The sequence below is a fragment of the Hyalella azteca genome, unplaced genomic scaffold (genome assembly GCF_000764305.2).
Source record: "Hyalella azteca isolate HAZT.00-mixed unplaced genomic scaffold, Hazt_2.0.2 contig14870, whole genome shotgun sequence".
NCBI classification, from domain to species: domain Eukaryota; kingdom Metazoa; phylum Arthropoda; class Malacostraca; order Amphipoda; family Hyalellidae; genus Hyalella; species Hyalella azteca.
This window is the reverse complement of record NW_025944741.1, coordinates 1-57,201: the sequence shown is the minus strand read 5'-3', so window position 1 is coordinate 57,201 and position 57,201 is coordinate 1. Positions and strand designations below refer to the sequence as shown.

At 38.1% G+C, this 57,201-nt stretch overlaps 1 protein-coding gene across 1 annotated transcript; it reads left to right on the top strand.

The window, feature by feature from the left end:
• Positions 1 to 47,122: 47,122 nt before the first annotated feature.
• On the top strand, positions 47,123 to 54,275 carry LOC108669921 (the record flags this gene model as incomplete). Its single annotated transcript, XM_018157362.1, is given in 5 exon segments — positions 47,123 to 47,252; positions 51,079 to 51,282; positions 51,955 to 52,460; positions 53,314 to 53,536; positions 54,221 to 54,275. Coding segments are annotated over 5 exon segments (1,058 nt in total), but the record flags the coding sequence as incomplete, so codon positions are not given.
• Positions 54,276 to 57,201: the final 2,926 nt, after the last annotated feature.

The window sequence follows — 57,201 nt, the reverse complement described above, 5'->3', positions numbered from 1 at the left end:
AAATGATTTTGTATGAGGTTTTACTAAGGGATAATTGGTTAATTTTGTTGGGCAAGATTCGGGGTAAATGATTGTGGTAACCTATGATTTAAGCTGTTTATGAAAAGTGTTACGGTAAGCCTATTATGCTATCTACTCTTACTTATTTGAAAAAATTCCTGTGCGGTTAGTTGATCGGGTAGAGGGGCGAGAGGGGGTGCATCTGAAGGGGAAAGTTCCCAAGTTTGTTTATCTAAGTTTCTCAAATAAATTTGCTGTAGTGCAAGAATTAACTGAACGCGGTTTTGTTGCCCCTCAAAATGCATGTAAAATGCTGGTTGACAACCTTCCTGAAGACGCGGTCGTTTTTTTCAGTGGCGAGGCTCACTTCCACATTTCCGGCTGCGTTAACAAGCTAAACATGCGTTATTGGTGTGGTGTAAATCCACGTGAGTTTCGCCAGAAGCCACTTAACTGTGAGCGAGTTACTGTCTGGTGTGCGACGTCGGTATTGGGAATAATTGGTCCTTATCTTTTTAAGAAAACGAACGCGCAGTTACCGTTAATGGAGTTCGTTACAGGAACATGATCGAGGAACTTTTTCTTCCAAGACTCGAAGAAATGAACTTTAGGAACGTGTGGTTTCAGCAAGATGGAGCCACAGCACACACAGCTCGAGACTCGATGAATTTGTTGCGACAACATTTCCCCGACAGCCTCATCTCTCTCAGAGGCGATCTCCAATGGCCGCCACGCTCTCCAGGTTTGACTCCATGCGATTTCTTTTTATGGGGATATTTGAAATTTCTGGTTTATGTCGATCGACCACGGACCATAGCACATCTCAAGAACAACATTCGCGACGTCATTGCCAAAATACCGATTGATATGCTGCATAGAGTGGAAACCATTATGAAAAAAGCGACTTCATTAGTTTATGCGCAATGGAGGCCGTCATTTATGAGATTTAATTTTCGAAACTGTATGAAAAGAAATGTGGGATACTGTTTTCTCGAATAAAAAAAAATTTAAAACAATAACTGAAATACTTTTGTTTTTATTGACCTTTCAAATAAGTAAGTTTCTGTGGCGCACCCTGTATGCACATGTTCTCAGGCACACGCACACGTGAATGACTTACAGTCTCACCCACATGGGTAACATAGCGGTCGGAGTTGTCGTACACTGAAATGGCTTTGCTTGAGGCCTTTTCATTCTCAATTCGGTCTTTTCATTCTCATAATTTTTAATAATGGATTTGAGTTCACAATTGTGCGTTTGAAGACGGCCTTTGATAGGAAACAATCTATATTAATGCCTGGTAAAATATTCGCAGCGTATTTTAAATATAAGACACCTAAGAAATACTTAACAAAATTATGGGCAGATATCATTTGCACCCGAGGTTGTAGCGTGACACGACAACCCGTGGCGATTAGGGTTAATCAAGTTTTGTTAATGACGTGTTAATGTTCAGTTGTGCTTATAAATCAGTTATTCTACTTTATTATTTATACTATTCTTATATTTTGTAACTGTATTTGTCTGCCCTTGCTTCATAATTCCCTGGATTGATTACATTGTACTTTTCTGAATCCTGTATACTGATGATCTACAAACATCTGCTATCTTCACTTATTATATCTTCATGACCTCAGCGCTAATAATTTGGTTGCCTGAGAGACACAAGAAGGCCTCCGTAGACCTCACCCGCGGGTGCGCCAGCAACACAACGCTTGCCTTACTTTTGGGTCAATAGCTTGCTGCTGATGTCCGCCGACACGCGTACAGCAGAGCATGCGAGAACTGCGTTATCTTCAATCAGAGATATAACGCGAACATTGCTTTTTGTTACTTGTATGTCTGCACGTATGCGTCGCGTTCTGGCAACACGCTTGCATTGTTTTTTCGGCAGCACGCACAAATTACATGCGTACAAATGACCGCAACATCCACGCTGCGGTGGAGAGCTGGAGGTTAGAGACGCTGTGGCGTCAGTTGTTTGGTGCATTTACTCTCGTACGGATGATGATTGAGGCACGTTTCTCATATTAAGCGTGTAATCTTAGTGTGAAAAGTGTAGTAGGCGAATTGAAAATAATTCAGTTTTAAATGCTGAACATGTTAATTTCGGAATTTTTAGAAACACACCTTCCTAAGTTTTTAATGCCCCGTGCTTCCTATATAATGTGAAGTTCTTTGGCGGTTGGAATACCCGGCATTGCGAAGTTCGAGAACACACCGTAATTGAGCTTCATGGTTTTCGCTGTAATAGAAATTTATAACCTGGGGTATATATGACACGGGCGTGTTATTTCAGCTCGCTCGTGTTCATATGCGCTGTTTTATCTCTAATTCGCCAAAAAAGCTAAATCGATTTGTGGAACCGTTAGTATAGAATTGTCTACAGTCGACTGCTTGGTTACGTTATGAATCGACACGCGATAGTCTTCACAACTCGGCGCCGGGCCGCTTGCAAGCTATTCAGCTTTGAACGAGGATGCCGTGCCTAATCGCAAGTAATTGCGTTGTTCGGTTTCATTATGTGCTATATTCCATTGCATCATCAGGTTTGTCAGCGGAGGAAACTCGAAAAATCGTCATGAATCTGGTAATTTTAGAAGTGCTACGAATTTTAAGAGGATAGATTTCTTAAGTTGCCATCGCGCATGGTAATGTTCGAATGGTCACAAATTCCACAAGTAATTCCGGCGGTACTAATGCTTCTATTCTATTCGGCGGTAGCGATGTTTATTAGAACCGCTGAAGACAGTATTCTATTGACCGGTGTAAAGCAGTTAGTAAGAACTCTCTGGTGACGTACCGTGAAATGACAGTTACTAGAAAATTATCATGGATGTTACGCAGTGCGTGTAAAGGGAAATAGGGATGCAAGGCGGTTTCGCCTTGAATTGCATTACCACAATTATCATTCATTATGTTTTTAGTCTTTTATCTATGGAAATAGAGGAATTAGCTACCATATATAAATCGCGAGAATGTAAATAGAATCTCTTTCCGGTAGTTTTTCTAATCGTAAGCGAATAGCAATCTTTTCATTTATTTATAAACAAATCGATAGATATTAAATGATTTGTTTGCTTGCCTTGTAAGCCTTTTTTTTGTGTTGAGCCAGTCGAGACGAGCTTACTTCATGGCGATGCCCCTGCAGTCATCTGATGACCTTTGGATCTGAGGGATGAGCTGTAACAGCCTGGTGAGATTTATGGGCTCGGCTGGGCTTCTCCGGGGATCGCGTATATTCCTGTCTCTTATACACATCTAGATGTGTATAAGAGACAGGNGTGCCTGCTGCTGAACTCTGCTGCTGTGCCTGCTGCTGAACTCTGCTGCTGTGCCTGCTGCTGAACTCTGCTGCTGTGCCTGCTGCTGAACTCTGCTGCTGTGCCTGCTGCTGAACTCTGCTGCTGTGCCTGCTGCTGAACTCTGCTGCTGTGCCTGCTGCTGAACTCTGCTGCTGTGCCTGCTGCTGAACTCTGCTGCTGTGCCTGCTGCTGAACTCTGCTGCTGTGCCTGCTGCTGAACTCTGCTGCTGTGCCTGCTGCTGAACTCTGCTGCTGTGCCTGCTGCTGAACTCTGCTGCTGTGCCTGCTGCTGAACTCTGCTGCTGTGCCTGCTGCTGAACTCTGCTGCTGTGCCTGCTGCTGAACTCTGCTGCTGTGCCTGCTGCTGAACTCTGCTGCTGTGCCTGCTGCTGAACTCTGCTGCTGTGCCTGCTGCTGAACTCTGCTGCTGTGCCTGCTGCTGAACTCTGCTGCTGTGCCTGCTGCTGAACTCTGCTGCTGTGCCTGCTGCTGAACTCTGCTGCTGTGCCTGCTGCTGAACTCTGCTGCTGTGCCTGCTGCTGAACTCTGCTGCTGTGCCTGCTGCTGAACTCTGCTGCTGTGCCTGCTGCTGAACTCTATACTGCTGCTACGCAACTATTCGCCTCGTGCATAAGCACCTTAAAAGCTCCGACCAAGTGGCAGCAATCGAATGAGAAGAACTCACGGGCTCAGCCCGGTAATGTCACGTCAGCGTATAACATGGTTGCCAACCCTACCTACAGCATTATAACCTACGATGCAAAAAATTTGAAATAAATGAGATCCGAAAGAAAGGGTGATTTCGCCTTACAAAGTGCGCACAATTCTCAGAGGTTCCGTGGGAGGCGAATTAATGTCACTTGTATGCTTCAGAAACACCACCATTTATGGTAGGTGAATTTTAGAAGGAGGCGGTGTCTGGTAGTCAATACTAAAGAGATCATTCTCGCTCTTGCGTCGTTATAGTAAAAATTCAGAGGTGTTACGACAATCAAATGCAGACGCGATCAATGACTGCACATACCGTCGTAGAAAAGAATCCATCAAATAAAGTCGAGGTCGAAGCCACACACTTCACTCACAGTTTATACTCCTTTATGCAATTATCGAGTCTAGTTATTCAGAATTCATTCATGTATGTTGTGCAAAATTTTGTGATAATAATAAGCTTTTGTATAAAAAAAAATAAAGCCTACTCAAACCCACAGTTTACATTGAACGTAGTATTAACATTCGACGCCGTTTCAATATATCAATTTTTTGGGCCTTAAAAATTGGAATGCAGTAATTTAAATAGACGTTAATGATAGACCGCCACATGTTCAATCTTACATGATCTTGGATTGTCCGTGCAAGGTCGCTTATGATTGCGTAAGGCCCGTTGCTAACACTATGGAAAAATTAGCGCCAACCGCCGAAATTTGGACGAAATTGCCTGACTTCCGATTGACGTTCATCATCGCCTCCCTCGCTCCATTATTGCAGGCTGCTTGGCGGAGAGTTTGGCGGCTGCTGCACCTGCCATTCTTCATGACCACAGTTAGGAACCAGTAATAATTGAAGTTTCTTTGACGCAATTATTACTCGCTTCTCCCACAGACTGTAAAAACAAGCTCAGTGCAGTTATTTTAAAACTCTCAATTTGAATGTCTGGCAAGCGAACTAGAGAACTATGTGAATATAAATTTATCAAATAAATATGAAGTTAACATATTTGATTGCCGCAAGTAAAACATAGTTAAACAACGAACTGCATGTATTTCAAGCTCAATCAAAAATGAGAACCTCCGCACAGAAAACATGAACGGGATTATTTTCCAATTTGAAATGGTCAAACATGGCGAATTTGTGCTTAAAGCCTCAAATAATTTAGAGATGGTTTTGAACGTGTCCTGTGAAGCTATTATTTTTCTTTTCATAAGTCTGTTTCAATTTCTCTTTCTGCATCTTCCAGTACCTATAGGCAAGATTTTGTTTAATGCTGATCAAAAAAGTGAACATGCGTAAATTGTAAATATTTAATCTGTTGTAAAATGCCAAAAATTGAACAATCTCAAAATATTTTATGGGAGCACTGAGGAATTATAGGAATCTAGCCCAATTCATAGATCAGTCGTCTTCACGTGTGATCTGCTGTTCATGTTGAACGTAACTGAAACATTGCTCATTTCAAACAAGTTACTCGGTGCAGTCATTCAGATGTTCTTTTCATATTCACGATACACCAAGTGCAGATAGAAAAAATACGTTTCACTTCGTCGTAAGGGAAGTCAAATGAGCTGTAAACACCGGTGGGTGGCCAAGTGTTTACAGTTGATTGGAGTTGATTGGATTACCCAAAATTAAGATTGGAGCAGTGAGTTGTGGGTTCGATACCCGCTACCTGCTACAGTTTTGGTCAGATCGGCGATGAGGCAAGGTAGTTACCACAGCAAAATTGGACCAGTTAGTTGCATGTTTGAGATCGCAATAACCTGTGAATATTATGTGATATGAAGAATCGGCGACAGGTCTCCGATCAGGGCCCAATCAACACTGAGAACGCTATACTATACAAAATAAGGCAAGCATTCATTGCCGGTCATCTTTAGGTTCATCAGTTATATTTTCAACGATTTGCCTACGAACTTTCGATTTCGATAGATAAGATATGGGTAAGAAGTTCAACTAAGAAAGTGTTATGTAACTGTACAGCAGAAATCCGCATTCACTTTCATGCAGTAGATACGAGAATTTGACTTAGACGTTTTTGGTGTTGCCTATTGTGAAATTTTCTAAATCCAACTTCGAATTTCCAACTTCGATCATGCACACAATCGGAATATTTCTATATGGATTAAGTTTTTAAGTGAAAAATTGTAACTCTGACTTTTTGAAAGTTTTTTAAATATATAAGAAATTGTGCTCAACATCATTTTGTGCGAGGATGCTCTCTAACCGATGCCATTTATACGCAAAGGCTTAATTTTTTACTTTTCTTACTGTCGATAGAGCATAAAAATTGTACGAGCTCATCATCGTATGACGGTGCAATACTTTTATTTGTAATTAGTTTATTATTTGCAATTACACTATTAAAACTTTAGTATTAATCTCACAAATTGGAAGCATGTGGCATATTTAATATATACCAGTCCCTAGAACCATTTGATCTACCATCTAATTTTTGCAGCAGCGAAGCTGTAATGATTGCTGACGTTAACGCTATTAGCTTTGAATTACGGCTGGCAGGAAATCAACTTGGGAAGGATTGCGAGTGCATTTGTGGCGGTACTTAACTGAGGGGCAAGGCCGCGAGAACCTATTTGCTTATGCAATTCGATCCAAGCAGGGCGGCTGGCTAGCTTGGAGTTCATAAACAGAATTTTTGAAATATAGCCATCCATAGAATTGAAATTTCTATTTCTCCTGTAAGTTTCAAAAATATCCGTGAATATTTGTTGCGAATTATGATGAGGTAGCCAGAATCAAATCTGGATTATTTGGCTCAAAAATCATTTAATAAGAAGTGTTCTTATCTAGAGAAAACAAAATGCCGTATCTTTTCCTCGAAAGCATAAGTTTATTTTTGACTGTTTGCCAGCTTCAAAATGAAACGCTCACTGTCACTGCCGAAATCCTGGCAGATTATTTAATGATTTTATTGTAAATAAATATCAACATATTTATATAAATATAAAAAGTATATAAATTGGCTCTTCCGTCATGCCATCTTGGCTCTAGAATCTAGATAATGGAGATAAATATCACGTCTTACAAAGATTATCATCGTTATGCCTATTGCCGTTTGCTGCCCCAAAATTAGTATGCTAGAAGGTTCGATAAGAATGTCGACCTGAGAAAACGCATGCCACTCTAATGTTTACGTTTGCAAAGCAATGTTATAAATCAGTGTCGGACAGGAGCTATTTTCGTTGTTATGTATTAACGAGATAGCTTGATCGCGCCAGAAGGGCTCTAGTGTGCCCAGCCTGTACAGAATAGAATTATTTTTTGCGACATTCTCTTAGCTATCTAGGTGGTTTATAAATCTATTAATTAAATTAATTGCAGGAATTGTTGTATTTCGATACTTTATGCAAAATGAGCATCCATGAGAGCAAAAAGACATTGTTGATATTTTTTATTGAAATATTTAAATTTGAGAATAATATTCCAATGATAAATATGCAAATGAACTTTAATGTGGAATTCTGAGACGAGTGGCAGAGTGGCAATAGTTGAGAAACTTATAGGACGAAAAGTGAAAGCCTTGAATTGAAACGTGCGTAATTAGCTCAATATGGGACACATTATTAGAGTTTGAACAAATTTGCGGGATCTATTCGTATGTAAATGATAAATATTTTATTGGTGAAACATGCATGAGTGTAATGTATCCCACTTATGCTTGCCTGTGAGATATATGGGCATAGTTGTCAAATTGCTTATTGCAGGATGAAGAAATATAGTCAGCAAACATTACTAAATACAAATTGACAAATAATAAAGATTTAAATATAAAATTTAGGATGCAACGTTTGGATTTCATTTTATTAGTAATATTTATCTATCTGCCCTTTAATCAAGTTGAGTTGGTCCAATACATAGAAATTGCTCCAGTTTTCGCCATTTCAAACATCTATCTCCTCTCTTGATTTTCGAGCTACAACAAAGAGAGACATATCAGTCAATTCGTAAAGCGAATATAGAAAGACCGTAGGAGTTACTTTTTTCTGATTTATCTATTGTTTAGATTATATATTGCAAAACTAAAGGGAAATTTGAGAAGTGGTGAAAAAATGAAAAAAGTCTTATAATAAAATAGAGAAAAGGGCTTCTATTCGCTGAATGTTTGCATTACGAATCGAGTGATATGTCTCTACGTCAGTCATAGCCTGCCATTCAAAGCTATTTAATATCAAGGCAGAATGTCTTGCAGGTTAGGTGAAGAAATTCACGGAGACTGGTAAGGTTAGAGAGCTGCTTAGTTACAGTTCTTGTCGCATGGATTTTTCACGTCCTGCATACATTTGTTTTGTATGCCAATACATCGAGACTGTAATGAGCAGATATACTCTTATTTCATCGCTTATAACACGGTAAAGAGAGTAAGTTAGATCATGCCATAGCTTTCTTCACTCGAAAATTATACTGAATGTTGGTGATATTTTGAGGGTAAATGGGTGAATATTGAATGAATGAAATCTTTGACAAAGATCGTTAAAAATTATAATGTAGATTAATAGGCAAGCTTTAATTTAACTGAAAGTAAGTACGTATTGAAGCTACTCTTAATATGGCAAGAAGAGAAAGAATGCATGCAGAAACTTTCCACGTAAGACTTCTATTTTGCTGAAAAACAATCACCTGTATGGTCGTTTATGTAAATTAGTGTAGCTGACAATCGAGGACTTGAGATTTTCCAATTTTGCATTTGATCATTTCGCTTAATTTGTTAATACATAAATGATTATAGAAACGAATTTATAGTTCTCCATTAGAACACGATTAAAAGTACTTTCATACATTTTCATTTTTTGAATCATTGCATAATAGTCATTGAATAAAATCAACTAACCTCCGCCTGTGGTATCTGTCTCATTAATACATAGCTCGACAGAACTTTCCTTGTTCACAGTATCTGAGTAAAAAAATGGATTTAAGATACTGGACTAATTGAAGAAGATATAACTACAAAATATATGAATACTCTGCACATTGAATATTTAAAACCATTCGCAGAAACTGGTGTGCCAATATTCGAAACTATTAGCTGAAACTGATGAGAAATATTGTGATAAACCCGTAAAAATAAGTAATGTCTGTAGCAACAGAAACTAGGAACGTCTGTGAGATTTGTGAAGAATGAACAGCAACTTGTGTTCTCGTGAGTGTTGAATATGCCAGTATTGCCAGTTAAATTTTAACGTAATACAAACTTTTCTTCAAAAGTTGTCCCGTTAGTTTTCTGAAGAAATCAAACCAAGCTTTTGATTCAATCATTTTATTTTCATGCAGGATGAGAAACTTTGCTCTGAACCACATTCCAGAATTACGCGAATAATTTCATTAAATGAGGAAAATATTTATTGATTTCAGAGAAACTGGAACTGAGGAACATTGTAAATTCTACTTAACTTGAGGGAGTTTATTCAATCATGGTTCCGTCAAATGGAAATTTGTAATAATTAGTGCACATGTTACACTGGCTATTTGTACCTGTCTAGTATATTTCAATCCACAATTTTAAGGCTGATTCATTATTAAATTATAGGGGAAAACATTAAGAAGAATAATTATAATATTTTTTATTAAGTTTGTTTATTTCGGTCTCATTGGGAGAGCTTCTTTGTAACAATGACGAACGGTATTATTTCAATTACTGACTGATAAGTGAAATGATTTATGCATACTAAAATTGCTACGATATTTTTCTTTCTTACTAAGACGTAACATGTTGAATAATGAATTTTTTAAGGATAAACTTTTTCGAATTGTATGTGAGAATTTTTGAAAATTAGTAACCAACTTAACTAGGAATCTTTTATCTGTATCTGTAGGTGCAAATTAAATCGGCAGAGCTGCCTCTTAACTTTCATGTACTTTACAACATAGCACTGATTCTGCAAGTCAAATAATGGCTAAACTGGCATAAAAGATAGAACAATTTTTATTAGAATGAACAACTTTTTTATTTAATAAATATGTACGAATTGCAAGCCAGATTTTTGAGTCTGAAACTCATATCCTGGGCATGAATTTCAGACCCGTTAATTCAAATATAAGGTAATTATGCGTCTTCAATTTTATGCGTCTTCGCATTTTATCCGGATATAGAAAATTTTAATCGTTACTGCACCGGCCAGTAATATACCAGTGTAGAATTTCGATAACATTATTATTTTGAGTGACAATTTATAGCGAAACGAAAATTTCATTGTTTTCATATAAATTCCTCCAAATAAAAAAAGGGTTAAATTTAGGTCCAGCTGAAAAGTCTTACAAGTTCGAATATAAGTTTAGCAGGGTGCTATTTATTTATATTTTTACTACACGTTGCGATAAGCCAATGACTATCTTGCTGGCAAGTTATTTTAGTGATGTGCGTTGATGAATATCGATTGCGGTATCAATGGCCTTTCATGAATCCTGTCAATATCGGGATATATAGACGACAGAATTAGCGGAAGCAATAGAATCATAAAGATTAATGCAAACAAATCAGGGTAAAATCTAATATAAATTAACCAAAAAACAATCGTCGACATTTTTCGTCGTCGACAGGTTAGAGGAATACTTCGTGAGATATTCGTTACATTTGCATACCTATAGTTTTCCCGCACCAATCAGCAAGTACCCATATAGATTTCCTATATGTTAATATTTTTTATTCCCGCCATGTTTCCAATAAATTGCAGCTCTGGGTAAAAAACTTAACGCTCCTGATTGCCATGTGCAATGTTGGTTTACAGCTTGATTGATCAGAAACATGGCGAACTGGTAAAGCACGCTATTGATTTTTCGAAGCTCAAACATAATTCGAAGATGCAAATTAATGAGTCATTTATTGGGTGGCATTTATAGAAAACCATAGAAAAAGTTCATAACCCAAAATTGAATAACTTAAATTTATTGATATATGTTTTATCTTTGAGACAAGAAGAATCAAAGTTCCAGAAATTTGAGAAATTTCGACCTCATGATGCCACGGAGTACGAAAGAAAATGAGGAGTTTCAGCTCAAGAAAAAGCTCCATAGAACAGAGCAGACTTGATATTCCGAAACCATGGCGCCGTTAATAACCTCAATCGTATTGATCATAATGGAATCTTCAAGATCTTCAAGGACACTACATAAAGTTGCTGCAGTCTGACACTTAGTGGCCCGCAGCCCGCGCAAATTTGTGTGTCGACGAACTCATGAGCATGAAAGAAGCAGAAGGCTATACGGACAATTCTGATCGCAAATCTAAGCCTCTATCATTTCAAGATTCAGATAAAACAACAGCTTACCCTTGACACAAGGTTACATGAGAGTACACCCTCGTTTCCCTGCTCGACCGACCCTCTTAGGTAACCGAGTGGTCACGGCATCCACTGAACTTGAACGCCCGATATTCTCATCCGGGAGGGTACCTCAAATAGGGTGTATGCCGACAACCTTTAGACTATCATTGATATGCAAGCAGTTATTTTTATCCGTGGGGGTACCTCAAATAGGGTGTATGACGACAACCTTTAGACTATCATTGATATGCAAGCAGTTGTTTTTATCCGTGGAAGTACCTCAAATAGGGTGTATGACGACAACCTTTTGACTATCATTGATATGCAAGCTTTCGTTTGAGCGTTTTCGAGGAGGAATGTGGGAAGGTAATCGAGAACTTTGACCGGCGCATACAAATGTGCTTGTAGGAGAAGGTAGTTCAGATTGAGCACATATAAAATTTTCGCCTCAGCTCGTGTTAATATCCACCAAGTTTTAGTTTTAATTTTTGAGATGTTAAATACATGAAGTCAACTTAATGTACTTGAAATTTTTTGGTAGTCCATATGAAGTTTATGAAGTTATTCAATTTGTATTGATAATCGTTTTGTGAATAATTTCTTAACAGAAAATTAGTTGTTTAGTTATTATTTAATTGGTAATACATTGAAAATGGTGTGAAACGGCGCTCAGTGAAACGGTTGTTGAACCTCGGTGGGTTTTAAATATTCCAACTGTGTTGTGGGAGCTCAGTGTGGGTGCTTGATTGATAAAAAGGAAACAGGAATTTTTCGAATTGACATACTGTAAAAGTAATCTGTGTGAACCTGACACCAACACATCAAAACATATAGTGATTCTCCAATCTTTTGATTTGATTTCATTTGAATTTTCAACATCACTTAAATGCTAAAATAACATAAAACTATTTCAAAGTTTCGCTAGCAAAGCGAACAATGTAGCGATGTTTAAGAAAGATGAACCGCAACAGATATATACCAGTTATTTTCTTTCTAACAATAAAAATGTATATGCCTAAATAATAATACATTGTTTGATATGAAATACAAGCAGGATATCACAGCATTTATTTGGTTGTAGTTTAATTCGCACAAAAGGAATTGAATATTTTTTGCGATGAGTGTTGCTGCTTGGGCAAACTCTTAGGCTGAACTGAATATTTCTAGAAAAATTCATCAAATATACAGGGTGATTCTTGGAACATTCCTGCTTTGAAAGCTCAATAAAAAGAACTAGTGAAGATATCATTACAATATAAATTTTATTGCCTGAGTTTTTGTATGTCTTACTTTCAAAGATTTTTGAAGTTTCGTTCAACTCGTTGAAGCATATTGACGGGTAGGTTGGCGATGGCTTGGCGTGTGTTTGGCTTGGCGTGTGTTGTTCTTCAAATGAGGTAAAGTCCTTGGACAGTCTTTGTAAACAAATGATACTAACCTCTTAAAAAAACACACAGAGCCAAATCGAGAGATCGGGCCTGCCAAAGAAGGTCACTTCTACAAGGAGGTGAGGCGCTCTGCAAAATGTTGTCTCAGACAAAAGGCCGTGTAGAAAAGTACGCCTCGGCAGCAAACGCTCGCTGCTCATTTGTCCAATGCGTAGTTGCAACCCACTATGCAGTGGCAACCCAGTGCTGGTGACCTTGCCTTTTAAATGAAATACTCAACGGTCTTTTCCTATACAACATCTGGCTGCTTGGTGTGAAATACAAAACAGGAAGTTTCCGTGAATCACCTCTTATTACAAGCCCTATTTCAGGAAAAAAGAAAAAAAGTTTCCTCACTTCCAACAAGAAGCTAGTTTAAACCTGGCTTGTGCCAGGTTTAATATTGCCCGTTTCTGTTAGGAGATAACTTATCAGGAAAGAAGCTCTTGTCTCAACCTGGATATTGCAACGCATCCTATATCAGAGTAGAAGCATCAATATCTACATTCATAATCCCGTATCTTCCAACTCGCTGTCGGATGAATCTACTGATGACCATAAACGGTAGGAAAAAGTACCCAGCGAAAATGAAATGAATCATTATCTCCCATTGAATGATGACCTCTACGGATGACAAATAACATTACTCAATTGCAGCGCGTGTAGCATAAAAATAGCTTACGAGACAAGGCGCTCATTCCTACGGTAATTTCGTGAAAGTCATTGTCATATTGTCATAACGGTACACGATCAGTGCTCAGAGTTTAGCTAATATTGTACATGTCACTCCGCTTATCACTTATGTTCAGACAGACACTGGATCGACCTCATCGTCTCCTGCCATCTCCAGCAGGGCTCGGGGTTTGATTTCTTCTTCAGCTGTAAAGGCGACCTCAACATTTTGCTTCTGGTTGTTCGCTGCCGACGGATGGTTTCTGGACACTACAGTTGTGGAAATTTTGCTGACGCTTGATTCTTGAGGAACGGAGGTTTGAGGAGCAAACTTCCCTACCTTTAGTAAAAACTGAGTTGTGAAACGTTTGCTTGCATCTCGGAGAGAATTTCTTCCTGACGTAATAGTACGAGAAGGAAACGACCGGACATTGGATCCACCGCCCATATTAGAATTTGAGCCGTCATCCGAGGAATAACCTCCCACGAGCAACGAAGGATCAATGAATGTGTGTGTGTATGTTTGATTATTATCAGACTGATGAATAACTTCAATGGAATATATGTAAGTGTTCGCTGTGAATTGCTGAGCATTTTCCTCCTCGTGTCCATTGTTTGTAATGAGAGGCGCAATAACAGTTTCCTCATTGTGCAAGCCAAGATCAAGAATGTTGTCAGTTGCTGCGAGAACAATTTCACCTTCATCACTAACCTTGACGTTCTGAGACGCTATAGTTTTAGGTTTTTTCTTGGTTTTATCCTCATAGATCTGGTGGTGTAACGTTGCCCCAGCTGGTCGGGTCCGAAAACGGTGCAGGTTAGTGCCCACCAACACCACGATGATGGCTGCATAGAAGACAGCAACAGCCTGCAATAAAGCAGATACAACGTATATAAAATTAGCAGAAGGCAGTCTGCGTGCCTGCCGTTATATTATTTGTAATTTGAGCATCAAATTTTGAAGTGATAAGAAAGCATTAACACTAGAAACTTTTAATAGGTTTCCAGTAAAGCTTTATCTAGCTTTGATATTACTGCTCAGATTACATCAGCGATAATTCCAGAAGTTATCGCTGATCACACATCGTTGCACAACAGTACTCTACGACGTTTATGAAATTAAAATTTTAACTTGTTAATTTTCGTATGCTTCATTTCCATCATGAACGAAATTTTTCTTATGCTTCATTTTCATCGTGAACGATATAGGCGCAGATTAGTAAAATATGACGTACAATATTAATGTTTATGACTTAAAATCTGAAGTTCTGATAAAGGTATGAGACTAAATTCATTATCTTGTCTTTTATTTGCGATTGCTTACGTTTCTTAATGATGTATCACTCACCAACACGTAGACGATGGCATCTTGGGCAATCTCGGGCGGCAGTGTGCCTCGGAAGTTGAGTGAAGGCCCTGGGGTGTAGTTCGCTATTGATGTGTGGGGATACCGAGGCACCATTGTCTTCCTTTTATTCGCAGCGAGTCCTATGAATTTATCGATTCATAAAGTGCATACTATGTCTCGAAAACTTTCGATCACACCTATGGCCTGCTATCAATATTTGACTACACCTTAAAGACGATTAAAATTGCACTTGTAGCATCTAAATCATTGAGTGCGGTGTTTTTCCTGACATTCCTTGAACGAGTTTTGTTGTTTCTGAAGATGGTCAATGATATGGAAAATTCCCACCGATCGACCGATATACCAGACTTATCGGTATGCACCCATCGGCATTTTTACTCGATAACAGACTTATCACAAATTTTAATCAATTTCGCAGTTACATTCCATATTTATTTCAAAATCAATTTTTCCCTGCAAAAGCGTATAAGAGAGTCCGAAGTTGTATCGTTTCTATAGTTTAACGCATGGAAAAAAAGGGCATTGACTTCCAGGATGTTGCTGGTATCTGAAAAAGAGAGGAACATTATTAATATTGCAGTTTAGGCTGAATTATGCGGCTTCAATTACTTAACTTTATTTATAGAAATAACTTAGTCTGCGGAACACATGTACAATAAATGCCGATGCATGGATATGCGTCCTATATTGTAGTAAAGTAAGTTAATGAACAACAATCATGCAGTTCATAAAATTTTCTTACATGAAATAGACACTATAGTAAACAGGCACATTTATTTACTTTTCAAGAGGAAAGGAGCTTGAAGCAGCATTCAGCCTAAGCTTCTGTTTGAATATATACAGGGATTCTAAAATTCGTAGATCAGTAACACCGGTTGTGGAAGCTAGAACTTTAAAAGCACTAGCAGCTAAAGAGGTATTGCACTGCTCCGCATGAACACGTACAGCAGAATGTGGTGGATGTGCAAGTAGGTTCCCCGTTCTATAACTCCTGCCTTTATGCTGTGATCCGCACGTATTGAACATAAAGGATTTGAATGATAATGATTTGTACTGACTTTGCAGAAACGGTTGCAATGATTGGGATGCGGTCAGAAGATGTTATTGGTCCTGGTTGGAGATGTATATTGCGGAAAGATTTGTTGTCATGAATTACTGTGCCTATGGATGTCGAGCTTCTGTGGGTGATGTGGAGAAGTACGGACCTATGTGAGTGCATTTGTTCTGGGCGATAAGAGTGTGTAACTGTCTGCCGTGAGGTTGGATATGAAGATTCATAGAGTGGGATGGGTGACGTTGTCCTTAACCGGGTACGGTATGTTGAGGTGGGTGTGAAAGTCTATACAGTTTAGGTAACCGGTTCGAGGAGGTAAGTACGTGGTTGGGTGTCTATTGTTACGGCCAGCACCCAGCATATCGGAATGGAAGTTATCGTGCAACTTGTAGGTTCTTTAGTGATGGCAGCACCGCCGTGTTGGGCGTTGTTTTTATTTGTTGTGTGTGAGTGGTAGTTGAAGATTTTTCGGAAAGTGCTGTTAGCGAGGGAGTGGTCGTTCAGTAGGCTGATAGCAGGGTCGATGTTGTTATAGATTTTGGCGAGCGAGCGCAAATTTTTTGTTGGTCCAAGTTTGCACGTTGTGTTGGGTAATTTTTAGTTAGGTAATTTTTATTGAACGCTGTAGAGTGTAGTTTCATTTTGTAGGATGATGTTTTGTAGACGCCTTGGTTTTCTTGAAGATTGTCGTTGTGGCAGTAGTGTGGAGGCTCATGTCGTCGAAAGCGTCGTGGGGGTTTATGTTTAATGTGCGGTCTTTCTAGGAGAAGTTTGTCACGTTTTAGGAAATCGAAAATTTTAAAGTTAGGGCCCGCGGAGTCTCCGTCACGCACCGAGAACTGTAGACCAAGGGCTTTCTTTTCCAACTCTTCAATGAACCAAACGTTGCGAGGTGCTGCCGGAATTGGGGTGGCGTCTTGGTCGCTTCTGGAAAGTTTGATCTGAGTAAGTTTTGTAAGTCCGGGTGCGGTGATGGTTGTGTAAAAACTGTGATCTCTGAATCTGTGAGCTTGTAATCATATCATTGACGTAATATAATTTATTACTATTTTGCCAATTGATGAACAGAATTAAATTCAGAGTATATACGGTAGTGTAAGAAAAACATGGAATTAATAAAAAATTTCCACCTATAGAAGATCATTTGCGATGATCTTCATCCATCTGTGGGCCTGAATAATTTTACTGAAGATGCTACGATCATTTCTGTTATCTAACCGAGTGTTTTCTTAAGTAAAATGAAGTTTGAAGTATGCATCTCAAATTATCTATTAGTGATTATTTTTATGTTTAGTTACCTACTAAAAATAAAACATTTTAATGAACTAATTGAATGAACACTTGAAGTATAGCGGCTTGCCTTAGATTTTGATAATATTAATGATGTAGAATTTATGCAGTTTGTGATTATATAACCTGTATTTGTCAGTACTGTTATTTTTTTGTAGAACAACTGTAGAATTTTGCAAAGGGTCAATGATAATATGTGGATCAATGATCCAGGAACAAGTATAATATTCTCGCTGCCATTTCAATTCTATATGGGGTGTAAGAATGTTATCCGCACCACTGCGCGGAATAGTACCTGTTGTACGGCCTAGCCAGTCAAGTTAGAGCTCTTTGTCTCTGGTGTCCCTGCGAGGCTGACTGAGCTATTATATGCTGCAGTGCGCTAGTCTCAGGTACGAGTGAATTTGGAATAGTGCTTTTTAATTAGCTTCCATATGGATTATTTTTTTAGATTATTGTATTATCTTCCTGTAGTGTTTATTTATACGTGTACTTATTGTGTCATTTATTTATCTAGGCAGGACAGAGCGAAGTGCCTCTCCTATATGTAGTTAAATAGTTCTCGTTATGATTGCGACTCTAAGCTGTTGGGGTTTCCTGAATAAATATAATAACTTTTGATCTATTAACTGAACCCGACATCGTCACATGGGGCAAGGCCCCATATAAAATAAAGTGGTCAATGACCACATATAGTTGGCCAAATGTAATGCTAATAATCGAATATTTTTCGATAATGGGAAAATATCTATTCGGAGAAAATAAAATGGAAATGATAAAAATGTCTTCTAATATTAAATACTAATCAAAAACAAATACAAACCAGTTACATTAACCGTGTCTCCTTTTTAGCCTCATTTATCATGTGTAAAGCATTGCTCAATTCATCTAAGCTTCGGAGATATTTTCAAAATGCCAAGTAAAAGAAAATATAGGAAAATATGTATATGCGCCACTGAAAAAATTTGGTTCGAAAACACAATGACATACATTTATCAATATACACATATCAATGTTACCAGGATCAATAGTAATATCCAATATCGCTTATCTAAACTACCGTTAGATCGGCAATGGTGATCATCATAAAAAACTTTTCGCGACTACTTTTCTCTGCACTGGAATCACTGGGCTTAAAGAAAAATGAGCATGATCGACTATGCAAGATCACGTCAATGATAAAATAAAACGAATACTAGAAAAAGTCTGCACTTACTTCTATAAAGTTCCTATGTATTTCATTGCTCTAACTTAAAACGTATTTTCGATCTGAATTTATTTGTTGGTTGGTAAAGGGCCGAACAGTACTCAAGAATGGCAATTATTCTCAGACATTATTATTTAATAAATATTTTAGACCGGATTTTTTCTCAGTTCGATCTCTCCCGTGTAAAAAAAAATGATGGTAATAACTAAATAAACAGAAAAATAAGTTTGTTATACCTTGCCACTTGGTTCAGAATGCAATGCTAAATACAACATTGGCGAATGCTTAGTGTTAAATAATTTTAAAAATTTAAAGAATAATCTGATAGCAACGTGAGTTTAATCTGTTCACGGCTCCACCATCATGTATGGCTCGAGATATAACGTTCAACGATCGCAATGTCAGCAACGGTCCATAACGCGTTTGTTACCAAAGTGGTGCGAATCTTCTCACTCAGCGCCCAAATTACTCCTCGCATCAAATTACTCAGCGCATCAAATTACTCGGCGCATCAAATTACTCCACGCATCAAATTACTCCTCGCATCAAATTACTCAGCGCATCAAATTACTCGGCGCATCAAANCCTGTCTCTTATACACATCTAGATGTGTATAAGAGACAGCCCTTCTAGGATGGCATAAAAAATATCTCCGCTAAATGTGACGTGACCTCAAGCACATGAAATGAACTTGATTAGTACGAATTACACGATCCAAATTAAGCAAATTTGCAGCATTAATTAAATATTGCTCATGAATAAATATTAAAAATTATGATACCCCTGACTAAATACAAGCGTATAATGATGCATTTGGTTGCAAACGGCATATATAGTGAAATAATTTAAACGAACAGTCATTGAAAAAGTTAAGCATGATTTTTGGCGATCTATTGACAATAAAGGCAGAATAAAATAATTGAAGACACATTTGACAAGTTTACAATGAATTAGGTTAAGAAAAAAATTTAAGTTTGCCCTCTTAAGTTTACGTTTGTTTGATTTGAGAAGAGTAGCTGTTTTTAACGAAAAATGGCATTTTATTGCCAATATACTTCATTAGGATCAAAACCTGGAGGGTCAAAATTTTTTATGGATCGGCTCATAAATTCTCCTTCACTCATAGTCAAGTGCAAATCAATACTGCACCAAGGTTGACGGAACGAAAGAAAGAAATTATGTCATTTCCATTATGCAAGCAATAGCAGTCACGAGCAACTTCTTCAAACAAATGTTAATATCGTGGGAAAGGCTGATGATCAGAACTCGTAAGCAATCTATTGATCACTGTGAAGACATTGAACAACATATCTATGGACATAAACTCATTAGATATAAGCTTACTTTTCATCGCCAACAAGCTCTTAACCCTGCAGAGGTCGTGTGGATTACATATGTAATTCACGATTACATAATTCCACGCGTGGATTACATATGTAATCCATATGTAATAAACACCCCATTATTTACATGTGCACATATGTAATCCGTGGATTACATATGTAATCCACGCCAACGAAAATCGACCGAAACCGGTCAGTTATTGCACGCGAACGCTGTAGGTCTAAATATTATCTCGCTGATCTAAAACTTTGTAAGTCTTTTTTATTTACAGAAAGTAAGAATTCTACGAAATGTCCCATTATTGTGAGAAAAAGTAAAAGACGGCATGCAGGAAAATGCGGCAGATTAGTGAACACCCGAACTTTATTCTGAATTAATGCAAGAGATATATGCTGGAAAGGCCTGGAATGTTACGCTGATAATAGAATAAATCTAATTTAGATATTTTTATCTTTTCCAATTTTATATCCTCTTCCACCTTTCTTGCGAGTAACTTAGACTTCGAAATCAAGACGCTGGGAGCCTTTGCTTGTGCATGCATGTAATTCTTCACCGCAAACTATATTGCCAATAATTTAACATGAATGTTATTATTGAGAAGTTTTCAATCCTCAAATTTGACATCCAAACTCATAGCCTTCCGTAAAAAAGAGCAACACTGCCAAACTGATGCTTACTTTTCTCGCCAATACTGTTCGTAGCCAGGGACCGCAATTTTGTAAGAAACTCTCACTAGCTGACGCAGGATCAGGACTGCGATCGCCGGGAGCACCTCACATCTTCGCCAAGCGACTCCAACTCAGCAACTGAACTTGCTAAAGGAACTGCGTCCAAACTTGCGGCAAGTTCCGTCAGTTTCTCGTCATCTGCGTGCCAGCTCAGAGGGAAGTGAACTTGCTAAAGGAACTGCGTCCAAACTTGCGGCAAGTTCCGTCAGTTTCTCGTCATCTGCGTGCCAGCTCAGAGGGAACTGAACTTGCTAAAGCGGTGGTTCCCAAACTTTTTCATGCTGGCGCCCCCTTTGGCTCCCTAGGGAATTTCTAGCGCCCCCCAGAGACATACCCCTCTTTCTTGAAATTCATTACGCTGCAATTCTAAAAGATAAAGGTTAAACACAAATGTATATTTTACAAATAAAACCCCATTTAGTGAACCAATGTTTTTCAGCTGCTTTAAATGTTTTAGTACTAGAAACCTAGAACGTCGTGTGCGAATTTACGGCCGGACTCGTGGCCGGGCTCACGACCAATCTCCAAATTCAATTATCAAGTAATATCTCTCAAACTAATGAACGCAGCTCTATGAAACTTGGAACACGTATTCGTCAGAACCTAACGGTGATGCTTAGCTCGTACATTTTTTTTTTTAATTTTCACCTTCATTCGTGAGTTACGCGTATATTGCGAAACAGGCCGAAATTCGCTGTGATCAAAGAATTTCTTCCAAACTATTGAACAGATTTGAACGAAATTTTGAATATATATTCTAACTACCAAACTGTGATTTTTTAGCTTATAAAAATTTTTCGAATTTACCTTCGTTTGAGAGTTTTTTTTTCATTTCACCGTCATTCTTGATTTCACACTTTCTTATATTCGGCCCGTATCGCCGGGTAATTTGTCACTTGAATTCGCAGCGATCAAGAAATTTCTTTAAACTACAAAACGAATCTGTTCAGTAGTTTGGAAGAAATTACTTGATCACAGAAAATTTCGGCCCGTAATGCCATATAACTATCGCAAAAACAAACGATGGCAAAATTCGAAGAATTTTTACGAGCAAAACATTATCGCTTGGTCCTACTGAATACGTGTACCAAGTTTCATCGAGTTGAGTTCATTATAGTTTGAGAGATATTTCTTGATCATTGAATTTGGAAATTCACCGTGAGATCGGCCGCGAGTCCGGCCTTTAATTTGTCCGAGACGTAAATCCAGGAGAGCTAGGTTAAAAAAAACAGAAAAACCATCGCTGGGAGTCATGTGCTGCACTTGTGTACAAATCGTCTAACAAACGTTCAAACTTCTGACATTGACTTCGAACTACCGCCCCCCGATCGCCCCCCTACCGCCCCCTTCTTCCTTACCGCCCCCCAAAATCTTTCCACCGCCCCTAGGGGGGCGATATCGCCCGCTTTGGGAACCACTGAATTAGACAGTTTAATTCACCGTTTGTTTTAGAGACAACTTTGTTGATTGCTTAGCTCGCCGGACAGGAGCGATCGAAAATTGTGTCATTCGTAGCCGCTCAGGAGATGGATGTCTCGCTGTGTATATGCGGAGGAAATTTAAATTGTCTAGTGTAGATATTATTGGTCACGGATTCAAGGAAAAAAGATTTAATTGAGATTCTAAACTTATTCTTTGCTTAACAGTGAGAGTGACATATAGCTTTAATTTATGTTCACCATCTTTATAACAACTACTCTGTGTATTAACAAGCAAGACTTAAGCCTGACCCTAAAATTTGAGGGAGCACAACGGAAAGCTTTGACCTCACCTACAACCTTCACGTATAAAACCCAGCAACTGAACTCGGACCATCACTGGCCGTGCAGTTGTATGAGTTTGGCCATAATTGTTCTGTTTTACGAGTGTGGTAATAAAAGCGCAGTTGTTGTACGAGTATGGCAGTGATGGTTCAATTGTTGTACCTCATACCGTCACTACCAAGTCAACAACATGCTCATACCGTCACTACCAAGTGTTGTTGTACGAGTATAATAGCGATAATGACTTAGTTAATTGCTGTACGAGTATGATGTAGTACTGATGCAGTAATGAGAATATACAAAATATACATTATTTTGAAATGAAATTTTTCTATAATCAATTTCAGTACGAAATGTAACTGCCTATATTCCTAATAACTTTACCAATTTTAGTCGTTTGTGACAATTTTAAAGTATTTGTCCTATTTACACAGCTATGTTGCATATCCTAATCTTTTGAAAGATTAGGATATGCAACATAGTAAGTGCAAACGCGACCCCCAATCGTTTCAGACAACAATTTCAACAGATTTTTCAACTGTGCTTAACATGTTATTCCGAAATTTCATTATATTCCGAGACATTTCTTTATGAATTTCCTTCTTCTCAAGCTCAACCTAAATATCAGGTAGATGTGGTGCTGTCTGCCGGACTCGCGCAAGTCTCCTAATTTAATGACGTATTGGTTCAGCCGGCATAATCGTTGGTTGTCTGTTGCATAAAATATTTCTGTTGCACAAAAATGTCTGGTGTAAGATGCTTTTGCCGACGTGAGGCGTACCGTGAATGTAACTATTTTTAATTTGTAATTTCACTCACAACCAAGTCAATGCATGTTAAGAATACAAGAAAGTTGTGTTATATTAATTCCCCATCTTGGTTGTTCGTACTAATTAATTGCACATGAAAGTCAAGAAGCGCATGTTAGCTCAGATCAGTCGCATGTGAGCGGCCTCCACACAAGCAATTACCGCTCCTCAAAGGGGGATTAAAATGTGCGCTCTAATCCCCGACACATAGAACGCTTCCAGGCACGGAAATCACCCACATTTGAGCCCACATTTGAGGGTAGCAATCAACCACATTGTCAGCCCACATTGTCAGCCCACAATCACCCACATTGTCAGCCCACATTTGAGGGTAGCATTTGCAAGGCACTCCTCTAGTCAAGTCCTGATTGTTGGGCCTGCTTGTCATGCAAACGTCGTCACTGGCCTAGAAAGTTCTTCGAAAGCCAATAAAGTCAGCTTGATTGCCTGCGCGCTGGCGAGCTCTGTGCGGCTGAGCGAATTTCCGGATCAGAGAACAGGCAATGGAACACGTGCTGTTGAGACCCTGACCCGCTTTGAGGAGCATCCTAAATAAATATTATTGGTGGAGCATCGATGATTATCGGTGGCTTTAGTAGAAATTATAGGTGAAGCACCGATGACGCATCGATAGCGTGTCCTGCCTATGTTCCACCTATAACCAGCTGATGACCACCCTCAATACAATCATGTCGCTATATACTTTATATTAACTAAACTATAAACTGATACTCAAGCTCTTAGCCTGTCACTATACAATGACAATCGAGCATATTAACATGTCACTATACACTGATAATCGAGCATACATGTCGCTAGACACTGATAATCAATCACAATGATGTGTCGTTATACACCGCTATTTGGACATATTAACCTGACTCATCACATTGCTAATCGGGCATATTAACCTGACCCTTCACACTGCTAATCGAGTCTATCAACTTGACCCTCCACACTGCTAATCGAGCGTATTAACCTGACCCTTCACACTGCTAATCGAGCGTTTTAACCTGACCCTTCACACTGCCAATCGAGCTTATTAAACTGACCCTTCACACTGCTAATCGAGCTTATTAACCTGACCCTTCACACTGCTATAGCTCGCATAATTGGACACCCTTCACACTGCTAATCGAGCTTATTAACCTGACCCTAGACTTGCTGCAGCAGGCGTTAAAGTATTATTGAACGGTAAATACTTGATGTCCAGAATGTGATTTGGGTCAGTGTGAGGTTGTGAATCGTATTTTTGAAGACACTGCATGGAAATTGAGATCAGTAGAGACCGAATATAACATGGGTTAGTCGGAACCCGACCAGAAGTCGTTGAGTTTGCGACCCGTGTATGGGCATTGCCAACTGGCTGTAGCTTGCCTTAGCCACTTAGGTTCAGTGGACAAACACTGCCTTTATTAGTGAGTTAATCCTCTACCGCCGTATGTAACTCTCCAGGAACATAACTTCAAACTTAAATTATTCGTAAACTATTGAGTGTAGCAACCTGATGACGTTTGTACGCATAAGAAAACATTTTAAAGTTGTCGAACGTGGTGGCAACCATCAGTGCAAGTCATTTTGCGCTCACTTGAATGTATCCTTTTTGGGAAGTAGGATTGTGACAATAAATTTTGTTAGGGAATGCTCCGGTTACTCACGTCAGACGGTAGAGGGTTAAACGGAATATTGCTAAATCAAATAATTGAATAAGATGGGCATGGATATGGCATAATTAGGGATGAAGTTAGAGTACTGTGATTTCCATTGAGCACTTGCCGAAGTAACAAGTCAGTCTCAGAGCAATATTTGTTCGAAGCGTAGAGCTGCGGAGCTGGAGTTCCATTTGCTTCTCAGGAGCGGGCCTAATTGAAGTCCGTCTTGAAGAACACGCCCGATGAGACCCCGGGAGATGCTCTGATTAAATGTTCAGGGGACGATCACAGGTCGCTCGAGTGGTCTATTAGTGTGAGGTTTAGCATCCATTGTGTCAATTGTACCATGTATTAATATAACCGTTTCCATATGGTGTTCCTGTTCTAATAAATTGTTACTGTTTGGGTTTGAGAATTTAAAAGAAGTACCTCACAATAGTATAACAAAAACGACGAAGCAACGCAGCTTCATTACAGACAGTGTATCCAAGGTGGAACTTAAGGAGCAGTTTGAAGAAGACGACCAGTAAACCTAAAACGTGAGTGCAAACGCCCGCACCTTTATTGGATGTAATTTTTATGACTAAATTTCTTCTGAGAAGAGGGAGCATCGATTTAAGTTTCCTTTGAAAAACTTTGTTCATTTTTATTCTATGGTCGTTTGATTTCTAAATTGAAGAAGCCTGTACTTAGTGTTGCCGTTGTGAACCATGCAGTTAGGAACCAGTCACGCGGTCGTTAATGTTCCTGCTTGAATATAAAAGTGGTTTAAACGCAATATAATAATAAACGCAAATAAACGCAAATTTATTCGCGTTGTCTTCCATATAAGCTCTCTAACATACATCTAAACCGATTCTTCAACATTTTCTGAATTTGTCGTCAACATGCTTTTCACGAGAAAAGAAAGCTGTGAACATGGTCCTTTTGAGCAACGACGAACTTTAATATTTATGATTTCACTAACATGTCAACAATACTTGATCTGTTCTCATACTCAGCGCTAATGAACGTAGTCGGAATTTTTCCATGCTAATATGAAAATTAGGGAACAGGCTCTCGCCTGAACCAACACCGGACTCGTTCGCAAGAAAATGGTTCATTCATTCTCATGCCCAAATAATTGTTATTGCCTCAGTTCCATATTGCTCGCGATCAAATATTGCCCTCCAGTGGCGTAGTTATAACGTCCAGTAATAAATTACGATGGACAGTACGTTGTTCCATGATGCAGATAAATCGTCTCTTCACATGGACAACATGACCATTACACTGCACAAGATTCAGAACCGAAGCCTCGCTGAGACGACGTGTTGTGTAGGTATCACTGCCTTATAAACCGAGCTAAATCGCAGCCTTTCTCGGTTACGTGAAGGAAAAATGAGCATTGATGAGCAGAGAAGACACAGAGGAAAATTTTCGTCTACAGTCTTCGATAATAAACACCTTAATTAAGGAGAAAAGTCTGCGGGAAATACGATCGAAGATGAAAAGCCGAAGAAGATGGCCGTTATTGTGTTTGGATCAAAAATATGACGTGGAAATGGAGCAGTAATTTTCTTGCCATCTGAGTGATATAACAATTAACAAACGAAGGTTCAAATATATATACTCACTCGTATAAACTGCAGCTCAAGAAGAAATAACTTACTTCATGTCGACATCTGCGTGCTTGACATCAATTAATGAATGTAAGTGTCTAGAATTCATTTACGCACCAAAAGCCCATTAAGATTACAATTGTAGAAGTAATTTTCGATTGAGCTCCGCTGCTCAATAACATATAAAAGAAGATTGGCACTGAGCTCCATTGCTCTGCCATTTATAGAAAATTTTGCTTAGAGCTCAATTACAAGACTGTTGAATAGAATTTATTTTCACTTCACCTCACTATGAGTATTGCAGAACTACTGCACGGAGCATTTCTGCTGAACTGAAATTTATGTTTTGCACTGAGCTTTGCTGCTTGGCTGTAAATAGAAAAGATTTGCATGCACCGAGATTTGATTGACCGCTGATATCAGTTGCTATACTACAAATGTAACAGATGCTTTTTCGCTGAGCTATGTTGCGCTTGACTTTATATATAGCAGGAGTTTTACACGGAGCTATGTTGTACTTAAATATAACAGAATTTTTACACGGAGTGCGCTTGAATTTAAATATAACAGGAGTTTTACACGGAGCTATGTTGCGGTTAACTTTAAATATAACAGGACTTCTGCCCCCGAGAATTTCTTGACTGCATATATAACAGAAGTTTGCACTGAGCTCTGCTGCGCTTAATTACAAATATGATGAGGGTTATGAACTGAGCTCTGCTGCGCTTAATTATAAATATGATGAGGGTTATGAACTGAGCTCTGCTGCGCTCAATTATAAATATGATGAGGGTTATGAACTGAGCTCTGCTGCGCTCAATTATAAATATGATGAGGGTTATGAACTGAGCTCAGCTGCTCTCAATTATAAATATGATGAGGGTTATGAACTGAGCTCTGCTGCGCTCAATTATAAATATGATGAGGGTTATGAACTGAGCTATGCTGCGCTCAATTATAAATATGATGAGGGTTATGAACTGAGCTCGGCCGCTCTCAATTATAAATATGATGAGGGTTATGAACCTGTCTCTTATACACATCTAGATGTGTATAAGAGACAGGTATAGTGGGGTAAAGTAAATGGTGCGTATAGTGGGGTAAATGGTGCGTATAGTGGGGTAAATGGTGCGTATAGTGGGGTAAATGGTGCTTATAGTGAGGTTAATGGTGCGTATAGTAGGTAAATGGTGCTGAGGTAAACAGGACATAACGGTCGTCTGCCAACAGTGCAGGCGTGGCTCAGCAGACGGCTGACGGAGGCCGAGGCCACCGCCGCCCTCTGCAGACAGACGCCCCTGGCTGACACCTACCTCCCGACCGGTCTGTTGGGTCTGATAAGGGTTTGTTGTAACTTTTAGCTGCTGTATGGTCGGTATGTATGTAGTGACCATGATTATTCATAACGTATCCAAAACGACCTTCCGGCGCGACAGACGCTCGGACACTGAGCTTGGGGCGTGGTCTCGTAGACTTACTTCCTTATTTACGACTTGGCAACTGCTTGCTCGGTTGCCGATCTTTACCATTTCTGTTTTTATGTCATTACATAATATAGCAATATTTTTCCGTTTATGTTGTGGACTTATCACATGAGTTATTTATCGCATTATTAGCTTTATTTAATACAATAATCAGCGTGCTATGCATCTTAAGGATACTTAATGCAGCTTCGAAGTCGTAAAGTACAAAAACGGGCGTACCGTTTTCGTGCAGGAAAACGTTCCCGCCGTTTAAATTAACGGTAAATAACCGGCCACTGTAACGCCGGTGGGAACGTTTTTTTTACGGTCGATTTTCTAACAGTGTTCACAGAAGATCTAAAATCGCGTCATTTTCCGATCTTTTCATGATTTTTTTCGGAACTATTGTCGGATCTTTTCAGGACTGACAATAGTCTGAAATAGCTACTAGACTTCCACCGGGTTCGATATGGTGCTCGGCATTTCAAAGAATCCCTGTTCTTCAGGTAGAAATATAATATCATAACGAAATATAATAAATCTGGGGGAGCATAAACGTGCCTCCCGGTTAGAAGCCTTTGGTTTCAATTTAATTAAATTTTACAATAAATGCACCCATGGAAGGAAAAATATACATGAAAATAATAATGAAAATAACCTTTACTAATCAAAATATTTCCGTTGTAACATAATAATAACAGCAAAATTAACTTACAATAATATTTACGTTACGAAAAATATAATACGATAAGAAAAACATAATCTGGAAAACTAAATTCGTGGCTTACATCCACGCATAACATATATACATCCATAATGTTTTTTTGAAATGCGGTTTTTGAAAAATTACTGATTTACATATGGATATATATTTTTTATGAATTCCTATATCATGTCAACAAACGTAAATATTTTATAGCATTCATAGAGATCAAAATGGAGAGACTCTATACTCATTTAATATAATATTACAATATAGTAATCTCTAATATTTAATCAGAACGTGACTTTAATTTACAGAAATTTTTCCGAACGTATTGAGACTTTCAACATAGAACATGATGTTGATTAAACGTTGTAGCATTGAATTTAAGTTGATAACACAACGTTGTTTCAACGTGTAGACTCTAGCGATGTTGTAACGTTGAACTTAAGTTGATAATACAACGTTGTTTCAACGTGCAGACTAAAAATGTTGTAACGTTGAATCTAAGTTGATAATACAACGTTGTTTCAACGTGTAGACTCTAGCAATGTTGTAACGTTGAATTTAAGTTGATAATACAACGTTGTTTCAACGTGTAGACCTGTCTCTTATACACATCTAGATGTGTATAAGAGACAGGGTAAATGGTGCGTATAGTGGGGTAAATGGTGCGTATAGTGGCTGTCTCTTATACACATCTAGATGTGTATAAGAGACAGATTTACCCCACTATACGCACCATTTACCCCACTATACGCACCATTTACCCCACTATACGCACCATTTACCCCACTATACTTACCATTTACCCCACTATACGCATCATTTACCCCCATTTGCCCCACTATATGCACCACTTACCCCATTTGCCCCACTATACGCACCACTTACCACATTTACCCCACTATACGCACCATTTACCCCACTATTCTTTACCATTTACCCCACTATATGCACCATTTACCCCCATTTGCCCCACTATACGCACCACTTACCCCATTTGCCCCACTATACGCACCATTTACCCCATTTGCCCCACTATACGCACCATTTACCCCATTTGCCCCTCTATACGCACCATTTACCCCATTTGCCCCTCTATACGCACCATTTACCCCATTTGCCCCTCTATACGCACCATATTTTTTTCTATATGTCATCCATTAATACTACAACAGCATTATGAAACAAATCTTGCCCTGCTATAGGATTAAATGCTAAGTCATTAACTGGGTTCACTTCAGAAGAAGAACCATTGATCTAAGTTCATCAGATCGTAACTAGTCAGTTTGCTACAAGCTCTGAGAATATGTACAGTGCGATTAAGATTAAGCTTTCAGGAGTGCTTGTCCAATGATCAAGAAGCCGACTCGCATGCAGGAAAATTAAAAAAAAGCGATAAGACGCTTCACCGTCCACACGACTTTGCTTTCAACATTTGTGGAGATTTAGAGACCTCTAAACCTGTCCATTGAGCCGTGATGATCGATGGTGCAGCTGTAGAGCGCAGCTGTAGAGTGCAGCTGTAGAGTGCAGCTGTAGAGCGCAGCTGTAGAGTGCAGCTGTAGAGTGCAGCTGTAGAGTGCAGCTGTGGGTCTGTTGGGGTCTCATGAGGGTCTGTTGGGGTCTCATGAGGGTCTGTTGGGGTCTGATGAGGGTCTGTTGGGGTCTCATGAGGGTCTGATGAAACTTTTAGCTGCTGTAGGGTCTGTTTTTGTCTGCTGCAGACCTGTTTGTTGCTGCATGGTCTGTATGTATATAGCGACCATGTATGTTTGGTTTAAAATAATGCCAGTTTTATTGATGACTTCTTTTGAGTTTAATCTCTCAAGCTTTCTGATAAGAGGTACAGTAATAGGTTCAATGTGTCTTAAAATTTGTCCAAATAAAAGGTTCGATAAATCCGACCATGTGTAGTCAATACACGCATCCGACACGTCCTTCCTGCGCGGCAGCCGCGCGGGCACTGAGCTGGGGACGTTGGCTCAAAGACTATAACTTCCTTATTTACGACTTGGCAACTGCTTCCTGAGTTGCCGATCGTTACCATTTCGGTTTCTATTTTATTATATAATATAGGAATATTTATTCCTTCACGCTGTGGACTTATAGCATGAGTCATTTTACGCATTAATAGCTAAATTTAATACAATAATCAGCGCGCTATGCCTCTAAGTATATTTAACTCAGGTTCGAAGACTAAATAAATCTTAAGACTAAATGGCAACCGCTAGCCAGGTTGCCACTTTCTCCATTTACAATTTCTGCCTATTTTATCGTGTTCAATGTTAAATATCTCATACTTTCTTTACCACATAGTTAATATTACCACACTATCAGCTTCATTTACCCCCATTTACCCCTCCCTATCTCTCAGGTGTCCCCGGTAAACACCACGGCGCTGTCACGTCCACGACACGCACAGGACACGTCGCTGTCACGTCCACGCCTCTCGTAGAGTCTCTTGCCCCTCGCCTCGATTGCATTGTCAGTTTATTTATTATATATTTTTAATTACTTTGCAAGGTTTATATATAAAATATTTATTTTTATTTCTCGAGTTTATTTGTAAAATATTAATAATTACCTTTTGACTTTATATATAAAATATGTTTTGTTACTTTGTGAGTTTATTTATAAAATTTTTTTAATTACTTATACGACAATTGATGGTTTTCTTATTTTTTCCAAAAAGTGGAACAAAATTTCTTGCTGGCGCCGGGAGATCAAAAAGCAGGTTACCAAATGACATTTTACAGATATACGAAGTTTCGAATATTCGATATTCATTATCAAGACGTGAAAAGTTTATCATAATTAAAATTATCATTATCAAGACATAAGAGTTTTATCATACTTTAAATTTGTAATGATGATCTCATTCTTTATGATGCAGTAAGCCAGTTTCGTGTATTACAGAGCGCTGTCGTCACTCCCCCCGGTCAGTTCCCTGTTGAACAACAGAAGCAACAGGGCCGACTATATCAACAGCGGTCACTGCATCCAAACAATTATATGTTAATGTGTTGATAATTGTTGCAGGGGGGCGGGTCTCCCCCCGGAGTACCTGAGACCTGCGGGGGGCGCCCTCCTCGTCCGGGGCCTCATCGGGGGCACCAGCGCCCCCCACCCCAACTGCGGCAACAGTGGCAACAGGGACAATGGCAACAGGGACTGCGGCAACAACGGCCATAGGAACAACGGTAACGGTAACAACGGCAACGACGTCAACAATGGCAACAGTAACAGGGACAACAGAGCCAACAGTAATAACAGGAGTAACAGCAACGACAGAGTAAAGTGCACTGAAAATAATAACAGTAACAGCGCTTCTAACAGCAGGAACAACAGCGGCAACAGGGATAATGGCAACAGAGCCAGCAGCGGCAACAGGGACTGCGCCAACCGAGCCAACAGCAACTATGGCAACAGAGTAAACAGTAAAAACGGCAACAGCGACAACAGTAACAACAGCAACAACGGTAACAACGGCAACAGAGGCAACAGTAACAACAGCGGCAACAGCAAAACGGCAACCGATGTCCCAGTAGCGAAAAATTCTCAATTCAACGGCGGTCTGTTGAACGCAAATTTCCGGGAAATTCGGGTGGTTGGCAACACTGCCAACGTCAACAGTCCTGTTGAGATTATTAATTGTGGCGGGAAACCCGCTAGGGGCCGAGGGTTTCCCCTCAGGAAACCCCGCTAGATTTTTTTCCCGTTAAAATTTCTTGTTTTTTTTTTTTTTAATTTCTCTGGATTTTGGTTGTTCGAAATTTAGGGTAATTCGGTAAACGTTTTTTGCTGTAAATAAAAAATGTAAAATATGAACATGAATGTAAAAACAAATATATTTATAATAACATGTATGCATTGATTCATGTATAGTTTCCCACATTACATGTACGTACACAAATCTGTATTTTCACATCTACACAATCTATGTTCCGTATTAGCATTAAACACATAATTGTAAATAATACATTATTAGAGTATGTGGAACTTTTGTATTATTGATTACATATTTATTTCTAATACTAATAAATATAATTATATAAATAATTTAGATGAGCTACGCAGGGGCGACTGCTTCTCAACCAATTAAGTAATTATGATAATTGAGCTATGATGGTTAATTAAGATAATTTAGTAATGGTTTCACTAGACTAATCAAGCATAGTGGTAATCTTGCTAAGGGGTATAGGTAATATATCATATATTTTTATTATATACTCATATATGGATTCTTAATACATAATATATTCATGAATAGATTCTAATATATAATATATTCATGCATGGATTCGTAATATATAATAAATTCATGTATAGCTTCATAATATATAATATATTTATTTATACATACGTAATAATATTTTAAATCATAGCTTAAGGGGTCGTGTTAAGTTAAGGGTTAACCCCTTAACTCCTTAATGAGTTAGGGGGTTCTGGGAGAAGGTTTAATGGGGTTTGGGGAGGCAGTCGCTCGGGGAGTTGGGCGTCCCCGCGTCCCCTGGTCCCTGTACATGTAAAATTTATTCATGAATCGGCAAAATTTGTATTATTCAAAATATAAAAAAAAATTATTCGTAGGTTAGCAAAATTTTTATTCAGAATAATAAAAAAAATTATTCACGTATGAGCAAAATTTTTATTAATCAAAATATTCAAAAAATTAATTCATGAGTTAGCAAATTGTTTAACAATATAGCGTGCAATCATTCCTAAGCACCACCCATTTACTGCCCATTTGTTCCTGTCCAATTTTACTGTCATTTATCATTATATCCCCGCCCAATTTTAATGTTCATTTGTCCCTATGTTCCCGCCCAATTTTACTGCCATTAATCCTTATGTTCCAGCCCATATTTCACCACCTGTTTGTCCGTATTTCACCACCCATTTGTCCGTATTTCACCACCCATTTGTCCGTATTTCACCACCATTTTTCCGTATTTCACCACCCATTTTTCTGTATTTCGCCACCCATTTGCCGTATTTCACCACCTATTTGTCTGTATTTCACAAACCATTTGTCTGTATTTCACCACCCATTTGTCTGCATTTCACCACCCATTTTCAAAAGTTGTGCTCAGAACAACGTAGTTTGTCCTCGCTGCTGCGCGAGTGCCGCTCCGTTTTCTATGATACCGCGACCACAGAAAACGACGCCGAGGCAACAGAAAACGGGGACCAAAATATTGAAATTTACGCGAGTCAAGTGGAGGATAGAAGTGAAGGACGGAAGGATAGTGGAATAGTAGGAAAGAAGATAAATGATGGAAATGAAGGTCGGACAAGGAAAGGAATTTCCGTGGATGAAAATAAACTCTATGATGCCTCAAAGCCAGTAAAAAGTTTAAAAAACTACAATGACTTTTCTTCTTTTTCGGTGCAGAGACGCAAGCCTCTACAACTTTATTTGAAGAAAACCTCGGATATCCTGAAACCTGCTAATAAAACTCCCAAAAATACTCGAGAAAACAAAAAGTTCTCTACTGAAAACCCATCGATTTCTTCTCAAAACCCGAAAAGCGTGAACCTAAACCGGCAATTTCCTAATAAAAATCGGGTATTGTCTGTTAAAAATCAAGAAAATTCAGTAAAAAGCCGGACCCGAGACGCGGCATCCGGTTCCACGTCCGCAATTTGCCTGGATTCGGACTTACGCGCTGGAGTCGCGAATCTTGCATTGAAACTCAAACAGATTCGCGAATCTAAAAACAGGAAGAGGCGATCCCTGACTCCTGTTGTAACGGACGTTCCTTTAAATATCAACACAACTAATCAACAGACGCGGAAAGAGGTTCGGGTTCGCAACAAATCTGTTGGAATAGATCCAGACTGCGTTGATTCTGTTGACGTTCCGTTGGTTTCTTCCAACAGGAAACTGAAGGAAGTTTCTCCTGTTGACGCTTCGTTGGTTTCTTCCAACAGGAAACGTAAGGACGTTTCTCCTGTTGACGTTCCGTTGGTTTCTTCCAACAGGAAACGGAAGGACGTTTCCCCTGTTGACGCTTTGTTGGTTTCTTCCAACAGGAAACTGAAGGACGTTTCTCCTGTTGACGTTCCGTTGGTTTCTTCCAACAGGAAACGGAAGGACGTTTCTCCTGTTAACGTCCCGTTGGTTTCTTCCAACAGGAAAAGGAAGGACGTTTCTCCTGTTAACGTCCCGTTGGTTTCTTCCAACAGGAAAAGGAAGGACGTTTCTCCTGTTGACGTCCCGTTGGTTTCTTCCAACAGGAAACGGAAGGACGCTTCTCCTGTTGACGTTCCGTTGGTTTCTTCCAACAGGAAACGTAAGGACGCTTCTGTTAACGTCCCGCTGGTTTCTTTCAACAGGAAGCGTAAGGAGGTTTCTCCTGTTGACGCTTCGTTGGTTTCTTCCAACAGGAAACGAAAGGACGTTTCTCCTGTTGACGTTCCGTTGGTTTCTTCCAACAGGAAACGGGAGGAAGTTTCTCCTGTTGACGTCCCGTTGGTTTCTTCCAACAGGAAACGGAAGGAAGTTTCTCCTGTTGACGCTTCGTTGGTTTCTTCCAACAGGAAACGAAAGGACGTTTCTCCTGTTGACGTCCCGCTGGTTTCTTCCAACAGGAAACGGGAGGAAGTTTCTTCCGATTTTTCTCCTGTTTTCCACACCAAGAAGGTCCGACGCCTGCGTCTGTTTACAGTAAATTCGAACCATCAACAGGAATCTACGGTAGAGCAGCACGCATCTGTTTCTACTTTTTTGTCTTCTGTTGACCGTCACAAATCACCTGTTATCTGCCACAATTCGCCTGCTCTGGCTAATCAGTCGTCTGTTGTCAGTCACAAACCTGTTATCAGTCAGAATTCGCCTGTTGTGACTAACCAGTCGTCTGTCATCAGTCACAAACCTCCTGTTATCACTAACCATTCGCCTGTTGTGACTAACCAGTCGTCTGTTATCAGTCACAAACCTCCTGTTATCAGTCACATCTCGCCTGTTGTGACTAACCAGTCGTCTGTCATCAGTCACAAACCTCCTGTTATCACTAACCATAACCATTCGCCTGTTATCAGTAACAATTCGCCTGTTATCTCGTCTGCAATCAGTTTCTCCTGTTCTCCTGTTATCGGTCGTCAGAAATCATCAAAATTGCCTGAAGTTCATACTTGCCTGAGGAAAACAGCGCGCCAAGTTCGCAGAAAACTAATTTTTAATAATAAATGCGATGATAACAATGATAACAATATCTTATCGTGCAAACCCGACGATAACACCGACAGATCCGACGATACGTGCCGCGATAACAATAAACTGCTCGGTAACGATAAGCTCTGCGAGAACGATAAGCTGTGCGATAACGATAAGCTCTGCGATAACGATAAGCTGCCCGATAGCGATAAGCTCTGCGATAACGATAAGCTGCCCGATAACGACAAGCTCTGCGATAACGACAAGCTCTGCGATAACGATAAGCTCTGCGATAACAAGAAGCTCTGCGATAACGATAAGCTCTGCGATAACGATAAGCTCTGCAATAACGACAAGCTCTGCGATAACGATAAGCTCTACGATAACGATAAGCTCTACGATAACGATAAGCTTTGCGATAACGACAAGCTCTGCGATAACGACATGCTCTGCGATAACGATAAGCTCTGCGATAACGACAAGCTCTGCGATAACGACATGCTCTGCGATAACAATACGCTCTGCGATAACGATAAGCTCTGCGATAACGACAAGCTCTGCGATAACGACATGCTCTGCGATAACAATACGCTCTGCGATAACGATAAGCACTGCGATAAAGACAAGCACTGCGTCGACAAGCTCTGCGATAACGACATGCTCTGCGATAACGACATGCTTTGCGATAACAATAAGCTCGGCGATAACGATAAGCTCTGCGATAACGACAAGCTGCCCGATAACGACAAGCTCTGCGATAACGATAAGCTCTGCGATAACGTGAAGCTGCCTGATAACAATAAGCTCGGCGATAACGATAAGGTGACTGATAACGATAAGCTCTGCGATAACGATAAGCTCAGCGATAACGATAAGGTGACTGATAACGATAAGTTCTGCGATAACGATCCTAAGTTGGTTAAAACTGCGTTTAAGATCGCGGAAATCGACGAAGAATTAGTACAAGATTTTATCGTAAACGATGTAGAAGAAATCGTCCAGGTATCGTCAGACGATGATAACGATAACAATGATAACGATAACATCGATATCGATGATCCTGGACTCAGCCCACGTCGCGATAACAGTTCTACTGTCATTATCAACGATAATGACCATGGGGCTGGCGATAACAACGATTATCTTGGAAAAGATAACAATATTTACAAGAAGAATTGTTATCACTCCGCCGAGGTCAATTGTTATGGATTCACTGAGAACAAAAGCGTCGAGAACAACAGTTTTGACTTGAATGAAAACAATTGTGAGTTGTTGGTCGATGAGAACTCTAGTGGCTGCACTGATAACAACTACGAAGCCACCAAGGATAACAAAATTGAAGAGGAATTGTCGTCTGATGTTGACCTGTCGGTGGGAGAGCGAACGGTGAGTTGTTATCACTGTTATCCTTGTTCTCATTGTTATCTTCGTTATCACTGTTACATTTGTTATCACTGCTGTATATGTTCTCATTATTACCTTTGTTCTCGTTGCTTTCTTTCTTCTCGTTGTTATCTATGTTTTCATTGCTATCTTTGTTCTCGCTGTTATCTTTGTTCTCACTGTTATCTCTGTTCTCGCTGTTATCTTTGTTTTCACTGTTATCTTTGTTCTCATTTTATACTTGTTCTCACTGTTAGGTATCTCTTTTTTTCACTGTTATCTCTTTTTTCAGTTATCTCTTTTTTCACTGTCTTTTTTTTTTCTCACTGTTATCTCTGTTTTCTCTGTCGTCTTTGTTCTCACCTAAAAGTTGGTCTTTTACTGGCGTTATTTTTCCCCGTGGTATTTTCTACAATAGAGATTTCACCTCAAAAAGAAACCTTAATTATTTTACATAACGGGAAGCTAAAACTAAAATTGATCATAAATTAACGCGAGAATAAATTTTTAGTTCTTTTATCATCATTAGAGATAAAGACTAACCTAACCTAACATTATTAATATTAATTATATAATCATTTGATTAATTAATTTTTTTTAAGTTTTTAATTGTTACCATTATTTAACATTTTATCTTTATTGGACATTTTTATCATCATTTAACTCGTAGAACTTCAGTCATTCGATTACCATGCTAGAAAAGTTTCTTAATCAAACGTAGCTTTTGTCCCACTTACTCTCATTTAATCAAAAATCTCTGAATTTTAGATCTTTTTCAACTTCCCAATTACTATTATTAATTACTTAATTAATAATTAAAATAATTAATTTAATTATTCAATGAGAATTAATTAGTTATTTATTTATTTAAATAAATAATAACAATTGTAAATTATTGTTAACAACCTTCCCAATTATTCTCAGCCTCTTAAGTTTTTTTTCAACTTTTTTAACAAGCTTTTCAAAAATTTTAGATGTTTTTTTTTATAATTTTCAAAAATGTGTACATTTTTATTTTTTTAACAAACTTTTTCAATTATTCTCAGCCTCTTAACTTTTTTTCAACTTTTTTCAACAACCTTTTTCAAATAATTTAGATCTTTTTTATAATTTTCAAAAATGTGTAAATTTTTATTTTTTTTAACAAACTTTTTTTTCAATTATTCTCAGCTGGAAGATCCCTCAGACGATGTGTCAACCAACTCCCCTCATACGCCCCTGCCCTCCTTGTCCCCAGCCATCGTCACAACCTACAGACCACGTCCCCATCCATCCCCACTTACCCAACCTCTTCCCCATCCTTGTTCAGTCCTGCAACCCCAACTGGGTACTCTTCAATCCCTAGGGGAAGGATCTATCCCTGGTTTGGAAGTCCTGCCTTCTAAACAGAGGGATTTTTCAACGCAATCTCAAGTGGACAAAATCCAGCACAAGGTGGACACATTCCAGCCCAAGGTGGACACAATCCAGCCGAAGGTGGACACAATCCAGCCCATGGTGGACACAATTCTGCACAAGGATTTAGGAGAAAACGATCCTACAACAACAGAATCCATATTTCGTACCTCGCAACATAGGATTATCAATCCTACTTTTATCTCTGAAAAACCTGCAGTGAGTTATACAATAAATTTTCCTTCGGAAACTTGTATGAAGCTGCACGACGAAACCGAATTTACCGCATCTCGGACAACCGAACCCGATGGGAACTTAACCCTACATCCTCCGGAACCAACCCCATCCCGGGCCACCGGACCCGACGGGAACCTAACCCTAAATCCTCCAGAACCAACCCCACATGGGGCCACTGGACAATCCGGACCCGACGGGCTCAAACCCTTAGAGCCTCCGGAACCAGCTGTCCCTCAAATGTCATGCCACCAACTGGCCTTACCCCAACACCCCTGGTCATCACCCGGCTATTCTACCACTTATTCGGTCAGCAGAATTCAACAAGAATTTCCTCCGGAATCCCGAGCGACCGATGCAGCTGATGCCAGAATTCTACCGACGGTGGATTCTGTAGGACCTCAGCTTGGTAGAAAATTCTGTTCTTTGCAGGATTGTGCAGAAAACGCAGGAATCAAGCCCGGTCCCGTGAAACCTGCGCAACCTGAACCTTCGGTACCTGCGCAACCCAAACCTTCGAAACTTGCGCAATCCTGCCAACTTGAACCTGCCCAACCCTGTCAACTTGAACCTGCCCAACCCTGCCAACTTGGACCTGTGCAACCAGAACCCACGGAACCTTTGCAACCCCACCATCTACAACCTCTACCAAGCGACCCAGCTTATACCAACCCCCAGCAAGACGACCCGACTTACAAGTCCTGGGTTCTCGGGGTGCACCGGACCCCTTCTCGCCGAACCCGCGTCGCTGTTAACCAAGAGCAACGGACCCCGGAGTCTGCTTCTAAAAGGATCAGAAGGTTGGGGGTAGAATTAAGTTTTTTCATTTAATATCAATTATTTTTAAAGTTGTCTGAGTTTTTCCTTTTAATTTTAGATATTTTTAAGGTCTGAAAACCTTGTGTGTATATATAATATATAATCTGTACAGGTATATACTAAATATCGTTGATATTTCTGAAAAAATATAATAGTCATGTTCCAAATATTGTAGATGTTTTAGTAGAACCTGACACTTCATGTTATGATATAAGTACTGTTATGGTCTTTTTTAATAATATACTTTACTTCAATTAATAATTTTTGAATTATTAATTTTGTAATTATTGTCAACTTTAATTATACTCGTTAAGAAATCTTAAATCTTACGAAATCTACATTTATTAATTATCGGAATAACTCACGATAAATGCTTATAATACTATGAATATACTATGTTATATAATATACTATGAATATAGTGTTATGAATAATAATAAACTGTTTATATTTATTTGAATTCGGCCGTTACAACAGAGGAGGTTTGGCCGCTAAGCTGCAGCGCGCGTTGTCCGTTTGGTCTTCACGTGACGTCATACGGCGACATCAGTCCCGGAGTTACCCTGAAATGGTTAATAATTACCCTAGCGGAGCAACTATTCTCCATGGAAAGGAAACGAAATTTCCGTGGTTGAAGAATAATTACCCTAAACTTGAGAGTAATTACCCTAAACTTGATAATAATTACCCTAAACGTGATAATAATTACCCTGGAATATATATTCTTCGCTCTAAATCAGGGGATAAACGTCATGAAGCACGTGGAAGTTACCCTGAAACAGGCCTAAACCTACCGATAGTGAGTAAAACTTACCCTGAAAGTCAAGCGAAAAGTTTTTCCGATTTTCTCGCAAAGTACAATAAAAATATTGGATTTTCAAAGACGCCTTCGACTTTCGAAGAAATTTACCTAAATAAATACCCCATACCTTCAAGACAAGGAAATAATTTCGAGAATTTCCCCAATAAAATCGAGAATACCCCACACTTATATTCCAAAAGTTACCCTGAAAAGTCAGCACTTGGGGAAACTGCTTCAAATAACCAAGAATTCTCGAGCGATTTCTACCCTGGAAAATTAATTGAAGGAAATGATGTTATTAAATTAGAACCTGATGAAGAAATGAAAATACTTAACCCCCATTTCACCCCCACCCAAAACCCCCCTCCAACCCTTCAAGCCCCCCTAGCCCCTCAAGTCCCCTTGACTACCCAAGTCCCCTTGGCTACCCAAGCCCCCTTGACTACCCAAGTCCCCTTGACTACCCAAGTCCCCCTAGCCCCTCCAGCCCCAGCCAGACCCCACCTAGTTGTGGTTGTGAGTAGTTTGAGTTCCAGACTAGACCCCCTACCTAGAAACGCAGCTATCACCACACTAGTTAGTGATGCTAGTGATGGTGGTGATGATGAAGGTAGAACTTCACATACAACAGTTTCTACGTCTACCAGCGAACACTCATCTACCGACACTAGCAGATGTACGGTACTAGTGTTCTTCCTGCAAGATGTCCAGCCGACAACTGGTGAAGAGTTCACCATCTTCCCGCCCTGGTGTGTGTAGTAGCTGCTTAACTAGTGTGCTAATTAATTAATATAATTAATTAAATAAATAACCGTCTAGTTAAGTAGTAGACTAGCACCCCAATTAACTAGGGTTCTGATTCGCTATTAATTAAGTTTACTTATTAGTGTACTAATTAATGTAATGGAATAGAATGGTTTTCCGTCTGGTTAAGTAGCAAACTAGCAGCCTGGTGCCGTGCTAGCAGCCCAATTAACTAGTGCACTAGTGGATTAACTAGTGTTAATCCACTTAACTAGTGGATTAACTAGTGTTAATCCACTTAACTAGTGGATTAACTAGTGTTAATCCACTAATGTTAATCCACACTTAAAATAATAGTTTCCGGTCTAGTTATAAGTAGCAAACTGGCACTCCAATTAACTTGTCTGCTAATTAATAAAATAGTTAACGATCTTGTTAAGTATTGAACCAGCAGCCCAATTAACTAGTGCACTAGCAGCCCTATTAACTAGTGCACTAGCAGCCCAATTTCTGTTGCAATATTCGTTGTTTTAATATTTAATTTTGCCGTAAGTTAATCGATCTTAACGAACTTTAAAAATGTCGTGTGCATTGAATTGTGATTTTAACGTTTATATATGGTATTATCTAGTCATATTTAAGGTTCATATATATTGTCGAGTTATATTCAACTTTTATATATATTATCTAGTTATATTTGATATTGATTTATTTTATCTATTTTTATTATGTCATATTATCTAATTATATTTCATTATGTTATTAACTTATGTATAATGTTGATACACATTATCTAGTTATTTATTCTTCATATACATTAAATTGTTATAATTAATGTTACATATATTATCTAATTATATTTAACGTTGAAACATTATTTTTAGTCTAATTTATTATGTTATCTTGTTATATTAATGTTACGATATATTATCTAGTTATACTTTATTATACTATATTGTTATATATATGGTTACTATATATTATCTAATTATATATTCATGAATATTTTCCATCACAGGCAGCAGCTGTACACGGGACAGCGTCGCGTTGTGTTTGCGTCCAACGTCGTCAGGACCGCGACGTTAGAATAGACGTTGAAACAACGTTGTGTTATCAACTTAAATTCAACGTTGTTTGTCTAGATGTTGAAACAACGTTGTGTTATCAACTTAAATTCAACGCTACAAGGTTGTTTGGGTCTAGACGTTGAAACAACGTTGTGTCATCAACTTAAATTCAACGTTGTTGGGGTCTACACGTTGAAACAACGCTGTGTTATCAACTTAAATTCAACGCTACAACGTTGTTAGAGTCTGCATGTTGAAACAAAGTTGTTTTATCAACTTAAATTCAACGCTACAACGTTGTTAGTCCAGACGTTGAAACAACGTTTTATTGTCAACTTAAATTCAACGTTGTTAGAGTCCAGACGTTGAAACAACGTTGTGTTATCAACCTAAATTCAACGTTACAACGTTGTTAGAGTCCAGACGTTGAAACAACGTTGTGTTATCAACTTAAATTCAACGTTACAACGTTTAAGCAACATTATGTTCTATGTTGAAACTCAACGCGTTCGGAAAAAGTTCTGTAAATTAAAGCCATACTTTCCAATTAAATATTATTATTATATGATAATATTATATTAAATGATTATAGAGTCTCTCCATTTTGATCTCTATGAATGCTATAAAATATTTACGTTTGTTGAAATGATATAGGAAAACATAAAAAATATATATCCATATGTAAATCATTAATTTTTCAAAAATCGCATTTCAAAATAACATTATGGATGTATATATATGTTATGCGTGGATGTAAGCCATGAATTTAGTTTTCCGGATCATGGTTTTCTTAACGTATATATATTTTTCTTCTCGTTTTTATATTTTTCTTGTCGTAAATATATCTTCCTTATCGCATATATATTTTTTGCAACTTAAATATTATTGTAAGTTAACCTTGCTGTTATTATTATGTTACAACGGAAATATTTTATTCAGTAAAGTTTATTTTCATTATTATTTTATGTATATTTTTCCATCCATGAGTGCATTTATTGTAAAATTTAAGTAAATTGAAACCAAAGGCTTCTAACCGGGAGGCACGTTTATGCGCCCCCAGATTTATCATACTTCTTTCTGATATTATATTTCTACCTGAAGAACTGGGATACATTGAAATGCCTAGCACCATACCTAACCCGGTGGAAGTCTAGTCGCTATTTCAAACTATCGTCAGTCATTAAAATATCCGACAATAGTTCGGAAAAAAGTCATGGAAGGATCCGAAAAAAGTCATGAAAAGATCAGACAATAGTTCCGAAAAAAGTCATGAAAAGATCCGAAAAAAGTCATGAAAAGATCAGAAAAATAGTTCCGAAAAAAGTCATGAAAAGATCAGAAAAATAGTTCCGAAAAAAGTCATGAAAAGATCCGAAAAAAGGCATGAAAAGTTCCGGTCAAATGACACGATTTTAGATCTTCTGTGAACAAGGCACGAAAAGTTCAAGAATCGGCGACAGGCCACATCAGGCCTACGCTTCAGCGCCGACATCACTATGTTATGTTATGTTGACTAAGTTTGTGAGGGATAAGTAAGATCAAATCAACTGTTGTATTCGATAAGTCAGACGCAATCGAAAATAATCAGGAAACCTTATAAACGCAATCAATTGTTCGCAATCAATTACAAACGCAATCAATTGTTCGCGTATTTAATCACCGCCCCCATGCAAACCATGTTTGCTCGTTGAGATGCTACTGGCAACAATAAGTCTACCAGCTATCTCAATCAATAGTCAGTTATGGAAAGATCGGATTCAGAAGGCCGGATCCCTTGTGATTATATAGGATATAGGCAGAGCTGGGCAGCGCTACTTTTAAATGTAGCGGCCGCTACCGCTACAACCACTAGATAGTAGCGCCGCTACCGTTACTGAAAATGTAGCGGCCGCTACATGTAGCGGCCGCTACATGTAGCGCGCTACTGCCCACATCTATCATATAACTCTTTCCATTACAACTCTTGTGAATATATAGGATATAACTCTTTCCATTACAACCCTTGTGAATATATAGGATATAACTCTTTCCGTTACAAAGTACAAGAATCGGCAACAAGCAATGGGCCTATTTCTTCAGTGCCGACATTTCTATATTATTATATGACATCTGCGACCTAGGCATCAGAAAATGCGTGTTCATAAGAACGTGTTAGCCAGTTGCCTTTTTACTTTTGATTGCCCTTCAAATTTTCTTTTCTCCTGCTCAAAATACCTATCGTTTAATCACCGATAAAACTAGTTACATCTTCAAGCGCGATCATCAAATTGTAGCACAGATCGCTAAATTCTTAGGAATTAAAGGAGCCGGGGCCGTACTTTCAAAACACGCTAAGTGAACGTAAGTACTTACGCTCTATTTCCTTGTCTATGATTGGTGGATTTTGCTTGAAAGGTCGTCAATGATTGGCTGATGAACTTACGATCTCTTAACTTTTTTGAAATTATGGGCCCAGAACTACAAAGATTTGATGATACTTTGCAGTGTTGCCAGCCAGTCTTCTTTCCGGACAAGTTCCGCGTTTTAGTTTTTTTTAATTACGTTGGCCGGCTAAAATTTGTAATAGAGTTACTTTTTAATTATATTATAAAAAATAACTGGATTTTTTTACATCGGAACCTACAAATATACTAGCATAGATTGAGTTATAGGCCTTTTTGGTCTATTTTGTTTACGGACTAGGCCGCTTTTAAGGCATCTGGCAACCCTGTTACTCTGAATACCTTTAATTAACGCACAATTACTCACTCTGTTACCTAAAACTAGAGTTTGATCCTCAAAGCAAGAAGATATATGTTTTATAGAATACTTGGTAATAAAATTTGGTTAATTCATTACAATTTTCTATAGAGCGTGACACTGGGGTTATGTGTTGCATTTATCTGGAAGTTATAACATTAAACTAAGTTGATTTTGTTACATTTGGCATACCGAAAATATCACATCTTTAGGGCCTAAATCTTTCCTGAAATAATATGCTTCCGAATCTTTATCATGGTTACTTCTTAAAAATTTATTGAGTCTAACTCAAGCCAGAATTTTCATATTACTGTTGTGTCTACTAATCGGTAATCATTTGCTACCCTTCCGTTCGATATGGCGTCGGAATATGATGACTTGAGCTCACACATCAGCAGTTGTTGTTGTTGTAATTGCCCATCCTGGTAGTGGCGACTAGGGAGGCGGGGTGATAGGTCAGTTTTTCCGGGCACTCGGTACCACTGGTAGTTCCACGACCATCACTGGCTCGATGACCCGCCAGAACCATTTTATTGCATTACACAACACCCTGGACAAGCCAGGTACTCATTTATCAACCAGAGTCGTGCTATCAACATATCAACAGTCGGCTAATTGGCTAACGATCATCATGCAGCAGTACCAGCCAGACCACCAACAGGGAATCTCATATCACATCATATAATATCATATCACACCAGCGTAGTGATGTCGGCGCCGAAGAACAAGTCAGGTGGCCTAGCTGTCGCCGATTCTTGTATTTTCGTGACTTGTTCACAGAAGATCGAAAAACAGCCCCTTCGACCGGATCTTTTAAAGACTGACGATAGTTTGAAATAGCTACTAGACTTCCACCGGGTTCGATATGGTGCTAGGCCTTTCAAGTCTCAACATATATTTTTCCATAGCTTCATCTAGTCTGTTCTTTCTTGAACGCGTTCATACTTGGAGCGCCAACGATGTCATCGGGGAGGCTGTTCCACATGTCGGTGACTCGAAGCGAGAAGAAATGTTGTCGCATGGATAAGTTGCAGCGCAGTTTTTTTTGCAGCGTTACTTTGAAATGTAGCGGCCTCTACCGCTAGCGCTACATGCTCTAAATGTATCGGGTGCTACCTCTACCGCTACAATTGCTTAAATGTGCGCCGCTACCGCTACTGAAAATGTAGCGGCCGCTAGTAGCGGCCGCTACATGTAGCGCGCTACTGCCCACATCTGTATATATCAACGAGGTCCCTATACGAAGACGTCGATAACTGAGGTTTGGAAGCTTCATAATCTTTAATCTTTCTTATTAAGACTTGCCCTTCACGCCTAGAATTATCCTTGTTGTACGTCTTCGAACATTCTCGACTAAATTTTTGTCATTTTCAAGTTTCGAAGACCGCACGGCGTTTCCAAACTCTGGGTTCGGGCCCACGACAGCAACGAAAAAACTGCTTCATCGCTTCTGCATCTAGGAACTCGTAGGAGCGTCGGATCAATCCAAGAAGATTATTGGATTTATTAGCCTGCGTTTCAATGTATCAAAAATTTCAGATGCTTATCGACATAAACTCACAAATCATTTTCCACGCTAGACTTTTCAATCATTGCTCTCTCGTCGCAACAATGTCTTCTCATACTGTAATCTTGATGTTCATTGTTCATGCCGATGTACAAAGTTGCATCAATACGCGTTCAGTAGTTCGGAATATACTTATTTATCCCTGAAATACATCAAAATGACGGCCAAGGAAATGTGCAATGGGTGTTTTGTTTCAATAATTAAATTCTTAGTGATTGTCTAACAAATTTTATACAATTTTTTCAATCGTTAGGTCGTAGAAGTAACTAACGCTGTCTTTGCCTACTTTTTATAAGAAAACATTTGCTTCAGAAAACATTTGTTTAATCATTTCTGATTTAGCAAATGTTTATGAAGTTCTTCCATTTCGAGCCCTGCGAATATTTTGCATTTATTTAGAATAGAATAGAAGTGTCGGCACTGAAGAAATAGGCCCATGGCCTGTTGCCGATAAAACGTTTTTACACGTTTTTAGTTCGCGCAGGGCTGAAGTTGGGTTTACTTTTGGGGAATAGGATAAATAGAAATGCGTTATATGATGCAAGCAGATATATATAGCAAACTCATTAGAAAAGACAATAAATGTCATATACGTTCAATAAATGATATGCCTAAATCCGATCAATACCTGCATATGTAAAAAATATATAACTATGGAGTTTATTTAAGTCATTAATGAATACTTTTAATACGTAATTTGTATGTTTATTTTCATAACTTTATCAAAAATATATCAACGGATAATAAATTATTTGATGTTCTCGTCCGATTTTCAGTGCGTCACATCCGCGTTTTGGTATCCGTGCTTTTCATTGTTGATTGTATCGGAGAAAGGATCGCAAGGATTCCTCTGTGCGGCGTTGATTTTCAATTACTTTTTTTAAGAGCAGTTATGGGAGGGGGCCAAAAGCGCCCGAGCGACGAAAGTGTCGATGAAAATTCATCAAAGAAATTCAATTCCGGTGAGGAACTAGAAACACGATTTACTTTCTGTCCAACATTTGGCGTACACGGTACACTGACTGTTCTTCATTTCAAACACATGTCAGAAGTCTGATGGCATCATTGCCATGGCAGGCACTGCAGCAGCCATGCAATGAAATGATGGACATATTGAATTAACTACTCACTTTCAGACTCAGTTCTAATATTTTGATTTCTCTTTAAAATGTTCTTAAACAGTTTTGTTTGACTTTGAGTTAACAACTCTTTCAGTCTTTGTTTATACCAGTGGCAGTATGGGATAATTCAGGCCTGGAAAAGTCCTATTTTTTCTAAAATATCGCGGCTCTAATATCATATAATTTCAGTAGGTAGGAAATCTTCAGGCTCAAAATAAAATAATAAATAAATAAAACTCAAATGTCATAAATTTTTGTTTGATTGCGACGCATCTTTAAAATGGCCGGCGACGCTTTGGGCTTAAAAATCCATATATTGGCGACGCTGCATCCACCCTCTGCATAGTGGGTTGCGGTCAAGTCAAAGCGGTCAGACTGCATTAATATGTGTTCAGCAGCTTCAGCTTACAGTAAAGACAAAGGTTATTGTTGCCGTTTGACTTTTCGGGTAAAATTAGAGATTTGGGTAACCCATGCTTGGACTTTGTAAATAATTTTGCACCTCGTAAATGGCTTTTCATGGCCAATTCAGGCCGAGATATGGAATTCACAGCTTGAAAAAATGGAATTATGGCTTGAAGAAATGGAATCACTGATGACAAATCCATAAAACCATGGCTCGAAAAATTCAGTCGCAGCTATCCAAGTCCTAGATATATTCCATGCCTGAATTGGGATTCTAGTATTTCTATCCAATATCCATTTCATTTGCTATTTCCACCATTCCCAATCAGTTCCACTCAACTCTCGAGAGTCAAAGCTCAAGCATAGTGTCAAAGCTCAATTTATAAAGACAGCACATACAGAATTAAAAATAACATGTGATTATGTGATAAGTGATTTAATTTTGATGCTCAATTTCATTGAGATTATATTAAGTTATCAACCAATCAATGGGAGGCCTAGATGAATCCAACACGTTTGTGGCCCATCACTATTCAAGTGCTTGGTTCAGTTCAAGCATGAAAAACTTCTACGGTCTACCATTAGGGTCCCTACTAGAGCTTCCTTGCCATTTCTGGAACTGTGAGATTTCTGCCAGATGAATTACCTCCCATCTAATTGCTAACAAAAGTTCACGATTGGCGGATCGGGCCGCAAGATTCCAAATGTATTAAAAATTTGTCACGTGGGAGCCGCAAGATTTCAGAAACAAGTAGGAAAATTCCAATCCTGGTTCAGCTTAACAACTTTTTGGGAATACCATTGGAAGAAAGACAGAATTTTCATTCACGGATTTCAAATTAAATGGCAATAAACTAGTTGTGAAAAGTCCTACTTTTTTTCTGCAATACTGTGGCTCTGATATCATTTAATTTCTGTAGGTTTAAAATCTCGCAGCTCTAATGTCATGTATTTTTTATTGGAGAAATCGCAATTCACAAACCTGTCAGTTCATGAAATTTTCAACTTGCACAATCTGCAGTACTAAGTACCCGGCACCTGCCAAAATATCCTGCATAACAATTAACAAGTAAACCCAAAATTCATTGTTGGAAATTGCATAGTTGCAGTCATGTCAGACTGCATTATCACATGTTCAGTTGCCTCTAAAATAAAGACCAATGTTATTGCTGCTCAAGTTGCTGTTTCTAGGGTAAAATTTTTTACCCTAGGGAAAATTTTTTTTTTACCCTAGGGTAAAATTTTTTTTATAAAATTTGTCACGTGGGAGCCGCAAGATTTCAGAAACAAATAGGAAAATTCCAATCCTGGTTCAGCTTAACAACTTTTTGGGAATGCCGTTGGAAGAAAGACAGAATTTTCATTCATGGATTCCAAATTAAATGACAATAAACTAGTTGTGAAAAGTCCTACTTTTTTCTGCAATACTGTGGCTCTGATATCATGTTATTTCTGTAGGTATAAAATCATGCAGCTCTAATGTCATGTATTTTTTATTGGAGAAATTGCAATTCACAAACTTGTCAGTTCATAAAGTTTTCAACTTGCACAATCTGCAGTGCTTAGTACCTGGCACCTGCCAAAATATCCTGCATAACAATTAGCAAGTAAACCCAAAACGTATTGTTTGAGATTGCATAGTTGCAGTCATGTCAGACTGCATTATCACATGTTCAGTTGCCTCAAAAATAAAGACCAATGTTATTGCTGCTCAAGTTGCTGTTTCTAGGATAAATTTTTTTACCCTAGGGTAAAATTTACAACTAGGGTAAAATTAGAGATTAGGGGTAACACATGCATGGGCATTGGCAAATCAGTTTGTGGCTCTTAAATGGCTCTTTTTGGCCAGGATATGGAATTCACAGCTCATAGAAATGAAATCAAGGCTTGCAAATCCATAAAATATGTTGCGGTGTGGATAGTAGGTATTTTCCTCACTAGGCAATAAATAAGTTTGGTAGCCTGGGCCTCTACTTTCAAAAAAAGTTAAGAGATCGTAAGTTCATCAGCCAATCATTGACGGCCTTGCAAGCAAAATCCACCAATCATAGACAAGAAAATAGAGCGTAAGTACTTACGTTCACTTAGCGAGTTTTGAAAGTATGGCCCCTGGTAGGTAATTTAGGGATCCCAAATTATACATAGGAAAGGAAAGGTCCCTGTATTTTTTAGAAATGTTCCCTGAATTTGATTGTGAAAAATATGCATCTGTAGTCAATGGAGTGAGTCTTTTAAATGACAAAATAGTTAAACTTGTAATACTAAGAGTAGGATCATTAAAAGTGTTTAAAAAAATTTGTTGCATGATTTAAAAGTAAAAAAACATTTAAAACCTTGAGCAGAAATTATGAAAATGTTAATTAACTTTAACTGAATATATTGTTAACACTATTCAAAATGATCATTTTTGTTCATTGCAACTGTAAACAAAGAGATCACCAGACAAGGCTTCTTCAATCAGCTCTTCCCACTTAGTTATTAATAAATTCAACCAATAGGTATTTATGATTAAATTGGAAAAAAAAATGTTTTTAGTAATAAACACTTGGGGTAGGTATTGAAATGCACTGCACCATTAGCGACCAGTATCCAGTATCTGCATATCACTTAGTTATGCATTTGCTCTCACTATATTCACTATATATAGTGAATTCCGGTATAGTGAAATATGGTACCTACAGTACTACCTATATCTACTATCTATAGTGAATATAGTGAAAGTGCCTATTCATATATATACATATAGTGCCTATGTAGTGCCTATTCATTTCACTATATTCACATATCACTATTTTCATGTACATCATTTGCTCCCTCAAACAGTTTCTGCAGTGTGCATCTCATTGAACTGTTATTGGTGGCATGATTTATTATTAATTCATTAATTTGTTATGTTTACCTTATAGACAACTCATGGATTTCATATTGAATTGATTTGTATCGCAGGTTCAGGTTTTATCATTTTAATTTGAGATTTTTTATTGACAATCTTTTATTTTATATTAGAGTTCTTATTATTTTAATTTCAGATATTTATTGACAATCTTTCTATTTTATATATCAGTTTGATTATTTTATATTGAATTGATTTGTTTCACAGGTTCGGGTATGGCCACCATAGAAAAGACCATCAAGACGTGCCTTCTGACCCTCAAGGATTGTTATTAATTCATGAAGCTTAATTTGTTATGTTTAACTTATAGCCAACTTATATAATATTTTATATAGAATAGATTTCATATTGAATTAATTTGTTTCACAGGTTCAGGTATGGCCACCATAGAGAAGACCATCAAGACGTGCCTCCCGACCCTGGAGGACGAGACGGTCGAGAAACTGATGACCCGTCTCAGGGAGGTCGGGGCCACCAGCGTGCGGGACCTGGAGTTCACGGCCGTCGAGGACATTGCGGACATTGTCAAGCCCATACAAGCCAGGAAACTTATGAAGTTCTGGGCTGATTATAGTGAGTTGGGAAAAATTTACAAGGTTCTGGGCTGATTATAGTGAGTTGAGAAACTTATGAAGTTCTGGGCTTATTATAGTGAGTTGGGAAAAATTTACAAGGTTCTGGGCTGATTATAGTGAGTTGAGAAACTTATGAAGTTCTGGGCTTATTATAGTGAGTTGAGAANAGTGAGTTGAGAATATTTATATGGAGTTCTGGGCTGATTATAGTGAGTTGGGAAATATTTATATGGAGTTCTGGGCTGATTATAGTGAGTTGAGAATATTTATATGGAGTTCTGGGCTGATTATAGTGAGTTGGGAAATATTTATATGGAGTTCTGGGCTGATTATAGTGAGTTGTGAAAAATTTTTGCATCTAATTTTATCTTGTGAATTCTATATATACTTAATTTGCATGTACTCCTTGCATAATGAAATTAAATGTCTTAGATTCAAAATTAATTTTTCCATCCATTGTGTGAGAAAATTTATAGATATCTGGAAAAATTTTGTGTAGGTGTACCTGTAATTTATTTTATTACAAATTTGCAATGTTTTTTTTTTAAAAAGAAGATTAATCACAATAAATTCTAATATTTTTTAAATAGAAGAGAAAAAATTAAAATAAATTGTAATGTTTTTCAAAAAGGAGAAAATTATTCCCAATAAATTGTAATGTTTTCCCCAGAAGAAGAGGAGGAGGAGGAGGATGACACCAGTGAAGAAATATCCGAGATCCCCGTGGAGAACCCAACGCACCAGATCCTGGACATGGATCTAGATGAAACTCCGGCAACCGGAGACCACAACTCCGCTCCGATGCTCTCCGGCAACGCATCCTACTCCAACGCATCCACCAACTCCTTCATGCCCAACCAACTTATCCCTTCCATGTCATCCTCCACATCCACCTCACAACAACCAATGTTTGCGCAGAAAGATATTTATCTTTGTTCTAAAAACACGCATGGAAACTACGACCAGAACAACGCTGGTGGCAACTATGACCAAAACCGACCAGGATACTCTGACCAGAACAGACCAGGGAACCCATCCGAAGATAACAGGAACAACAGTAAAAACAAATGTGATGCCCCGTTCCCGGAGCTGGATATATCGGTGGTCAACCACATCATCCAGAACGGCAACCCGCCTGCCGTGGGGGACACGTTCACCCATGACTGCAGAGGCCAGGTAAATAAAGTATATATTGTATATTTTTATTTCATATCATATGTTTTAACTATATATATAATAACCTGATAGTATTTATCAGTTGATGGGTATGTTTGTTTGCGTTCATTATAACTATACAATACAAAATATTAGTGTAAAAAAATTGATATAGGTAGATATATTGTAAAATTGATTGAGATGTATTGGTTATTTTATGGACAAATAAATAGTATAAAATATTATACCTATATTTGTACATAAAAGAAGTAATTTTTGGTGTTCTGATTTTTGTTCATTTTAATATTTTCGTGACAAGGCATTATTTCTAACAAATTCTGTATAATATATTATATTCTTATGTATAGTGTATCCTTGTATGGTTGCATTGTATTCAGTTTGTATGGTAGCATATACATACCAGATATATGGCTGATTTATTAATGAAGATGAGGAAATTTTTTTATACACTCTTAAGATTATGTCCATGTAATGAATGGAGATTACTTATTTGTTACATATTATTATTATTACATTTGTTACATTGATTTGTATGTTGCACATATTAATGCTGCATAGATTAGTATGTTGTACCTATATTAATATTACTTCTGTTACATACGGTATATTTTTTTTACATATGTTTCCTATATTAGTATGTCTATGATACGTATATTAGTACCATTATATATAATAATTTTACGTAGGTACATTAATATGTCCACGAAACATATTGGTAAACTCCTACTCATGTGTATGTATAAATGTTGGCATTTTAAAGCCATTCAAAGCTAAAGTTTATCATAGAAATGTTTACCTCTGAGCCTAATCAAATTAAAAGTTAGAATATCCTCAAATATTCTATGTTTCTCAGCCGGTGCGCAGGTTCGTGGGAGTGCGCATGTCATGCAGGGACCCGCAGGGCCGCAGAAGTGACCTACCCGCAGCAGGAGCCGTGGTTGTCATACCGCGGTCCTGGGTCAAGAGCGTGCGGGATGGGGACGTGAGCCTCGTGTGGCCCGTGCCTGACGTGCAACACAACCACGTCTCCGGGGGCTCCTGGCACCGACGCTCCGCTTCTCTGTTATATACTGCTGGTATTTGTTACTTATATGTTTATTATTATCACATTTATGTTCACAGATATTTAAATACCATATGTATGTGTTTTTTATATATTTATTTTTCGTCAACGGTCCGCATCCCTGCTATATAGTGCAGGTGAGTATTTTTTATATGTTTATCGCTATTGCATTGATTTTCATATATTTGTATATGTATATAGAAATATATTTACCATATATTATATTTCATCAATGGTCTGCATCTCTCTTGTATACTGCGGGTGAGGATTTTTTATATGTTTATTATTATCACATTGATTTTAATATATATTTATGTATTGAAATATAGTTATGTATGGATAAGTATTTTTCATATATATTTAAATATAGGTATTTATAGATAAGTAAGTATCTTAAGTAAGTATTTATTAATATCACATTGATTTTCATATATATTAATATTTGTATGTTTATACATATATTAATTATATAGGTATTTACCTATATTTCATCGACGGCTAGCCTCTTTGCTATATGCTTTGGGTGAGAATACTTGGTAATAAAAATAAATATCCTATAGTTTTAAGATATTTATTCAATAAATATAGTTATTTAGGAGAGGTTAGTACCTTTAAATCATTTCTCAATCTTATGTCATGTCGTTATCTCTTCATTTTCTCATGATCATGTTTCTCAAAAATCTTGTATTTATTTCAGACTCGTTTGAGGAAGTTGCGAGGAACACATTTGTACACAAGCCTTCTTCTGACATGTGAGTTGTAGTATTTATATATTATATTTATTCATATTATTATATTATATTAAATGTAAATCCTTTACTTTTCATTCCAGTATTCTTTTGATGTTACAAATTTTGCATGCAATACAATGAAAATTAGTGGCAATATTTAATTAAATACCTATATTAATATATTTGAGATATGTATATTAAATGAGTTAAATTTGTGGTATTATTAATTTAATTAATAATTTGTGATATTAAATAAATCATTCATTATTATTAAATATGATTTTGGCACAATCTTATCTACTGTATCTGCCAATTGCAAATCAAGACATTCAGCAATACTAATATGCTTTTAATTTAATCATATATAAAACATGGAGAATTATTAAATCTTATTATTATATTATAATATTATATTAAATGATTATAGAGTGTCGCCATTTTGATCTCTATGAATGCTGTAAAATATTTACTTTTTATGCTCTAGAATTAACGTTCGTTGAAATAATATTGAAATACACAAAGAAAATATATATCCATGCCTACATCAGTAATTTTTTCAAAAACCGCATTTCGAAAAAAAATGTTATGGATGTATATATGTTATGCGTGGATGTAAGCCATGAGGATTATGTTTTTCTTAACGTATATATATTTTTCTTCTCGTTTTTATATATTTCTTGTCGTAAATATATCTTTCTTATCGTATATATATTTTTCGTAACGCAAATATTATTGTAAGTTAACCTTGCTGTTATTATTATGTTACAACGGAATATTTTATTTAGTAAAGTTTATTTTCATTATTATTTTATGTATATTTTTCCTTCCATGAGTGCATTTATTGTAAAATTTATTTAAATTTTAACCAAAGGCTGCTAAGCGAGAGGCACATTTATGCTCCCAAAGACTTATTTTATTCTTTCTAATATTATATTACTACCTGAAGGACTGGGATACGTTGAAATGCCTTGCACCATACACTGTTAGAAAAATTACGGTTAACGGTATTACCGGCGTTAACGGTATTACCGTCGTTAAAGGTATTACGGTAAATTGCCGTTAACTGTATTACCGGCGTTTCAGTGGCCCGTCGGCACGTGAAAAGAAACACCGTGTCGCCGTTTTTATTCTAATTTAACAACAGAAATCCGTGAAACATCTGATAAAAACGGCGAAACTGTTTATTTTCACGGGGCGACCGGCCACTAGAAGGCCAGTGGGTCCGTTTTTTCACCGTTTTTTATAGCACCATATCGAACCCGGTGGAAGTATAGTAGCTACTTCAAACTATCGTCAGTCCTGAAAAGATCCGACAATAGTTCCGAAAAAAGTCATGAAAAGATCCGACAATAGTTCCGAAGAAAGTCATGAAAAGATCCGACAATAGTTCCGAAGAAAGTCATGAAAAGATCCGACAATAGTTCCGAAGAAAGTCATGAAAAGATCCGACAATAGTTCCGAAAAAGTCATGAAAAGATCCGACAATAGTTCCGAAAAAAGTCATGAAAAGATCCGACAATAGTTCCGAAGAAAGTCATGTAAAGATCCGACATTAGTTCCGAAAAAGTCGTGAAAAGATCCGAAAATGACACGATTTTAGATCTTCTGTGAACAAGTCACGAAAAGTTCATGAATCGGCGACAGGCCACATCAGGCCTATACACTTCTGCTCCGACATCACTATGTTATGTTATGTTGACTAAGTTTTTGAGGGATAAGTAAAATCAAATCAATTGTTGTATTCGATAAGTAAGACGCAATCAAAAATAATCAGGAAACATTACAAACGCAATCAATTGTCCGCGCCGACGTATTTAATCACCACCCCCATGCAAGCCGTGTTTGCTCGTTGAGATGCTACTGCAACAATAAGTCTACCAGCTGTCTCAATCAGATTGAAGATTATTGAAAGATTGAAGATTATGAAGCTTCCAAGCCTCCGTTATCGACGTCTGCGTGGTGACCTCATTGAAGTATACAAGTATACTCATGGTTTAAACAAGGTCCCAGAAAAGTTACTAGAATTTGAAACAAGAACCAACACCAGGGGCCACAGCTATAAACTAAAAAAACTCCGTTGTATCACATCCATGCGACAACATTTCTTCTCGCTTCGTGTCACCGACATGTGGAACAGCCTACCTGATAGCATCGTTGACGCTCCGAGTATGAACATCTTCAAAAACAGACTAGACGAAGCTATGCAGGAGCATATGTTCAGTCTTAAAATGCCTAGCAAATTACGGACCAGGCAATAAGACTAGACGAAGCTATGCAGCAGCATATGTTCAGTCTTTAAATGCCTAGCAAATTACGGACCAGGCAATAAGGCTACCAGCTATCTCAATCAATCGTCAGTTATGGAAAAATCGGATTCAGAAGGCCGGATCCCTTGTGAATATATAGGATATAGGCAAAGCTGGGCAGCGCTACTTTGAAATGTAGCGGCCGCTACCGCTACAACCACTAGATAGTAGTCCAGGCAATAAGTCCAGCAGCTATCTCAATCAATCGTCAGCTATGGAAAGATCGGGTTCCAAAGGCCGGATCCCTTGTGAATAAAGTCACGAAAAATTCAAGAATCGGCAACAGGCCATGCATGGGCCTATTTCTTCAATGCCAACACTTCTATTCTATTCTATTACTGGAAGCTTTAACATTTAACGAAGTTAATTTGTTTCATACGGCATACCGAAAATATCACATCTTTAGGGCCTAAATATTTCCTGAAATAATATGCTTCCGAATCTTTATCATAGTAACTTCTTAAAATATCTAACGAGTTTAACTCAAACCAGAATTTTCATATTACTGTTGAGTCTGCCAATCGGTGATCATTTGCTACCCTTCCGTTCGATATGGCGTCGGAGATGATGACTTGAGCTCACTCATCAGCAGTTGTTGTTGTTGTAATTGTCCATCCTGGTAGTGGCGACTAGGGAGGGGG